The 60,948-nt window shown below is 39.6% G+C and overlaps 2 protein-coding genes across 2 annotated transcripts in view; both read right to left on the reverse strand.

Annotated features, from left to right (window-relative positions):
• Positions 1–3,567, reverse strand: part of rsf1b.1 (remodeling and spacing factor 1b, tandem duplicate 1) — a 25,161-nt gene extending 21,594 nt beyond the window's left edge. Inside the window, exons 1-3 of the mRNA XM_033640650.2 lie at positions 3,392–3,567; positions 977–1,068; positions 750–842 (exon numbers count right to left, since the gene is read on the reverse strand). Coding sequence (XP_033496541.2) covers positions 750–842; positions 977–1,068; positions 3,392–3,545 — 339 coding nt within the window. The 5' untranslated portion in view covers positions 3,546–3,567. The remainder of the gene's footprint in view (positions 1–749; positions 843–976; positions 1,069–3,391) is intronic.
• Positions 3,568–8,915: 5,348 nt separating this feature from the next.
• Positions 8,916–54,923, reverse strand: LOC117270991 (F-BAR and double SH3 domains protein 2-like). The gene is made up of 20 exons (XM_033649054.2): positions 54,755–54,923; positions 50,803–50,900; positions 46,395–46,440; positions 38,393–38,469; positions 36,058–36,202; positions 35,404–35,537; positions 33,094–33,148; positions 32,876–33,004; positions 32,669–32,791; positions 30,142–30,237; positions 17,447–17,563; positions 15,821–15,919; positions 14,773–14,925; positions 14,512–14,646; positions 12,438–12,521; positions 12,117–12,300; positions 11,794–12,017; positions 10,140–10,350; positions 9,985–10,049; positions 8,916–9,710 (listed from the first exon to the last, which is right to left on the reverse strand). Exons 1-20 carry the CDS (start codon positions 54,773–54,775, stop codon positions 9,627–9,629), a joined length of 2,280 nt encoding a protein of 759 aa, XP_033504945.1. The 5' UTR covers positions 54,776–54,923; the 3' UTR covers positions 8,916–9,626.
• Positions 54,924–60,948: the final 6,025 nt, after the last annotated feature.

The following is a 60,948-nucleotide window of genomic DNA, read 5'->3' on the forward strand; positions in this document are numbered from 1 at the left end:
TTGGTTTTATGAGTGAAAAAATAATAATTTACTACAGATTTTTTATCTTCCAAATACTGATACATATCATCATCAGATAATCCAGTATCAGTCAGGCTGTAATTCCTATTAATTTTTGAGATAATTTAGTTTGATGGTCAAAGCCAGGCCCCACTGAGAAAAACAGCAATTTAACGTTGATGAACACAAGAGCTGCTGGTCTACTGCTGCCTTCATCAACTTCTTTATTTGTGTTAAGTGACTTTGGTGTTTTAAAGGGTTGGTTCGGATTCACCAAAGTCACACAATAACACAAACTAACTGACTTATCGAGGCAGAGGTAGACCACCAGCTCTCGTGGTCAGGGAGCCACAATTACTGTTTTTGTCAATGGAGTCTGGTGCTTTGACGAGAGCATAGATGGAGAACTGAAACAGCTTCTCCACCCAGCCCTAATAAGAATATACAAATGAAACCTTGTCCTGTCCTGTTCAACAAGCTAACATTGCTCTTCATCAGCATCAAAACAAAGGGCCTTTTTCACAACCCTACGTTTTGACTTGTCGTAGCAGAAAAAGCGCAGGTAGACCTTAAATTCTTAACAGTGGCTCAGGTCCATTTATTACTTTCTTAGGCTGCAGCGGTGCCTCTTTCATTAAATTATTTTTTGTAACCCTTTTAAAGCTGCAGAAAAAAAGCACAATTGAAATATGTGAGGAAACCAGACTGCCATTTAAAAAAGCAAGAATCACAAAGCACAGTGAGCTTACTTTAAGTATCCCCGTCTTGCACTCCATCTGCAGCTCCTTGTATCCTTTCTGTTCGAGTTCCCATGCCCATGTTGTGTTGAACTCTTGACATATCTGCAAAGAAACAACACATTTAAATGAGCAAATAAATGCATTAATTAACTGAATTAAATACTTAACTTATTTTTGTCAAGATACAATATGGACTGCATCTTGGGGACTGACTCATTTACTGTGGTTAGACTTACCTTCACAAGATATTTCTCCCATCTGTCTGCTGACACCGACTTGCCAATCTTCCTCAGCAACTTGACGTGAAGATCGACCAGCAGCTTTGGAACTGAGGAAACATCAGAAAGACAGAGAGGTCACTCACAATTAATTACTATGCACAACTACAGCAGTTACACATTTATGTAGCAGTGATATTAGTGAAGTCTTAAGTGTAGAACTTGTAGTGGAATATTTTCACAGTGTGTGATGGTACTTTTACATATGTAAGGGATCTGAATACTTCTTCCACCACTGCATAAAAGACACTTTAAAAAAGTGGGGGAAAAAAACAACAACTTTTAACTAAAAGGGAGAACTACAGACATAAATCCAAACCAGACACATAAAGGGCTGCTACCATCTGCAGCTGAGGTACATAAAGGCCCCATTTGACACAGTTTGAGAATTTACAGTATTAATTAATTAACTAATTGTTATTAAATAAGATCTGGCACTGTGTCCCATGATAGCTTACCAATCAGCATTAGAAAACATTTTCTAAATATAACACAGATGTATAGCGCAAAAAGTATAGTATTTCTCCACTAAAGATAAGATAAGGTAAGATAAGATAAGACTTTATTAATCCCACACTGGGGAAATTGACATGTTACAGCAGATAAAGAGTCAAAAATAAGGGGGGAAAATAAAAAATTACATAAAAATAAAACTATAATTAAATCCATATACACTATATACACCTTTCACGTATACAGATTTGGTATGTTAATGATTGATAAATGTCAAGGATCACTGAAATACACACACTGTGTAATATTCAATGACTGAATATTACATACACTGAAAGCATTATATTTCATGTCTCCACCTGTTGGTGGACCACCATGATTAAAGTGTGCATGTATAATATGATGTTAATTCCACTACAGGAGAAACTTGATGATCACTACAATTATGAGGGGGGAAAACAGTGGCTATATTGATATCTGTATCAGCTATTGGCCAAATGAGTTGTTACATATTGGGATATCAGATATAGGCAAAAAATCCAATATCGTGCATCCCAAAATATAACATACAGATTTATAGCTGCAAAAGTACAGTATTTCCCCACTTAAAACAATGATAAGATAATATAAGTCTTTACTAAGCAGACCAGCTCAAGAGTCATTAAACAAGATATAAAAAAAGAAAAAAGGGGAAAAAAGCAACCGAGTGCTAAATATGATCAAAAGATGTCACTAAAATTCAAATAAGACAGAAATAAAATATAATAAATAAATATATAATCTATATATACAGTTTGTGTGCGGTATTTTTACTGTAAAATAAAGAAATATGTGAATATTATCACATCGGGAAATTGCACAGTAAAGTTACACATGTAAAAAAAAAAAAGGATAAGTACATATAAATGTGAATATTTATGATTATGAATACATTTATAATCTGAGGTCGTTGGAAGGTCGATCTGTATGATCGATAATAATAATAAAAAAATAATTACGATGGCCGGCTGGTGTTTAAAACACGTTAAGTGTGAGTTCAGTGTAACGGAGCAGATGTCAATATGAGGCGAATTATTACACACTCAATCAGGAAGACTTCAGATGAGGATGCGCATGCGCAAAGCGACTTTTAAAAAAAAAAAAAGTCAAGTAATCTATAATAAACAGCGCAACCGGAAGTAGAATGACTTTGCCTTTATATAAACGTACACGAAGATTTGTCAGTGGAGTTTAAATACTGGTATATGTATGGATATCATACAATATTAAAATGTGTCTTATAAATACTAAATGCAAAACGATAACATCAGTGTGTATTCTTCACGAATAGGATCGTGTTTAAAGCGCCATAAAAGCTGTATTTTGAAAGCGTCCGCCGGAAGTCCTCGTGGTTGCGGGTAACTCGACACGAGCAGAGCGAACCACTACATGGCAAAATATTTTAACTGTAAATAAAGTGCACAATCGCGTGCCCGTCACAGACGATGACATCTTCACACATTGATAATCACAATCCACGATGTGTTGTACGAACTATAGCGATCTTCCCTGCCTCGTAAACACTGTTAGCACCACACATTAGTGTCTGAGTGGTGTTACGAGCGTTAACAGCGGCAGATAAAGGCTGCTTGGAGAAAAATTAAGCCCTATTCAAAAGCTAAAAAGTGAGAGAAAACCTCGAATAATTCGGCGGGCTCACACCTGGATAATCATCTAATTATGCAAAGGCACATTTTCCACTTCGAACGGCAGCTGTGAGACGCAGTTAACTTCTATTTAAGTAAACACGAAGGTTAGAAAACCACACAATAACACACAACTAGCTAACATAGCTGCTAGCCTGCTAGCACGGTACCATTATTAATGCAATGGTTGGAGTCTCTCCTCCTCCCGTTGGCAGCTGGAGGTTTTCTGCCCTACCTGAGGATGTGTCCTGCAGATATCTCTCCAGCTGAGGAAAGGTGAGCTCCGGTAAGTCCAACAACGCTCCGTACCTCTCCAGGAACGAGCAAATCACGGCGTAATTTGGACACAAACCGGGGGAAGAACTCGCCGTTGCCGCCGAAGCAGCCATCTTTTCCACACCAGTGTCAAGCCAGCCGGAATCAAATAGAGTACTTCCGGTGTTAACAAAATAAAGCGTTATTTTATTTATTTATTTATTTTACATCCAGATTTTGACGCTGCATGACGGCGGATTTATTTTATTTTACTTTATATACTATGTATATATATATATATATATATATATATATATATATATATATCTACAGAAGAAATGGCTTTGAATAAGTGAGCCCAGATACACGTCACTGATATTGACATTAATTGTATATTTTTTTTAATAATATGTGTGTGTGTGTGTATATATATATATATAATTGTAACTGAGTATTTGTACACCGTTGTATCACTGCTTTTTTAGCTGAGTAAAAGCAGTGGCGTAAGGAAGTTATGACAGGCCCAAGTGCATGTCATCGTGCATGCATTGTCTTGACAAAAATATCAAAAACAGTAGGAAATTAATAACTTAATTAAATAGTTTTCAGAGTTTATTTATAGATTTTATAGTTTATATAGAAAAAGCATATAATTTTGATTTAGATATTTACTGATTAATTAAAAAAAGAAAATTATGATGCAGATAGATTTGCCTTTTTGAGGACATAGCAAAAGGCACTGCTTTTAAATTAATAATATTAAATTAAATAGTTAGTATTTAATTAAACACACACACGCACAGCACACATATTTAATTTATATTAAATTAATATTATTCTTTTTTATTATTATTAACTTTGAACACAGGTGTATTTCCATGGTGGCTATCTGAATTGCAGGAGCCCGCTTTCTCTACAGGCCCCTCCACCTCAGGGGGCCCCATTGTAATTGCACCGCCTGCACTGTTTATATTTACACCACTGAGTAAAAGATGTGAATACTTCTTTCATCACTGCAGTCTGACATCGCAGAGGTACAAAAGCTACACATTACACATTACTTTGTATACTAGCTGTCAGACAAAATTTTTTACTTTGTATGAATTAAGCTCAGATAAATTTTACACATACAGTTCAAATTTTTTTCCCATTTATACTTTATATTTCATTGCTTTAATTTGTATCATAGTAACACTGGGTGCTTTTCTGTACAGTTTTCTCATAGTAATATAATTATAATGTAACACACAACTTTGTAATTTGCATCTAAATTACTGTTTGCTTTTATTTCTCTTTTTGTAAATGCATATTTTTATAGTTATTATTTTTGATCCATATATTCACACTATTTAGTTATTTTTTTAAGAAAATAAATAAAAACTTAACGAAAAAGACACCACTGAGGGTTTATGACTGATAATAATGATAGACAGTGTTAATTAAGGTTCATTTTAAGAGACACAGCAGTGAATCAAAGGGGACGATGTAACCTGCAGTGATAACACAGGGATGTCGTAACATTTCCCAAAGCACGTGGGTAAAGTACCTTTTGTCCTGCAGCACCCCCAGCAGAGGTCAGTGTTGTTGAGAGCATCATCATCTGCTCTGTTACAAGGAAAAATGCTGTAAACGTTACGTAAGTAAATGCATGCAAGTTTTATCAGGGAAATTGAGTTGATGTAGTTAAAGTAGATAAAATGTCCCACTGTTATACTGTTATATATGATATTATTAGATTATTATTACTAATGTAATAATGTAAAAGCAGGATTATCCAGTTGAGCTAGAGCTCATTTTAACCTGTTATCTAATGATTATTTTCATTATGAGATAACATGCTGATTATTTTCTCCATTTATTTATAGTGTCTCAATTACCCAGAGCCAGAAATGAAACCTTCCCAACCTTTGTTTTGTCCAACCAACGGTCCAAATCTCAACATTATTAAAGCATCAAATCTTCATGTTTACATGAAAAATGACCTAAACGGTTATTAAAATGGTCCCCAGCAAATTTTCTTTTAAGCGACTAATTGTTTCAGCTGTTTTCTGTGCAAAAATCTGAACCCTTTCTTGCACCTCAGACCTCAGTCAAGATTTTTTAAAGTGTTTTATACCTCTTAAGGCATGAAAAAAAATGATGAAGTGCATTTTTTGAGGGGGTTTTCACATGTCCACTTCAACTTAAAAAATATAAACCAATGGGTGCAGGGTGTCCACACCTTGTAGGCTCACAAAGGACATGTTTGTGACAACCAATCACATCTGTTAAAAGAAAGGATCACAGCTAGCGACAGAGTCAACCACACCTCCTCACTAAGGTAAAAGTTTCTGTCCCTTCCTTACTCAGAGTTGCTCTGAGAACTTTCCTAAATCACTCCTAAGCTAGGACTCCTTACTAAAAAATTTTGGGCTAAGTTAGGAGGAGTATGTATTGTCAGAGTGTTAGTTAATATGGCCCCAGTGCTCTAAGACACATACACACATACACACACCACACCAGAGTGCATCACAACCAAAGATAACAGGAAGTCAAGCTGGAGTCTTTGTTTTGTTTGAATTAAGCTATCTTTATTTCACATTTATTTGTACACAATAAATACAGTTAAACAACCACTGGTGTGTAAATATGACGCTCAGCAGCCTCTGCAGAGCTTCTGTTGTAAAATGTGGGCAGTTTGTCGCTGAACTTCAGATTCAGACTTGACATGGCGTCGGGACCAGTAGCAAGTTAACAACAACTTCTCTGTTGGGAAAAGAGACGTCAGTCTGACGACTACATTTTGTTTTTCAATACAACAGGGTAAAGGCAAACTTCAAAAATAAGTTTGAGGTCATTCAGATCTCAAGGAGATCAACGAGAACACAGCGACGCGGCTGACAGATATCTCTTTTCCTCTGATCGAATTCAACTAAGGTTTAATAGGTTTCTTTAATCCTAAATCTAAAAAAAAAACATGAAAGGAAACAAAAGCTGTGCTATTATTTGTACAGATATCCATCTCCATGCTCTCTGTAAACTATTTCAAAAACAATACGATCAAAAGGTCAGATCTCAATCAAAGACACTACACAACGGCTATTTAAGGCTAAATAATGCATAAAGAAAAGTATTCATACCAATATAGCTGGTAAACAAAACGTCAAACAAGAAATATTTGAACAAACAACGCAGCATCCACAATACTGAAAAGGAATAAGAAGACATCAAAAAGTGCTTCACTATGACAGTATAGATTTCTTTTTCTTAAATTGGACAGCTAGCAGCTCAGGATGGTTTCCTCCTTAAAATAATGTTTAAACTGCACATGACCTCAGTGTAAACTGTCACAACTGCAACCTTCTCCTCAACAGACCACCAGCAACCTTTACTGGCTAACATTAGTGTCATAATAACAACTCTACATCTTTATTTTACAACTCAAGAGGAAAAAAAAAAGTTAGACTACATATGTACGAAACTACGGTTCTCCCTTTAGGACATTTCTTAGCATTTGGTGCAAAGAAAACTAAAGTAAGAAGCAAATTTAACCATTAAAAAGGGAAAGGATCCATTATTTTGATCAAGACAACATTTCTAGGAGATTCTCCCTACGACATAAACAATCACTCAACTAAAATTGCCACTTTTCCCTTGTTTGTGTAACCGTGTGGTTACGTGTGTTCGAGGAGAGGACCAGCCTCGTCCATGCTGGCTATTTTTTTTTTTTTTTTAATTTTTGATCGAGTGTGGAGACAACCAGACTTTTGGTTTGTGTTGAAGCTTCATGTTCACAACATGCTGTGATGTCCTGATGAAGTGTAACGCCAAAAACACAGCGAAGAGCGGCGAAGAGCAGCTTCAATTTTTGCTCGCTCATGTGTTGCAGGCGTGGAAGAAATTCTTTGTGACATAGGTCAACATGTCGCAGGAGTCACAAGACTCTGTTTACTGATTGGCTGTCAGTATTCTCTGGCTGCAACTTGCAGCTTAAAGTTAAACTATTTACCAACTGTTACTTTGGCGGCACCTTACTGCAGCTCGGTGAGCTCAAAGCAGCTGCTGCAGGCCACACTTCACAACTGCTTGGTGTGTTTTCAGGGTTACATTGTTGCATAGAAGTAATCCAATTGTGAAAAAAATAAGAGACAGAGAGCCACACAGTAAGTGATATAGTGAGAAATAACTGGGCTGGGCAATATGATTTAAATCTGATATTTTCTGATATCGATATACATGTACATGGAAGAGTGCTGCATTTAATAAAAAATAAAAAGTGTCTCATGATTATGAGGTACGGATCTCTATCTCATCAGTGTAACTGTAGGAGCTGTTGTTGAGAGAAAAGTTTGATATTTTAGGAAATAAACTTGTTAATTTTCTTGCAAAGAGTTTTATGAGAAGATCGATAACTGCTCTCATGTCTGTATGCTAAATATGAGGCTACAGCCAGTTAGCTTAGCTTAGCATAAAGACTGTAAACAGCTTGGCTCTGTGAAAAAGGGTAAAAGAAATCTGCAAGAAACAAAATAAAAATACTTTGTTATTGTGCAGCGGACAATCTTTTCTCATCCAGACAGTTAGCAGAGTCTTCAGAAGTTTTGGAAAACTTCATTAACCCACATTCTGGGTTTTTCCAACATGGTTTGGAGAAACAAACCAGGACCAAACGTGTGAAGCTCAAACTGAGGCTGAGTTTATCTGAGCTGTGCTACAAGCTTGGTAATGTCGTGGTTACTCACAGGTGAAGAACTACTGTAGCTAGCGAGGTAACATGACAGGGAAAATCTCGCAATGTTCTCACTTTAAAAGGGATAGTTCACTCCAAAATCAAAAATGCATATTTTTCCTCTCACCTGTAGTGCTATTTATCAATCTAGATTGTTTTGGTGTGAGTTGCCAAGTGTTGGAGATATCTGCCTTCTCTCTAACAAAGAGGAATTAGATGGCGCTCTGCTTCTGGCAGTTTACCCTGAAACTGTGAAATATGCATTTCCTTTTCTACCATATTGTAAAAAAAAAAAAAAAGCAACCGGATAGAGAGTTTCACCTGCATGTGCATATCTCTTTCCTCCCTGGCTGCCTGTCGGAGATTTTTACACATACTTCAATAAATAAAGGTTTCCATTCCTTTCATTCCTTTAAGTGTCACTGTAACCACTGATGATAATAATAAAACAATAATAAAAACAACAACAATAATAATAATAACTGTGTAATATCACATATCGTGGAACTGTGATATTTTTTAAGAAGGTTAACGTACTGTGAAAACCTCACACCGTTGGAACCCTAACCGCCAACTGTTTCACTGCGCAGAGGGAAGCGTGCATCTACGCAGGGACACATGTAAACATTAATTAATGACGTCAGCTCCACGGCTGAGCTGCAACATTAGCTAGCTCAGTGTTGCTAAGTGAGCTAGCAGTAGATGCACGCTTCCTTCTGTGCGGTGATAACTCACAATAAAATAATTTAGATTCATAAATAGCTCGACAGGTAAGAGGTAATGTATGTATATTTGATTTTGGGGGGGACTGTCCCTTCACCATGTTATCTTTTGGACTGCTGTGTTTTTGTAGATAAATATGTAAATCACATCATCGTCTGTAAATGGTGCAAATCTGTGTGTGACCAAAGTTAAACTTAGCTTTACAGAGTTGTGTGGATTGATGTGACGTCATCTTTTCCATCGATTTCTTACATTAACAGGTTTTACTGTGTTTTTTGGCCTGGCACAAAAGCATTGAATTATCTGCTAGTTGTGACTGTATCAGTTACTGCGAGTGAAATCAAAGAACAGAAACAGGATCTGAACACTTAACACCAGGACTGAAGATAATAACAGCAGATATTCTGTCTGTTATAAACATATTTTGTCAGGACTGTAAAATGATTCATGTCCAGGTAGAAGAGTTGGACAATATGGAGTAGAAGATGTATAACTTTGAATAAAAAATACAGTATTTAACAGTCCAATAAGAGAGTGTGAGTGTAGGTAAAGGAGTATAGTTTAGAGAAAGGCACAATATTCCTCCACAGCACACCAACCCTGATGAGGTGTTATGTGAAAAGACAGGAGGACAAAGTAAAAGGCCTCTGCGGTCCTCTGGGTGTCTTTAGGGGGTTTCCTCAGGTTTCCTTTGGGAGTGCATTTCAGGAGTCACAGAGCTGTGAAGTCCCATCTGGTTTTTACAGAGCTGTCGTCGCTGCCACCACCAGGGTGCCGACTGCCTTCACACCAGCGTGATCTCCACCTCCTCTCTCCGCTTCACCTGCCCGCGTGGATGCTGCTTGGGGGGTGGCGGAGCGGCACGGACCTGGAGACAACCATCCATCAAAAGGCTCAATTAAGATACAGCTAAAATGGTTTGTGCTCAATGAAGCAGTATAAACACACCAGCAGAGGGAGCCAGTTTACCCAGTTAAACCTGCTGCAAACTGGTTTCACTGACCACGAGGTGTAGTATAACTGTAAGCTGATACACAACCATAGTAGTGCATATACTGTATCATTAACTTCAGGCTAAAAATAAAAGTGTAAAACCAAATGAATTCTTTACGCTGGCTCAAATCGACTAGATGTTTACTCACAGGTCGAATGGTGCCGGAGCTGGTCTCTGGGTATTTGGGAGGTTGAGGGGAACCTTGGACTGGACCTGATTAGAACAGATTGCCATCACTAACAGTTTAAGCACCTTCCTTTCACCACCATCACACTTTAACACAGACAAACCAGGAAGTCTTACTCTGAAAAGGGCTTTTGTGCGACGCTGGTGGCGGCCTGTGATGTCCGTTGTGATAGGAGGGTGGTCGGCCGATGGGAGAGGCTGTAGCACTGCAGGGACTCGACAGAGGAGACGACACAGTGGGCGTCTGGAGGGGGCTGCTGTGGAGGGGTCCGGGCTGGAAGGGACTGCGAGGGGATCGTTCACACTGGGCCAAAGGGGAGGGTGAAGCCTTGAAATCAGGAGGCAAAAATATAAATGTACACAGTGAAAACTTTAAAATGTGTGATATCACAAAATGTTAGCGAACCCTGGCCGTGTTTGGCTAACCAGGGGTGAATTTCCTTTTAAATGGGATAAGACTATTCTCTCTTTTTTTTTTTAAACTGCTACAGTACCGCTGCTGACATTTAGGAGAGCTCCAACAGTTACCAGGAGGTGGGACAAACAGGTGTGCACCTTCCATCAATCAGGATTTCCCACACACACATTCATTTATTTTTAGAGACTCGCCATGATTAAAACGTCTCCCACCACAAACAGATTTTCTATTTTTGGAGCTGGACCGTTTATTAGGAGAGCTATTGGAATATATATACCCCTTGGCTATTTATAGCACCACACTGCTGGAGTGCAGTGTACTTGGGGCAGAGACAGAGCAGCAGAACGTCAGGCGCATTGAAAGTGAAACTTAAAGCCCAGTTCAGACCAAAGATTCGCAACAAGACTAGCAGAAACAGGCAACTACTTGCAATGTGCTGTTCTGCAACATTCTAAAAACCTGCCAGTTCACACCTATGCAACTAGATGAGACAGTGTATCATCTCTATGCAACAACTCTCTGTACTTCTGTTCTGATTTCCAGTTTTTCAGGTTTATTTTGTGGCTGAATATAATTTGTAGCTTTTTAAAATATAAATGAAGCTGAGACCAGCTGAGTTGCAGGTGACACCATCAGCCGGCTTGAGTCAAGCTCAGACTGGCCAGTTCACACTGCTGCAACTTTTCTCTGCAACGTTCTGAAACAGTTTTGTGTCGTTGGGAATCTTTGATCTGACCTTGGCTTAACAGTTCATTCTGCTGGTTGTAAAAGTTTGCGTTCACTTGCAGCAGCTGCTCCTGTCTGATCTGATCGGCGATCAATTATCCACCCCGTGAATCACGAACTGCTGCAGAGGAAAAAAGAATTCATGGAGAGCTCCTGTGCTGCGTTCACGGACCTGAAAAACCTCAGAATTTAGAGAGGGGACACAATGATACAAAGTGACACTAGGGCCTTTAAAAGAAAAGAAAAAAACATGAAAGTAAGTTGCCCCTCGTCAGTTATTCCTCAGCAGCAGTTTGTTGAGTCTGAGTTGCAGGATGGAGAATTGAGGAAAAAACTGTTCTGATCATCATACTTAAGACTTTTAATCAGTTTCTGGTCAGATTGATCAGCACTGATCAGATCGATGGATTAGAGGAGCAGCTGCTGCAGGTGCAAGGGAAAACAAAATTTCCCTTGCTGGTTAGACCCAGTGCTGGACCATGGGGTGTCCAGTTTCAGCCAGTTTCATCTAATCTTAAGGAATGATTAAATTTAGCTTTCACTACGCTTGGTGCTCTGCTGCTCTGTCTGTGCTTCTAATACACTCTGCCATGAGATAGAGACAGAGACCCTGAAGTATCAACATACCTGTGCGCTACCATCTCTTTGTCCATCTCCGTTCTCACTGGCACCAGCGAGATCCTCCACCAGAACCGCAGGGAAGACACCAACGACGCCGTTAAGCTCTCCCTCCCAGAAACCGTCATCCTCGTGGGTTTCCCTGCTCAGGATGCGGATGATGGCGCCTTCTGGAAATGACAGCTCGTCATCCGTTTGTCCCGCGTAGTCGTAAAGGGCCTTCGCAAATGACACTGCAACAGGAGGAGGACAGGTTGAGAAACTAAATATAACGGGACACTGACAGAGAAACTGGTTGTATAAGCATTCATTTAGCAAAGGTGTCCCCTCACCACTGGAGTCCCCGTTTACAGAGCCGGTTGGTAGCTCGGTTTCAGGTTCAGTGGAGTTACTGGAGGAATGAGATCGGGCGTCCAGTGCGGCCAGAGCCTGCAGCATACTCAGCAGGCTGTTAGAGGAAGGAAGCTGCAAGTATTTCTCTGGGACGTAGCCGACCTGCCCACTGCGGTTTCTGGCCTGGACAAGCACAAAATATAAACTCTTGATGGGAAATCCACATCATCAAAAGCCAAAATGAGCTGAAAACACTAAAATCTGTGGCTACAAATTCAAAAGCATAGCTCAAATGTGTGAATATATAGTATGTAGAGTACCTTGACCCAGTCCTCCATGTCCCCATCATCAATGACTTCCAAGATTTCCTGCTCCTCAATGGTCAGTTCATCCGGCTGAGACGCCTAGAAACAATGAAACAGAGGAGTTTGCATTTTGTTTGCATGAAGGTGAAACGAAGGCAGAAAAACAAGTGAGGCAACACAATCGTCTCCTGAACGTTAGTGTCGAAAACACTAAACACAAAAACACAGATTTTGTCTCAGTGGCTGAATCTGAACCCATTTCAGTCACCACTTCTGTTTTCAGTGGCTCTGTGCCTAAAAAGACTTGGTGTTGCTTATTGCAATTACATGCAACTCAAAAAATGATGCGAAGTATTTAAGGAGGACCTATTATGCTCATTTTCACGTTCATTCAGGTATTTTGGGTTTCTACTTGAGCATGTTTATATGCTTTAATGTTCAAAAAAACACTTTATTTTTCCTGATACTGCCTGTGCTGGAACACCTGTATTTACCCTCTGTCTGAGATGCTCCGTTTTAACACCTGTCTCTTTAAACCCCCCTCAAGAGAAAGCCCAGTCTTCTCTGATTGGTCAGTGTTTCTAGTCTTCCACATTTCTGCATGTCTGCACTGTTACTGCAGCCAGTGAATGACTGTAATGAAATACAGTTGCACTTTCCGTTCCACTTCTCAACACACCTGCACAGGCTGTCCAGCAGGAAAATGATCCAAAATCAGGGAGATATTAACAACATCTGTAACAAAGATAACACGTTTCCCTGATCTTAGCATGCAGCTACATGCAGCAGTGTAGGCAACATAATGTAAACCCTAAGGATGTAAGGGTACATAAAATTTACAGTTCAATATATACCTCTGTTTTTGGGGCCACGGTTTGGTACAGAAAATAAATAATTTTTCCTCTATTTTGAAAAATGTAAAATTCACAGTGATTTATTGTCCGTAATTCTTACTGTAAGAGTTAAGGCAAACAAATACTTGCATACTGTCGATAAGATGAACAAAATAAATGACACAAATGTCATTGACGTAATGTAAATCTGATCCTCCATCATAAGACTCTCATCTGTTAATAATTCCTGAAATGCAGCTTGCGTACATTTACACAGGGCAGGCACAACTGACTGACTAAAACGCACACGTGAAGGCACACTGTCATGGAGCTCAAGCACTTTGATCACATGCTTTAATTTTGTATTCTCTACAATGTCAGTTACAGTATATGTGCATGCGTATGTGCACACAGTGGTGACCGAGCCTTTGGCACAATCCCAATCTGCAGTGGAGAGAAGGACTCCCCCTCCACTCTGTTTTTGTCTCATCTCTCTAGTTAAAACATTTGGGCAATGCCATCATAAAAGTATGCAGTGTTTCCACAGATATACCCAATTTGAGCTGGAAAGTGTCAGCATACAGTATGACACTATTCAAAGCACAAATTGAGCTTAACTAACCTGGCTAACCAGGCTAAACTGGCTAGCATGCTACAGAATGTAGACAGCATCCAGTACGCTGCCAAAACTTTCCTGGGAAACTTAGGCTCCAGCTTTTATGTTCGTCATAAATAGACCGTTTTGACTGGGTCACAAGGAGTACTGAATGTGTGTTGCATAACAAACTGAACATCCTGTACTGAATGGTTCAGGGTGAATACATGTACCATTATGTTACTGTTACACCTCGAGTAAACACTTTCACTAATGTGTCGGGAGCAGAGGACATTATAAAGAAATCCGTGGTGAGCTGATGTGAACTTGTTCCTAAAATTGATAAAACTTGGAAACAGAGTATTCAGATGGGTCTGAAGTCTGAGGTTTTTGCTCAAAGGGATCACTTCTACATCTGTTTACCTCATTATTAGAAACTTTGGCAATGAACAATATGAATATGTATATTACGTATATGAATATGAACATCCAACACTGTACCATCATATATGAATATATGACAGAAAATAAGGAAAAACATAATAGGTCCCCTGTTTATACACATATTATTTATGTATGTGTATGTGCTGTAGTGACATTAGCAGGTCTACTGGAGGCCAAAGGTGCTCATTGAAAGCAGTTGTTTATTTCCTGCTGGTACCTTGTAGGAGTAGAGGACTTTACAGGTGAGAGGATAGTTTTTCAAGGTGCTGGAGGGGCTTGAGCTGCTGTCGTCTAACACTTCACCACTGTCCTCCATCTCCTCCTCATCCTCTCGCTCCAGATCTGCTGTTCCCTGCAAAGATATGACAGATTAACTTTTTAATTACACTAGATAATCTGTACGTTTATGGCTACAACAAACTTCAGTGAACTGGATGTCTATGGAGACAGGTTACAAATATGATCTTAAAATTCTTACAGAGAGTGAAGGATCATGGGTACTGAGGTTGTTCCAGCGTTCGTTCTCCAGCTCCTCCATCACCTGGTTCATGGCGCTCTTCAGCCATGTTTCAACAGCAATACCTGCCTGCCTCAAGAGGTCCAGACGAGCCTCCGCTTTCACCTTCACCGTCTGACAATGCAAAATAAAGAATCAATGAACAAACATGAGAACTCATAAAATGTTAAATTACAGTTCGAACTTCTTTCCCCCAAATTTTTTCTGGCACGGTGGAATGCTTCTAATCATACACCACGTTCAGGCTTTAAAGAGACAGTTGGCAACTTTTATTAAATCAACTTTTGTCATATTTGTTGAAACTGACACTAAATTTATACAGAGGCACAAAAAAAATCAGGCTCCTCCTCCTCCTACTGCTTCTGATGACATTGGCTATAATCTACCAAAGTGCACTGAAAACAACCAATCAGAGTTGAGGAGTCTCTAAACACAGCTGTCAAACATGTCAATCACTGCTCGTCAACTGAATTCAAATTGTCGCCGAGCAAATATGATTCAAGATTCTGTGACTGCATTGCCTATTTCTCTCCCCAAATGTTTTCAGAAACATATTTCAGTGCGCTGTTTAGCTGTAAAATGAGAAGCCGGTGTTTTCAGCTCGACTGTTTCCAACATGGCGACCGGGTCACAAACTTTCTCATTTGACAGTGTATCAAGAATATCATAGTTCATAATAATGCAGCTCTGTGACGATACACAAGATGCATTAAATAGAAACACTCAGGTAACATACAAGCATCTCACAATTGAACTTAAGCACAGTACTTGAGTAAATGTACTTAGTTTGTTTCCATTACTAGTATGAAAACTACACTGACCTGTAGTACAGCACTAACAGATCCTAATCTGTGTCACTTCATTGTTTTAACCAGTAGGGGGAGTACTGGGCCTACTTTACGTAACAGGACACTGATTGGGAAAACAGAAACACTCCCTCTCTCCCTCTCTCTCTCTCTCCCTCTCTCTCTCTCTCTCTCTCTCACACACACACACACACACACGTTACCTCTGCCCTCCGAAGACTCTGCCTGGCCACCTCCATCTTGGTCTCCAGCTCACTGTTGTTTTGCTCTGACGATTCCTGTGTCCCATAATCCTCCAGGGCCTTAAAACAAAACACACGAGAGGAAAATGTGACAACAGCTCACAATTTGAGACAATCATCCAAAATTTATTTTTTACATAAAGAGAGCACCAGACGGAAATCAAACAATAAAGCCATTAATTGAACAATTGATTGAGCCTCACTGGACACAGAGTGACTCACTTCCTGTTTAATGGAAACAGCTTGATCCTAGCTTACTGGATGAACAATGTCACTGATGGAGTTTGTAATCGTTTATCTTCACTGACTGACTTTCACAATAAAATCAGGAGTAGGGGTTAACGTGAGGTGATGATGATGATCTCTTATCCTGCGTTGTATTGCTTCATCATACCTTCCTTCACACATGGTGGATGATTTTATGATCTCCAGGTTTATTATTATCAAACTGACCCACATTGCTGCTGTACGGAAAAGCCCGAATTCCAGTTTAGAGGATAAGCATATCTGCTGGTCATTAACATTTGGCAACTCTGATATATTACTATGATGCATGATATTACCAGTAAGGCTCTCACACATCACTGTAGTTTGTACATTTAGTTCAGCTGGTCTTCTCTAACCTCCTACACTGCAAATAAAATACCCATAAACCTGCTTTAAAAATCATAGAAAAAAGACGCTCTTTATAACAGAACCTGCCTGAGGATCTTCATGTTTTTAAGTGTTCTTCAGTATTAAATTATCTAGTGATAGTTATCTGTGCATTCATGGGTACAAGGTGAAAAATAATAGCTAATTTGGCAACTTTTAATGGTGCCGGTTTGCCCAAAATGTTGGCAAAAAGTGAGCTCAAGCTGTAGTCTGCAGCTAACTAACTGCCTCCATGGTAACATTACACTGTACTTGCTGCTCATTCCCCACAGCCCCTTAAAGGTTGTTTACTGTAGGTTCAAAAGTAAGACAGAGAAAAAAAACAGGAGTGACAAAACCTAATAATGTTAACTTTTTTCAGGCTGCACATTCAATATATATATTTAATTGTATTAAGGCTCAGAACATCCCATCAACACTGATGTTCTCCTCAATCTATTCATATACTTTTACATTTATTCACAGTAATCCTTGTATGAATTATGGAGGCTAGGAGTGTGGTGAATAGACAAAAAGTCAGTATAAAATCAAGTATGTGCAGCTCAGTTCTTTGTTTCCAAGGCAAACTTTATCAGTTCCTAAGGGCCGTGACACACCAGGTCAACAGTCTGCTGTCAGTGGGCATCTGTGGCCCGAGTTTGTGGCACAAGTCGGGCCTTGACAGTGGCTCTTCTGATGATTGTTCCTCTCAATGAGGCCTCAGATCTGTAAGGTCTGAAAACACCTTCTATCTCCCCTCTGCCCACATCATCATCTTTTAATACTACTTGTTTAAAATTGCCTTTCGGTGATTTTAACTGCTTTATTATTGCGTGTTGTACTCTGTTATGTGTACTCTGCTTTTTATTGCATTTATCTTGTTTCATTCGGTTTTGTAAAGCACATTGTAACTGTTTTGAAAGGTGCTATATTGGTGTCTGATCTGGTTCTCACCCGCTGGGTATGGATGATGCTCTTGTATTCTCGGGCCACGCGGCTCGCCCATTTCCTCGCCTCTTTATCCAGACTGTGTTCCTCTGACGTTCCACTTTCCTTCTGCAGCTGAGCCACCTACAAATATACAGAGAGAGAGAGAGAAAGAAAGACAGAGAGGAGGTGAACAAGACCATAACATTTATCCAAGATAACAAAGATACTGTCAGGTATATAAAACCACTGATATCAGGGCTGGTATTGACCTATTATTGGATATCAGTCAATGAGGTTGTTGTGAACAAACCTTCACAACAACTTTAAGGAAGACATGTTTGAGGTGAAATTAAAATCTTTCAACAAAGATAAGATGTCAATGAGATTTCTACGTACAAAGAGGTTGTACATGTAATACAATGATATAATCTTTGCTCAAAATGATCTCACAGAGAAACATGGTAACTTCTTTGTGAAAACAATGTTTCTGAAATAAAATCTTGCTTAATGCAACGACCCACCAGGACAAACTCTGGTTTGCCAGTAAGAGAACCACCAGTGTAAATTATGTTTACCACCTCTGTGGTGTCGATGTGGCAACTTCCTCTTTACACGTTACATGGGCCTAATTAAAAAGTGCTTTGTAGGAAAGATATACAGGAGTCACCAGCAGCGTCACCACTGTTCATTCAGGCCACTTCTGCAGGCTGCATTTAGGTAGTACATCATCATCATCAAGGAAAAATATTCATCTTACATTCATTTATGAATCTCAAAGTCTAAACCCCAGCTGGCTGTCAATTATGTAAGAGGAAGGGAGAAAATCTGTTCACACTGAGAGACAGTGAAGAACCAACAGCTTCTCTCAGTCCACGATGAAGACGTGTCAGTAGGTCAAATAAAAACCTCACATCTCCCTCACACTGTGGATGTCTCTGATAAATGTTCTGAAATCACACTTTACTGTAGCAGAAGTATATAAAACCTACATATTTCCTGCTGCCATTTTAATGCCACTTCATCTTCCTCCCTGAACAACAACAACAAGGCACATCCCTAACAGCTTCTTAAAAAAGGAACTGAGGGCTACTGTGACTTGTTTTCAGTGACGCACATCTAACAAAGCCATCATCACTGCAAATTCAAACAATATAAATACAGCAACCGCACAGATTAGCTCCATATTCAGTGATGGAACAGGAGCAATCTTCTCACCTTCCGGTGTATCACAGTGTAAATGAAGGAATGTAGATCAGCCACTCCAGGCTGTCGCAATCACAACCATCAATGTAAATTCAACCTGTGAATTCTGTGCGACCTTGAAATTTTGTCCGATCACAGCAACTGCAAATCATAATAGTCCCCAGTGTAACGTCACCAAACTCACTGCCTTGATTCTGGTTGAGGCAGACGTGCAACACAAACTACTAAACAAAAATTACTGTTGAAGACCGTACAAAGCAGTTCCCTGACGTTCTGCATGAAAGTTGGGGTACACTATAGTTATGGTGGAACACAAACAACATCGATTAATAAACACTTTTCTAACGTCACTGCAAATCACACTTGGAGAATGACTGAAACACATCCACAACAGATAAGATAAATCACCATGACAGAGGTGGTTTCATCCACATCTACGGCAGGTGCTAAAAGAATCAAGGTGATTTAGATTTAATATGCTGGTTAGTGGTAAATCATAAAGTCAGAACAGTGCGTTTTGTCTGGGACCTCTATCAGATGGAACAAATTATATACACATTAAGATTACAAAAATCCATCTTTACTTCGGTACTACTGAGTACAGAACATATTAAATCAATCGTTGTCAAATGTTAATACCTAAGAGCCCATCTGGGCTAGAAGGCCAAGTTTAGACAAGAGGCAGAAGTGTCACCAAGTGTCCCAAAGCCTGGTAGCCTGCCACGGAACTCTGAGGCCAGCAACGGAGCTCAGAGCTGCTGGGTTTAACTTCAGACAGGACACAGAATCAGCCTGAAGCCAGGAAGCAGCCATGGCACTCTGCAGGCCACTCCGCTGGCTGTCTGGTGAGCCAAAACTATCGCAGCAGCGCCGATCTGCTGCAGTAGTTTCAGCTTCTGGTCGGTCCAGCATGACTACAACAGGTGAAATTTGACTAGTATCTTACATCATGCATCAAATCTGCCCCAAGAAGCATCACTCTTATATTTCTGGTGATTTTAAGGTGGGATGGCTTTCTACAAACCAAGGTGGACAAAGACAGTTTAATTTTACTGTTTCAGACTGGACTTTTCTTCCTTATTGAGATTAAAACATCCCTAAAATGTGAGTTAAGAGGTTTCCACATGCCGACAGCAGTGTGTGTATGGAGGGAAAGGGCCTGGGTGGGGAGGGTCAGTGCACTCTGATGAGGCCCACTCACAATGCCTCCTTTTCACAGATGGGCAGTTCACAGGGCCCAGCCTACCTCCTGCCCCTCCCTCCCAGTTCAGCTCTATTCCTTACCGGATCCCTCTGTCTGGTGCAAGTGGTATGGGAGGGGAGGGAGGGAGGGAGGGAGGGAAGGCTCTCCACCACTAATGTTTTCTTTAGGAACAGGCTGCTGCTTGTTTGACTTCCAATGAAAACAACGCCAGCATTTGCAGTTTGAACAAATTGTCCAGTGTTGTCCAGTAGAGCAGAGGACCAGTGCAAAAGAGGACCGGACTAGTATGGCTGTGTGTGTGTGTGTGTGTGTGTGTGTGAGAGAGACACGGACTGCAATACATAACATTCATGAGCAGCAGCCATCAATAAACCACTGGCACATTTGCACTCCAGGGTTGTGTTAAATCTAGATAGTAAAATATTTTTGGACTGAACTTGACATTTATGCTGATATTTAATGTTTTATATGGAGCCAAAAAATGCTATAAATGACCAGTATGAGTGGAAAATCGAAGACACTACGGACTTCATGAACAGGTGTGCAGAACACACTGCATCTGCATTAGTGCCCATGACTGAGGTGGGATTTGCTGTTGTACGATGAACATTTTACACACAAAACTTTTATAGCCCCAAGTGTTTGAGCGAGGCAGCTGGGCGAGCAGATTTTGATAAGGCCACAGCAGGAGATGCAGATTGAAAACAGCACTGAAGGAACATGTCTGCACTGGTGTTGCTTTAGGCAGTGGTGGAAGAAGTGCTCAAACCTTTTACTTAGAGTGGAAATAGGCACCCTTTTCCCAGTGTAATGGTTATAGGATAATGACACATCAGCATTTAGACAGGTTCTCTAAAACAGTGGTTCCCAACTGGTCCAGATTTCTCCTGAGTCATTACTTCAAGGTCCACACAGTTTAATATATCTAGCGTCATGCTAGCACTTGGCCATGTTGTTGAGCTAGTTTGCTGCCTCTGTCAAGTAGCTATCGGTTAGTTACTCAGTAATAAGTAGGAAACAGCCCTTCAAAATAAAAGCTCTGTGCCGAAAATTCACTGTACTTCAAAATAAAATGTGGTTTTTATAAACTTGATGCATTTGGGAGTCACTTGTGGTCCATTCAGAATGGAGAGGTTACGATCTCCCGGCAAAATGAAGGCTCGAGGTAAGGCACAAAGGAAATCAGTCAGCCATTGTGCAGAACAGGAAGAAGGATAGTTCTTTTGTTTTCGATGGTAGCTATTGGTAATATCTCCAGTTACCAAACAGTATCAGTGTCAGTTCTATGCAGATACTTTTCAGGATGTTCCAATCAAGTTTTTTTTGGCCCCGATCCCAGTCTGAGTCATTTAATATTGACTATCTGCTGATAATGAGTCCTGATCAAAAACCTCTGTTGTCCTAGATAATACAGCTGCACAATGAACACTTCAATTACTTTGAAGTTATTAAAATCAATCCAGTGTATATGCTTGATAACTGAACAGCTCTGCAGTCCATTAAAAGAAAGAAATCTGCATCCAAGCTGTTCCTTAGTTTGTTTAAAACAAAATAATTTAGTAGAAATTAACTGACGTCTCTATCCCTACTCTGTCCCTTAAATAGAGAACTCTCCAGTGTTAATTGCTCTCATGCAGCTTTGTGGTGAAACACCGTATACCACAGATAGCAAGCAAGCAAAATGCAACATACTCTCTTTCACACTGAGCTTAAAGGAAACGATTGCACACAAATTAGGTAAATAACATAAACAGTTTCATACTGAATTTTGCTGTCGTTTATGGTGTGTGGTGTTTCGTCATAGGTGGGGCTCTGCTCCTGCTCTTACACAGAGAGTGGAGACAGACAGCAGAGTAGGGATGCACCGAAATGAAAATTTGTGGCCCAAGCCGAAGCTGAATAAAATTAAATGCTTGGCCGAATACCGAGTACCGAATACCGTTGTTTAGTTTTTCATTAGTTTTTGCAGATGAACCCCCTCCAGATTAGTGTTGTCACGGTACCAAAATTGGGACCCACGGTACGATACCAGTGAAAATATCACGGTTCTGAGTAGTATCACGATACCAATGCGAAAATGAGGCAGATGTGCCTTTGTCATTTATAAAAAGATAAATCACTTTTCTATAATACATCAATGATATTTCAATGGAATAAATTTCTTATTGAAATTGAAATAAAATAAATAAATAAAATAAAAATCAACCAGCCACCCTCCTCCTCTGACAAGTAAAGAACAGTCCCTAAAGTGCGGTGAGGTTTGTGGACCGTTACCTGCCACAAAGAGAGAAATGTGAACGGCTCGTTTCTCCTCTGACACGTCACATACCTGTGTGCTGCCACGGCTCAGCTGTCCAGGTACTTTTGGGCAGTCATGACGCCAAGAAGAGGACATTATTGGAGCCGGACTTCTCCGTCGCCGGTAAGCCTTATCTTGCGCCACAAAGCACTATGGACGCCATATTTGACAGGAATACATTCCTGTCTGTGTCTGTGACCCCCGTTCAACCCACAACCAGCGGGATTCGCCTTTCGTTTCTGCTGCTGGTTGAAAACTGTACTCACACAGCATGCTGAATGATTTATTTTGCTCGCACAAAACTATTTTTAGTCGCAAATGCGAGTGCGGTGACAGACAGAGTAAAATATCGCCACACTGCCGACATTTTACTCCGTCTGTCACCGCATGCTGTTTGATTGCGTTATCAAAACACGCCGCTATTATTCAGCCCTGCTTTTCACTTATTCCACCGAATACCGAATGTGTGTTTTTTTGCAATATTCGGCTGAATATATTCGGTTACCGAATATTCAGTGCATCCCTACAGCAGAGTGATGAAGAGTGGATGACGTGCATGAAAGCTTCACCAGTAAAAACACCTTTGTGACACCTGAAGTAAAACAAAGGATCGGATTGGCTCTATATAGCTCAATACAGCCGACCTTGATCAATCAATAAATGCCTTGATCTTCCTCAGTATCTTTGAGATCGGATCAGGACATCCCTACTCACTATTCTCAGTAGCAGAAACGGTTGATGGAGGAACAACTGAAGACAAAGGAAACTCTACCCAGAAAAAAGAAAAAGCTATGATTTGAGAGAAACAGAAAGCGATCCAGTTGTCTTTGCGACAGCAGGACCAACATTAACACCACTTGGAAACTAGGGGGGGGGGCAAAGATGAAAAGTGGTCTGTTTCTGGCTTAACAATCAGCTATCGGCTTTTTCCTGTTCCAAACTATGTTAGAAAATTGACCTTTAAAAAGTCAGTATTGGTCGTCCTCTATTTGGAAAAAAGAAAAAAAATGTTCTGATACACATGTGTTTTCAGATTTTGCACTGTTCTCCTATCTTTGAGTTTTACCTCATCGACCCTCAAACAATAATTTTAATTTAATATAAAGTTTAGAGGGGAAAAGTCGCTTTTGTGGAACTGAAATATGACAAAGGATCTTAACTAGACACTACTGATTTTTAATGGCTCACAAGCTTTGAACAAAAGGAACCATCGTTTTACTGTAATCTGCGTTAAGATCCAGGAATTCCTTTTCCAGTAATAGATCCATGAATTTGAAAGCTTATCAGATACCAACATGCTCGACAGGTGTTAACAGTATCATACATAAGGAAGGATTTTACAGTAACGGAAAGTCATCACGGTAATGATGAGGTAAATGTGTTTGTGTTAATGTGGAATTCTGTGTATTTTCTGTTGCTACACTTTGTCAGACAACATTCAATCAAGTTCAACCTCTTTGCCGCCGCATTCTGCACATGGCTTGACTGCATATGAGCCGAACGCAATAATATAATATGACTGTAATAAAGTCTTGTTAATGATTCAAACTCGAGCCAATACTGTACGTTTGCAATTGGTCGAAGGTCATGTCCTGCTGTCTAATGTTCATGAAGTCATTACTAAGATTCTATGATGCTGCTTATTTAAGGGTCTCTGCAGAGGTCTGACATAAACATATACAGTATTTACCTTTAAACTTCACATATGTTTTTCTCATATACTGTTTTATAACTCAAATACATTTGGATAACCCATGTAATAATTAACATTTGTTGCCCTTTTATGTCAGATTTTCTGAAAAGACCTAAAAACCAGAAGCATGTTTGTGGACAAAAGTCAAAGAACTGAGACAAGTGATAAGACAAGCGTGCACTGTAAGCAACACTTTGAGAACAATTTAAATGGAAAACCTTAGTATATTCTTCGTATATCCTTCCATAAAGTACAAATTAAACGTAGAGGTCATCTGTTGGGCAGATTAATAATCCATATGTTCAATTCTAATACATAGAGACATCATTAATGATGAACTAGTGGTGGCACTCGAGTAAAATTCAGGTGATCACCTAGTAACTAGACATCATCCTCTGGAGACCACAACGGTCTACTCAAAATTTACCAGCAATCTTTCTGCTAACTGTTGAAATGTTTCAGTGTGGACATTATCTATTTCGAGTTGAATCTAAACCAGGTACTGAAGCCATCTGCTACACATTTGACTCACTCAGCCATCAGGATGTCCATGAACTACTTGTTCCACTTGAACTGGTTTCGGCACGTTGTCTCTTAAACTGTCATCCATTGAACTTCTGACAGATTGCACCACTGACCCAACTCTTCCAGTCAGTTTTCACTGTACTGTTACTTTAACAGGGAGTGGGACCCTCCAAATGAGTCGAGGTGATTGAAGAGAATTAATTCATATTTTCTTGGAAGTCACATGATAGTTTCAGCACTTCAGTTGTCTAAAATGTATTTAAACCAAACAATTTGAGAAAAAAAAAAATCACACTGCAGGAGCTGCTCATGACTAACAGAAATATAAATGTATAAAAATATTACAGGATGATGAAGGTTGGCACAGTGATTGTTTTTAAGGGGACACAAGCCAAAAGGTTGTGATTCCCTGACATTATAATGAACGAACAATAACGGTGATGGTGTTGTTGTTAATTTGTCTTTAAATGTGAAAGTGCACCTTGCCACAACTCAAATTAACAATTGTACTGTACTCTAATGCACTTAAAGGGAAATTTCGGTTTATTTCAACCCGTCTCCTATCGTCCTAAATTTGTTTCAAGTGACTAGTGACATAGAAATAATAGTTAGCATGTTAGCCGTTAGCCTAGATACAGCCGTAGCGTCAGACCTGTTAAAACGTAAATGAACGGGCATACTTCAAGTGCAAAGTTAGTCCACTAAACAAGCTTTTTTTCCACAAAGCCCACCTCATATATTAGGATAAATGTCAGAGAACATATAGAAAACGACATGTAAACATGTTGTCTTACCTTACCGGTGTGCTGCCATGTTTGTTTATCCCTCTAGCTCTGCTTTCCAAAGCGCAGCCGAAATATATCTCGCCAGCTCTAGATAAAGCCCAGCTGGATACTAACGTTACTCCAGGTGGAGGTGTCTCGTCCTCTGTCACATCCAGACCTTGAAAATAAGCCTGCAACCGGTCCCATTCCTTGCAACAGAGGCATTCCTCTTCTGTGGGCACTGGGACACAGCATTCACAGGTACACCACCAATCTCCAGAGCTACGCAGCCTTGCAGCAGCCATTCCTCCTCTCTCGTCCTCTACCTGTTGCACTTCTCTTTCTCTCTCCTTCTCCGTTCTTCAATTTCACGAAGCTCTTCGTCAGTGTGTTCTGGCTCAAATAAATAAGGGCGGCCATCAAACTCTGCAAAATCAAATTCCTCCTCCACAAAGTCGAAGTCTGGCAAAAAGTCAGCCATTATTCTATAAATTTTTCATAAAATAAATGAATGAACTTTTCAGGCTACTGTCCGGTTCTGCCTTCCAGCTGTTGCTGCTTGTTCAGGCACGCTATGAGATTGCTGCTTGTTCTCGTGAAATTTCAGGCATGGTATGAGATCGCTGCTTGTTCTCGCGATATTTCGGCTGCGCTTTGGAAAGCAGAACTAGAGGGATAAACAAACATGGCAGCACACCGGTAAGGTAAGACAACACGTTTACATGTCATTTTCTATATGTTCTCTGACATTTATCCTAACGATATGAGGCGGTCTTTGTGGAAAAAAAACTTGTTTAGTGGACTAACTTTGCACTTGAAGGTATGCCCGTTCATTTACGTTTTAACAGGTCTGACGCTACGGCTGTATCTAGGCTAACGGCTAACATGCTAACTATTATTTCTATGTCACTAGTCACTTGAAACAAACTTAGGACGATAGGAGACGGGTTGAAATAAACCGAAATTTCCCTTTAATAAAATGGATAGTAATGGTCCTTGATCATGACTGACAAAGCTGTGTTTAAAGAAGCCTTTTTCAAATCCTATGTGAACCAACAGTACTACTGTGCCAATGGACCTTCATCACAGCAGACATTTTGACTCATCATAGTAGGAGAAGCACAGGTGAAACTGATAACACTAATGATGGCTCAGTTCCATTAAGCGTGCCAGTAAGCTATTCCAGTGAGCCTGCATGCACACTACCAGGACCTCCTCTAAATGGAATACAGCCATCATTAATGTTATTAAATACAGTACAGGCCAAAAGTTTGGACACACCTTCTCATTCAATGCATTTTCTTTATTTTCATGACTATTTACATTGTAGATTCTCACTGAAGGCATCAAAACTATGAATGAACACGTGGAGTTATGTACTTAACAAAAAAAGGTGAAATAACTGAAAACATGTTTTATATTCTAGTTTCTTCAAAATAGCCACCCTTTGCTCTGATTACTGCTTTGCACACTCTTGGCATTCTCTCCATGAGCTTCAAGAGGTAGTCACCTGACATGGTTTCCACTTCACAGGTGTGCCTTATCAGGGTTAATTAGTGGAATTTCTTGCTTTATCAATGAGGTTGGGACCATCAGTTGTGTTGTGCAGAAGTCAGGTTAATACACAGCCGACAGCCCTATTGGACAACTGTTAAAATTCATGTTATGGCAAGAACCAATCAGCTAACTAAAGAAAAACGAGTGGCCATCATTACTTTAAGAAATGAAGGTCAGTCAGTCCGGAAAACTGCAAAAACTTTAAATGTGTCCCCAAGTGGAGTCGCAAAAACCATCAAGCGCTACCACTGCTAAGGAGAGGCAACAAGCAGAAGAGATTTGTTTGGGCCAAGAAACACGAGGAATGGACATTAGACCAGTGGAAATCTGTGCTTTGGTCTGATGAGTCCAAATTTGAGATCTTTGGTTCCAACCGCCGTGTCTTTGTGAGACGCAGAAAAGGTGAACGGATGGATTCCACATGCCTGGTTCCCACTGTGAAGCATGGAGGAGGAGGTGTGATGGTGTGGGGGTGTTCTGCTGGTGACACTGTTGGGGATTTATTCAAAATTGAAGGCACACTGAACCAGCATGGCTACCACAGCATCCTGCAGCGACATGCCATCCCATCCGGTTTGCGTTTAGTTGGACGATCATTTATTTTTCAACAGGACAATGACCCCAAACACACCTCCAGGCTGTGTAAGGGCTATTTGACCAAGAAGGAGAGTGATGGAGTGCTGCGGCAGATGACCTGGCCTCCACAGTCACCGGACCTGAACCCAATCCAGATGGTTTGGGGTGAGCTGGACCGCAGAGTGAAGGCATAGGGGCCAACAAGTGCTAAACACCTCTGGGAACTCCTTCAAGACTGTTGGAAAACCATTTCAGGTGACTACCTCTTGAAGCTCATGGAGAGAATGCCAAGAGTGTGCAAAGCAGTAATCAGAGCAAAGGGTGGCTATTTTGAAGAAACTAGAATATAAAACATGTTTTCAGTTATCTCACCTTTTTTTGTTAAGTACATAACTCCACGTGTTCATTCATAGTTTTGATGCCTTCAGTGAGAATCTACAATGTAAATAGTCATGAAAATAAAGAAAACGCATTGAATGAGAAGGTGTGTCCAAACTTTTGGCCTGTGCTGTACATACATCTGTGCTTTCCCTACGGTCACGTCAATCTGTCTGTTTTGAAAAAGGTCTATTAAGCGTCAAAATGTCAGATGCAGAATACTCAAAAACCACAAAGATGCCAGCGAGAGAGACAAAAAGAAGCTACATGTTTGAGCAGCGAGCAAACTCACTGTGACCCTCACTGGAGAAACACCTGCTGTTGCCCAATCAACCAGTCGTTTATCGCCATTCAAAGCAGACAAACTACAATGATATATGGTACATTAACAATGTATATTTAGCTAGCTTGCATTTTTTTGTAGCCTATTATGCCCACTTTTCACATTGTCAACTGCCAACTAGTCTCTATATACAGACTCTACATTCAGTGAATGTAGAGTCTGTAGGCAAACCCCGGAGATCTTGCCTCCGGATGAAGAGCGGAAGAACCCTACAAGCCTACCCGTTGTAGGCTGTTTGTAGTCCGCGTGATATTGACCAATCAGGTTTGAGCCGGCTGCAGTTGTTGCCAGGTTAAACGGTCCGTGTGGTGAACTAACGAGGCGGAACATAATTGGCGTCACTGCAAACTCTGAATCCATCGCAATGGTTCAGCATGTTTACTTATATATAAACGGAAGTCGGAAACGGAAATTCGGCCCCTCCGTCCAAATCAAAGCAGAATGCAAAAAAATCGGGGGTCTGCCCGCAGAGACTGTATTCGCCGTCTGTCGGAAGTCAGACACTGAATACAGCTGATGGGTTCCGAGAATGACTGCAAACTAACCTGTCTACACTCTTAACAACTAGAATTACCGCCTTGTGGTTATACACCTCCACGCACCAGTCAAGTTGCACTTAAAGTTTACGTCCATGTCTGTGAAAACATGGATGCTTCACACACATCTTCCCCCGACAGCAGAAGATCTATACAATCAGCACAAGGTGGACACCCAAGATTAGAGTCACCAATTCAGAACGTCTCCCCTTCTGTTCCTGAGTTATGACATTGAGTAACGGCCAGAAAAGTGTTTTTGCATAACATTATGATGTCACAGTGAAGTTGACCTTTGGGATCTAAAATGTCATCTTTTTATTCAATTAGACATCTCTGTGAAATTTTGATTAGCATATGAATTCTTGCCTTTGGCCAAAAGCAGAATATGCAAGGTCATAGTGACCTTCGGCCTTTGACCACCAAATTCGAGGTAGTTGATCGATGAGTCCAAGTGGGCGTTTCTGCTAAATTTGAGGAAATGCTCTTAATGTGTTATTGAGATATTGCGTTCATGAGAATGAGACGGACAAAGTCACAGTGACCTTTGACCTATGATGAACACCAAATTCTCAGTTTATGGTTGAGTCTGAGTGGACATTTGTACCACGTTAGGTGTTCTTGAGACATTGCATTTACAAAAATGAGACAGATGGACGGACAACCCAAAAACATAATACCTCGGGCCACAGCTATCGCTGGCGTGGAGGCATTAAATGACATCACTGGCAAGTGTCAACAGCTGTGGGAAAGTGACATAATAGTTGCATATGGTAGATACATATGTGGTTATATTATAACTTCAACATGATGAGAGCTGTTGTCAAACCATTCTACTAAATGCTGTGGAGGAATGATTATTTGTTGTCTACCTATTGCATTTTTTTGCTTCTGTGTGTTTATTTCATGAAACATTGCTAGGTATATGTAGTAACTGCTTTATAAAAGCAAGAGGCCACTCCACTCTGTGTCCTATTTAACATCACTTTTTACCTGTTCTAACATAACTATAAACTACGGCCTCAGTTGGTCCTGCTCAAGTGATCCTGCTGGTTGTGTTTATTATTTACTCTAGCCTGCCATCTGTTTCCCACGTCACTGTTTAGGGCAATGATATCAAAGGGTTATTCTTAGCAACCCAAGATCAGGACCATCCATTCAGAGTTTTATAATGATAGTTGATAGCTGCTTTTAAAATATGAGTGGTTAAAACATACTGAGTGTACAGATGGACAGTGGAGAGGTGGATTATAATGCAGGAGGGTTTGAAAAGGTTTCAACAGATGTTTTGACACTTGTTTTCAGTGTGACCCAGAATCACAGCTGCTCTCCTCCATGACAGAGTCAGCAACATAATGAATTGTGCAATATTTTACAACAAGTGATGACCCACATTTTGTGTTCACCACTCAGGTTTTGATATTTTAGCGTACTTGTGCAGTGGGAGGTTGCAGAGGTTATATCTCAAACATATAAACAGTTGCTGCCAACAGTGTCTCATACAACATCAACAGCACAGACAATTCATGTGAAACATTTTTGCACATTGAGCAACCAAAAGGTGTCGACTTCAAATGAATCTACTTCCATGTTAAACGGAAAGACAACCAAGGGAAACAAACAGGAGCACAGCGGTGTACATACCGTATCTGAGTCGCAGGGATGGTACAATAAATCCGGGGCTTGCTGAAACATGAGGTTCTTCTGTACAAACAGCTGCTGGTGAAACTCCTGCAGAACCTACATAGATGTGTTTTAGGAGAAAAGATAAAATGCATAAATGAGTTTTGCCAGAAATGAACCACACATCTGCAGCAAAATATTCAATTCCATGTTTTGTTTCCATGTAAATTTGTGCCTTTATTGTCATTTATGGAACTCATTGTTTCTTCATTAGGGGTTCAAGTCCGAAAGGTGAAACACTGTTGTTCTTATGTTGATTTATTATCATTTATCTTCCTAAATGTTTTTGCTAATTCCTGTAAGATGTTACACCGTAGACACACAACATTTTCAGTGATTGTAAGTTGAGACCAAATGCTGCTGAACAAATCTGACCCTAACTGACATGCTGGGGTGCAATAATTAAGGCCCACAAATGAAATTTTGGAAAGGCCACGCCCCTCACAACTTAAGTTTGACTAATGTGAAATTTGACACACAAGTCCAGCTCAATGTGCTCTAGAAAAAAGCCACAAGAACCATTGAGGCCCTAACACACCAAGACAACGGTCAGCCAACAGTCAATATTGGGCTGACGGTGAGCATCTGTCACCCTAGTTGCTGTGCTGTGTCCTGCACTGTTGACCCCTGTCAGCTTTTTTTTTTTAGCTAATTCAGCATGTTAAATTAGTGTCGGGCATGGCAGAGCCCTTTGGTGAATGAAATGACTGTAACTGGCAGTTCAACTCAGCACACGAGAAGATAAATGGAAATGAGGAAAGTAAACAAACAGCTAAAGTCAAAAGGGGGTGAGACCAAAACAAATTTGTTTCAAAAGATTACTTTTCTTAGCCACTGAGCTCTTGAGCAGAAAAGTTTCCCGACAGTTTGTGTTTATGTTCACTGGCGCACAGTAAATATGTTTTGTTCTTTCAACATTAGATTTTGTTGTTAGTGTGGTAACTGGCTAACTGGTGTCAAGATGGTCTTCCGGTTTCCCTTTTTAAATGACAAATACAGACTACCGCCGTCTGCTGGTGTGGAGAGTTATTTCCTCTCACACATGCTGGTTGGCCACCGGCTTAAAGGCCAAAACACACCGGCGCCGTACGACGCGCGTCACAACAGCCACCCCCATTATTTTCTATTTACGAACCCACACCGGCGGCGGCTCGATGCGCGTCTATGTGCCACGCCACGGCACTTTACGCTATTGTCCTATTTTTCCAGCGTCGCTGCCCTTGAAAAAGCGTTATTTTGTACTTCCCAGCCTAGCGGACTGGAGTGTGCAATAGAAATCCGGTTGACGCCCCGCAGCGCTACGCTTTTTGTGTGTGTTGGGGGCGGTACATGACTCGCGTTAATGACGCCGCTGTCATATGACGCCGCCGGTGTGTTTTGGCCTTTAGTCTTTGCGATGAGTTCATGTGCAACTTTTGGACCGAGACACAGGTGACATGAGACTGTTGTTGCGGCTAGTTTTTTTAAGTCTGTTTAGTGTGTCTGGGCCTTTAAAGTCTACCTGACTAGATATTCTGCCATTTTTTATTTTTTGAGGAAACGCATTTTTTACCTAAAACATAGGTCTAATTTGTACAAAATTTTCTGTGGATCATTATTGGAACAAGCTGCATTAAGCTTTTTGATATGCCACTGAGTTTTGAACATACAGACCAATGAACTACAAAAGGGGTTTGGGTCACTACATAGAGAGAGTTGGTAGGGCTGATTGAAAATGATGATCTGTATGAGCTGTCCCAAAGTTTAATTTTATCTGTAAAATTAAGGTCCAACCCTGAGATTAACCAGCCTTCAGAAGTGGAGCATGTATTCAATATGCTGTAGTGAAATAGATACTGACACTATATTTAGACCACAAAACCCAACATAATTAAGATTCACATATTCATGAGTGCTTCATCCAATCTCATCTAGATGTCACATTACACAAAGCACACATAAGATCTGTTTCAGGGGAGATGTGAGCTCTGCTGTGCCCTCTCCCTCCCTCTCCCTAATGATTTGTTCATATTCTGGCCTGAGCAGAAACAAAATGCTGCTCCAGCTCCAGAGAGGCAAGACGACCTGAAGAAACTGGACTGAAAGAGGTTGACAACCGCTCGAGAGCATGTAACCGAGGAGTGCTGAGGTAACTCAAACCTTTCAATTAATTAGCAGGCAGTGAGGCAGCAGTGTTCAGCTTCTCCAAAGACACTGAGTGATACTGATGTGTTAGAAACGTCCTGTACACATCATAAGGATCAGTATCAGGGATGATCTGGGTAAAATCTTATATATCGGGATCAGCGAAAATAAACCTGATCAAAAGCCGATCCTGTCTTTTTTGAGATGTGAGAGAGTGTCAGACTTAAGAAAGTCTTTTAAAAGTCTTCTAGTTTGTGGTCGGCATTACGTAAATAAAAGTCAAGATGGGACTGCAGATACCGAAAACTGAAGGACTGGGATGCACACGTGAAATACTGTTTCTCCAGTAGCTTTGAAGACTTACCCCGTTTGAGCTGTTTAAGAGTTGGTTGAAGGTGTGGTGGACCGCCTGGTAACTTTCCAGCTCTGTCTGACACAGCGACACCAGGTAATCTTTTACCTGCTCATAGATTCTGCCGTCTAAGACCTGCAGATAAATATACACACTTTCAAGTTTAAAGTACATTTCCACCTCCCATCATACACCCACCCTTTCAATGTAGGTCCTCACCTTGATGCAGTCCATGAGGTCTGTGTCATAGTAGCGCTGCTGGTGAGCGTTAGCTGCTGCTAGTGTGAGAAGGTAGTCGTTTCTGGCGTGGGTGGCTTTGGAGTTGCACTCGCTCCTCTTGGCTTTCAGCTGGAAGGCAAAAGTTCACGCTGAAGACCGCCAACACCAAAATGTCATAAAGTGTAAAGCTTTTTATTTTCTATGTAAAAATCTCGTACCTTTACGCTCGCCCTCTGAAGACTGGATCTGGACTGGAAGAGACTTAACTTGGACCTGAACATAAGAAAAGACATTGTTTGACTTTTGTTTTGTAATATTTCTTAAAGTTGTGGTTTGTGTACAAGCAGCATGGTTCATTTTCATGTTTTTTCTTTTGTAATCAGGTCAGCAAAATATGAACAAATTCTAAACCAAGACGTCTCTTAGGTTTTTCAATTATATAAAACGTGGCATAATTCAACTTTCATGACTGTTTCAAGTCAATATATTCTCTTTGTGCTTTAAAAGGTGGTGATGGCGTTGATTTGGTTTGAAATCTGGATTTGCCACAACTCAAATGTGTAATAATAAAAACTTTATTTGTATAGCACTAGCGTTATAAAGTGCTTTACAGAGGAAACAGCAGATAAAACCAAATACAATAAAAACAAACGCAGGATCATAAAAACATAAAAGCACCAGGGCATAAAACTAAGTCAAAAAAACTTAGTGACAAAAGAGAGAGGAATGACAAAACCAGGTAACATATTAAACATTCATGAACACTTCCCTATAAAAGAATGTTTTAAGAAGGGATTTAAAAGATGCTAAAAATATAAAACTAACTAGAAATGAATAACAACTGATGGGAATCAGAAGCCAGAGGGCAAGCAGGCTAGTAGTTCACACTAGGCTTAAAACAACATTTTGCTGTGTTGAAAGGACACAAAAGTTGCCAGAAAATTATTATAAATGTAATGTAAATGAGAAACCAGGATTACAGAAATCTGACTCCCTCTGCTAGATTTCTCCTGAAGAACACTGATTTCTTGACCTGGTAACCCGGTTTCTAATCTGCTTTTTGTATGTAAGCATGTGCAAGATAAAGACATCAAACAGGGAGACATATAATACATGAAGTAATGTGTTCTTGTGTTTTAAAAACTTGACTGAAACCAATTAAGTTAAGTAGCCTCTTGAATTCTTAAGTCTGTTTTCACCCCTTAACTATGGCTGAATTAACACTTGACTATTTATGAAATTCAGACATGTTCACGCTGTGAGGAAAAGCTCCATCTTTCTGCTCTGATTTCTCAAGGCAATTGAATCGAACGCAACTGGACTTGGTTTTGTCTTAGAAGACGTTTCACCTCTTATCCAAGAGGCTTCATCAGTTCATGCTTGTCTGACTAGTTCCAGCCTAGTCAGACAAGCATGAACTGATGAAGCCTTTTAAAAGAATCTGTGCAAGCAACATTAGGCCAAAAGAAAGCAGTAATTGTACTATTAGAAAGCACGCCAAGCCTTTCCGACGGCAAAACTTGACCGAGCTGCGCCTCAGCTCAATAATAAACTCTCCTGATGGGCAGAAAAATGTCTGCTATGTGGTGAGTCAAAGTGCCAGCTGTTCATGTTGTGCCAGGACAAAGTGTTGAAAAGAGACGGCTCCCTCAAGCCTGAATATTAGTTGTTTGTTGGACTGCGACTAAAGATTATTTTCATTATTGACTAGCCTGCTGATTTACAGAGTTTGATGTTAGAAGACTGTTTTCACATTCCTCTGCTGAAGGAGGAAAATTTTCTCCATGCTCACATTGAATCTTGGTTTGAGACGAGTAGGTAGAGAATAATTTGTGACATCACAAATATTTTGCTAACTAATCAGTGTCCAGTATGCAACTTACACAAGTGTGATGGGGAAACTTGTGCACATAAATAGAGGATGGACTTTCCAGTGACGCAGGAGACACCTTGTGTCCAGCGGTTACATTTTTGTAATCAAAAACATTTGCATACTTTTAGATCCAAGATCTTTGTCGAGGAGGCTGGAGCAGATGTAATTTAAAAGCACAGTATTTTAATATGTCTGGATCATAAACCTTATTTTTGTGGTCAACCTCCCACTGATTTGAAATCCATCAATCACATCCCCGGATTCATTTTTTATAATGCACATGTACATCGAAAAGCAGCACCATGCTAGCTTGAAAGATGGAAGCACTTATATTCAGCAGGTGGAAATATTCCCATTACTTTAAACACATCCTCAAACCTCCTGAAACACCTACTATGACAGCACAGCAATGTAAAGCGTCAAAGGTGAGCCCCTTACAGCTGTGGCAGATGGCTGTAGCCCTACGATGACTGAACAACCTAAACTAGATTTAAATCATGGACAGCTGCAGGTTACAAGCGACAAAGAACTCATGATGCTTGTGGCTGGACGTGTAGTGGATGAAATGTTGTCAATCTCCATGATTGACTTCCCATTTTCAGACAGATATCATCACCATAATCTACCAAAGATAGTGGAGCAATTTGGTTCATACTTGGCGTCAAGCTCTGCCTTCTCTCGGACAGCCTGTGCCATCGTCTCGGCCTCCTGGTACTTCTTCCTGCTCTTGGTAAGCTCCTTCACCGACTCCTGCAGCTCAGCTTGAACCACCGTCAGCTGTTCAATACACTGAAGGAAAGACAGGTTGGAGACAAACAAAGAAAAACAACTTTACATTTATGAAAATTATTATTCTCACAGTGCACCACCTGAAAAATATTCAAATGCCTCTTAGATATATCTACAGAACACGTGTTGTTAGTAATGTCATGATGGCGTGTGGGATACAGGAGCTGTATCTCCTAAAAGGTGAGTGCAAACAAGAGCAGCATTGTGGGCTGCAGGGAGTGGAGCGTGGCCGGCAGAAACCAGTTATTTTTCAGCACAGAGTCGAGGCCGACACAGGAAACAGGCTTCACCTACAGACACACAGCGCTCCAGTGTGGGACAGATACTGAGCTGATATCAGTCATTCTTAACAAGAGCTGATGTGACCTCTGTTCTCATCTGGCAGATTATTTATTGCACTGTTTATCAGTATTACTCCAGCTGTTTATATAAAGTTCCCACTGGAAATTATTCTGCAGTGACACTGACCAGGGGACAAAGAACATGTTTCCAGCAGAGTTATAAAACTGAGTTGTATCACCTTCCTCAGCTGCTGTTCCTTCTGCAGTCGGGCCGTCTTGGCTGGATCAGCGACCTGGACTTTGTAGTTATCGCAGGCGCTGATTCTGGACTGAGTGACCTGGACTGTGCCTTCCAAATAGGCCCTCCATACACAGTACATGTTCCTAAAACACAAATATAAACAAAAGTGCATAAATATTATTCCAGAGGTGACCGGGTCCTCGAGTGCAATCAGTCACAGCCTTGTGTCAGGTAAAAACTTGAATTCCTTTTTTATGTTACACATTTGATGTTTTGAAAGTACAGCTTACTAGCCAAGTGGCTAGTAAGCTTTAAAAATCTACTGGCCAGAAATTTTTTTCACTAGCCAAAAATCATAAATAGCATTTTGGTATATTTTCAATGTGTTATTACTATAATACACTCGAGCAATTCTCAAACGGGAACGCTTACATTGGTTAACTGGCCTCTTTCTTGTTGTAGGCTCTTAAAATTCCCTCGCTCTGTGTTTCCAACTGTTGCAGCCAGTGAGCACAGACACGCAGTGTGCCGGTGGATCTTATCAGCCTTTCTAGGGCGTGGAAATGGCGGACCGCGGATCTCCAACTACAAGCTCACGTTCTAGCTCCCACTTTGCGGCATGTTGTGGGCTTGAAGATCTGTTGTACGACACCGGCGCTCAACCAATGACATCACATACACACAACCCGGGGCGGGAGAAACAACAACAGTAGTTTGGTCTTATTTTTTTCACTTCCCAGAGTGGCTGGTTAGGTGACTTCATTTACTGGCCAAAGGGTTCAAATTAGTCGCCTCTGGCGACTGGCGACTGCTAATTTTGATCCCTGGTTCTGAGTGATAAGACCCAATCGGGGAAGCGTACATGGGCATCTGTGTCATCGTTTCTGAGTCTCACTTGCCGTCTGTCCAGACTAAGATGCAACCCCGGTCTCTATTTTGGGGGTTCCAAAAGACCGTGGTAGGTTGGACCCCCGGCGTAATCTTAGCAATAGTTACGCATTTTAAAACAAAAACGTATTAACCCTTTGAAACCTGGATCAATATCAGTTTCTTACGCTGCATTCAGGCACCTTTCACAAGCACTTAAACCTTTGAAACCTGAGAAAATTGGTTTGATTTTTTTCAAAACGTGAAATAAATGACAGTGAGTAAGAAACTGGTAAAAGCTACAAGAAAAACTGAAAATCTAAACTGAAATCAATTATTAAAAATAGAGAAAGACAGAAAATAGATAAGGATAAGCAGTTATGGAACATAATTAAATGAATGAATGAATAAATGAATGTCCAGAAAACTGTAGTTATGATTATTATAATATATTCAAGCTTATGTTATGATTTACATACATGTATATATTTTGCCATTTTTAGCCCTTTTTTCAGGTCATTTCCTTGTTTATTGTTGTTGGGTTTTTTTTTTACTTATCCTTTCTTGCTAATTTTCGGGGGTTTTTTTCTTGTATCTTTTTACTAATTTTGGGTCATTTCTAGTTAAGCTGCTCACTGTCTTCTACCCATGTTTTTAGAAGAAATCAAGCCAATTTGCTCAAGTTTCAAAGGGTTAATGTGGATGTACGTAGCTTCAGTTTCCTGTAACCAAATGATCATTTTGGAGCTCATACTGCACAATTAATTGAAATAAGATCATGATCTCCATTTGGGTCGTGTTTACATTACCAAGAAAATTGACTGCATCAAAACAAACACTCTTAGTTTCTTCCAGAGCTGCATCAATAAATAACAAGTATGCATTATGACTAGGGTTGCATAGGGCCTGGAAAATTCCGGTTAATTATCGAAAAATTTCCGAGGGAAGTTCTGGAATTTGGGGAATTTTTGCAAAATTTCAAAGAGTGCCTTTCAGGGTTGGAAATTATCACCAGCCACCAGCCAAATGCTGGTACAATGTACAAGTATATGCTAAATTTGGTTCACTCACCATTCAAAATAAAAAAAAGTTATTCTATTGAGTGTCAGGTAGATTTTGGAATCAAGCAGCCACAGTGGCAGGTGGACAACAAAGTTCATTTCCATTTCCATTTTGGGTTAATACACATAAAAAAGCAACCACAAAGCAAAGTAAACCCATTTGATTGGATTGTAACCATGCACTGCATTCAGCAGCACATGTACAGATCATTTGCCAGTTTCCCATTACAAAGGAATTCATGAACTGGAATGAAAAAAAAAAGATGTTCATGCCTAAGAATCTTGAGAGAAAATCCTGATTTTAATTCTTGATGGAAAAAAATGTGATTCTTATTTTGACCACAATTCTGCTTCAGAGGACAGGCCTGATCAACATCATGTACCCGCAGTGGAGAAAGTTGTTACCTGTGGTCTGCTCGTTCTTCTGTCACACTCTCTGGCCATTCCCTCTTTAGATACTGATTTGCCAACTTCTGGAGGGCCTGGAAGAGAAGAGGTAAAAAAACAGGGATGACCTTTCACCTTTGACACCAACACACATTTCCTGCATCTCATCTTCACACAGGACCTGCTCTGAAAACTGCATTCCCCCTGACCTTGTCCTATAAACCACCAGGCAGCCAGAGGACGTAGACATCAGGAGACACTTTCCCTCCAAACATAAAAGGAGTAAAGCCAGTGAAAAATAACTTTTCTTAGATACACAACACTACCTTTAAAATCCACGCTCATTAAAAAATCACTTTTAGATGATCGTGTGATTCAATGCCACATGGACTCGTTCACCTGTTAACCAGAGTCTAGAGGTTGGCCCAGATGCTGGGTTTTATGCTCAATTTTTGGGAAGAAAAATGCAATATATTCAGACCACATTCACCCCTGGAGATATATTAGGTTGCTCCAACTCAGTCCAAAAGTGAGGTTAACCTTTGAAGAGCTGAAATAGCAGGACAGAGTAAACAAAAAAAAAAAAAAAAAAAAGAGTGAGGAGGATATCTCTGATGTTTCTGAGTGCATGTTTGGTATGTCAGAGAAATGCAACCAGAATAAACTGATGGAAAGAGCATGAATATTTTTAGCCTTGTGCAGATGATCTAAGAGGGATTTAACAAGTATGCTGCTGGCTAGAAATACTCATAAAAGCCACCGCTAATTGGCTTAACTAACCCAATTTGTTTTGTTCAGGGATTTTGTTTGGGTTCAGCCTGTCACAATAAAAACTGGTTGGAACAAAGAAATCATCGCCATAATTATTTGGTTTACACCACAATGAATAAAACAATAAACGGGGGTGACAGACTGGCAGTTGGAGTTTGAAAGATGTGGATTTTCATCTAGCTATCATGCTGCATCATGGGGGTTGTAGGATGCAGCATTTTTGGAGATACATTTGTGCTGGGGACCAAATATCTGGATATTTCAGCTTCTGCTGCATAGATTTGTCTCTTCAAGGTTGCCCAACTTTACTGCATTTCTTAATTGCTACAGTCAAAGTTCTGCATTTGAGTTACTGGAACACTGCAGCAGGGGGTACAGCAGAAATGTGATTGCATGTAAACAGGCTTTACAATAACCAGGTTACTGCAGTGTAGGTAAACTCTGGTTTCCTGTCTTAACCAGGCTGTGGGACATCTGTTTTTTTGATTTTTACTTGTCATCACGCACACACATTAACTATATTCCTTAAGTTTATTCATTTTGCAAGTACTGTATACCACAAATTTATATCATTTTATGTTATTTTAATCCCTATTCTTTTACTTATGCACTATTTTATATCTTGTACTGTCAATTTACTTGTATAATTCAAAAAGCCCTATTGAAGGGAGCCTGAGAGCCAGATTTTCCATGCCAACGGCTGCTTCTCTGTAATTGTTGCCCACATGACAATAAAGAAGTTGAAACTTGACCTGATTGCTCACAGTAACCTGTTTGTTGCATGTAAACAGAGTCAGTGTATAAATGTAGTAATCTACTGCTTTGTGTTACCATGCCTCTGCTGCAGCTCAGCAAGGAAACACTTTCTGATTGAGGACAAAGACGGAATTTCGTACCAAGACAGTGAAAAGTTCGAAAGACACTTAACTTGTCTTCAGCAGAATCACATTTTTGTACAGAATGAGGGCTGTAGATTTTGTCCCCCATCACTTACACTGAAATTGCTGACAGGAATATAAATTGTATAGTACTAAGCTCTCTATGGTCCCACTAAAAGTTTCTATCAAGGAGAGCAGAGCAACTGAGAAATGAAAGCGTATCAGTGCAAACAGGCTTTGAAGGACTCTGAATGAAAGACAGCCAAAGAAAGGTTATAAAACATCTCCTCACAACAAATGCTTTGTTTAGCGAAAATAGTATCATTTGGATTTCCATGAGCCCACAAATGGATATAAGACACCTCAGATAATGCTGCACAGGAATTTTGAGACATTTTTGTGGACGTTTTATAAACTTTTTTGCTGTCTTTCGTTTGGCCTGAGTCAAAATCTGTCTGCTCTCCTAAATGGCATTCAACAGAAAACTTTTTCTGGGACCACAGTCCTCACCAAAGGAGGTGAGTGCTATATATTGTTTTTTGGGTGGACTATTCCTTTCAATAGGGGTACTGTTTACTGATAGACTTGAATAATGTGAAACTGTTGTTTAATGGCACAAATAATCTACTCAACATCAGGAAGACTTTTAGTAGGAAGCGGTGAGAGGTGGAGTGATAGTAATTGCCAAAATGTTTTAAAATGGTGTGGAAAAAGAAGTTCCTATGAAATGACATTCATTAAATCCCAACATGAGCTCAAAATAAACAAAAGCATGGCTGTACCCGACTGAGGATTATGTCAGTCAAATCAGATTGAGTTGTTCAATACGAATATTGAACTGTTTGTTCCTTTTGCTCCATAAAAAGTTTGAGAGTTTGAACAGGGTTCAGCCGGACGTTCAGAGTAACAGTGACGTTCAAGTAATATAGTAAACAAGACAAGTTAGCCCTTCGAGCTAATGCATGCTAACTATGCCAAAGATAAGAGACAATAAATAAGATAAGGATAAGAAATGTACAACATCGTTTGCCAATACTAGATATCAAACAAAAGCCAGAGATTGTGTCATATTAAGTTCCTGTGAGCTGTGAAGTCACCACTTCTAAGCAGAAGGCAGAAGATAATGTCATCTCAGAGCCTGAACGGGTCAAGCTTCTGTTCCTCTGGGCAGACACAGACCCAGAGTGAGACGGAGACAGCTCTGTCTCACTCAAACTTACACGGGCACTGTGTCTGCAGCTGCCTGTACCAGAGAGCAGTGTAGAGGCGAGGAGCGCTCGCTCTGCTGCTAAATCTGGGCACTGAAACGTACCCAGAAGTAAACTCACTGCTTGATTTGAGGAATCTCTGTCAAGAGGGGGCTCTCCGACTGCTGAGTCAAATCTTTGACTTTCAGAGAGGGAAGTCCTACAAAAATTCCTCCAAAATGACATTCAAAGAATCTGCAACATGAGTTCAAAATAAACTAGAACACTGCTGAAATAAATGACTAATTTATTTTGTAGAACAACAGCTAAAACTACTTTGGTTATAATCAGCAAGAACTTCTAAAACTGATAGTCAATGTGCAGGTATTTGTGTTTACTGTGCAAAAGAAAAAAGAGCAGCAGTGATACAGCTAAGAAGTCAAGACAGGTAAAGAAAACTAACTTACATCCACAGAATATCAAAAAGAAAAATGAATCAGATCATGAACAAGTTGTTGTTCATGTTTTGCACTCATAAGGAATATACAGCTCTGATGTGCAGCACCAGTATGCAAAATCGATGCACAAGCTAATGTGCTACCACGTAAGTTTCACATGTGTACAGATGATGTTAAAACAAACCTTTTTAAAGTACTCCACTACACACAGCCCACTTGGGGTGCAGTTACAGATAGCAAAAATGAAAACGCTTCAGGTGGCATTTAATGATGCATTCAGAGTCTTGCTTAAGCTCCCGAGATGGACAAGTGAAAGCCATACGTTTGTGACGAGTAATGTTCCCAACCTTCATGTTGTGCTGAGGAATTTTATGTACAGACGTGTCGATTATCTGATTAAAAAAAATAATTATAATGGCATTAACTGAGTGACACATGGTACTCCAGTGACATCTCTGTGTTCCTTTCTTCATATTTATTTTATCCTTATACTGATATGAACCTATGTGTCTGCAAGAAAGTAGAGTTGAATAAAACTATTCAATAATTTTAAAGAATCTTTTAGGACTTTAATTGGCTCTTTAGATAACTGACCACAGGTCAGCGTGTTAAGTGTCAGGACAAATTAAGTATGTTTGTTGTTCCAGATACAAGCTGGCTTTCCTCTTCATACTAAAAAGAAACACCACTTTTTAAATGTTTTTTGTGTTTTTGCTCACCCAAGTGATTTGTGCTTTAGTCCCCAAAGAGTGCCCATCAAGGAAATGAGCCCATCTATCCTTCCTCTGTCCACTGTGAAAAGACCAGCCCTGTCATGCAGTCCTGAGACAGGCTAGGCCGCAGCTCTGAACTCATTGGTCTTGGTGATCTCGGTGCCAAAGCTTCAAAGCCGCTACAAACCCGGCCATTGTGGGATTCAGATGGAGACTGAGCTAGCCTAGTGGACACTCCTGAATAGTGTGATGGGAACAAGTGAAGGGGAGGAGGAGGGGATGCGAGGACGAGGCAGAGGAAGAGCCACACAGAGGAGGACATTTTATCACAAATGTGTGATTTGAATAGCAATCGGCTAATGGCTAAAGCAGCTTGCAGGTGGAGGAGACCCTAAAGAGAGGAGATTTGAAAAAAATAAATAAATAGAGGGGAGAGGGAGGTGTAACCAAAGGGGGCGAAGTGTTCCAGAGACACTCTGACCCACTTTGATTTAACTATTGGCAGCGGGTGTCTAATTGGTCACATAACTAACAGGCAGCACAACCCAGACACAGAGAACACCTTTCAAACTGAGGCACACAATGAGGACACTTTCTTCATTTAAGGGCTGGAAGAAACCATTATTTTCCAATTTTTACAATTTATTAATTAATACTTTTGGCAATTAAATGTAAGGAAATCCAAAAAATTGCCCATAAAAATGCTTCACAGTCCAAGTTGACATTTTCAGATTGCTTGCTTTGTCCAATCAACAGTCTCAACGCCAAACATATTCAATGTACACTAATGTACACAGAAAATAAAGACATTCAGGAAGGTGGCACCAGCAAATGTTTTGACATGTATTCAATAAATCAATTATTCATCTATCTGGTGCTAAATTTTCTCAGCTCATATTACCAGCGTCTAATAACTACTGTCACAAGATTAAGTCCATATCCTATTCCTCTACTACATTTTTTTCTGCATTTTAGGTTTTCAATTAACGATTACTTTCATCATCCATTAATCTGTCTGAATTTGTCTTAATAAATCTCTGAATCATTTGGTCCATAAAATGTAAAATAAATCAGTGAAAAGTTTTCCAAAGCACAGATCTACAGAGAATATTCAGTTTTAACACAAGAAAAACTGGAAATTTTCACACCTGAGAAGTTGAAAGCAGTGATTCTGTTTGGCATTTTTAGCTTTAAAAACAAAACATTATTTTCTGTTGATTAAACTTTGAGCTGCATTACCACAGTCTAGGGCATAGTTGCTTGAAGTGCAACCTTCGAAAACATTTTGTCCAACTCCCTAAAATCAGGGCTGTACAGTATGACACATGTTGCAAGAGCAATGCAAAAATCAGTCTGTGCGATGAAAGAAATTACCGCTATACGCCCATACTGAACAGCTTCACGCTACGTGTGTGAAACAGAGCCGCTTGTTTGCTTGAGGCGAGGGTTTGTTTGTGTATGAGGTGAATCGATAGTACATCCCTTTTCTACATGGTAGTTTTAGTCTATAGTGCAACGGTGTGATGGCACCTTGATGTGCCTTGAGCCAACAGATGTGTTTATAAAAATGTAGTAGTGCTGTGTAGTAATAGTGCTGTGACATTACAGACATTTTATACCTTCACTGTTAAGAGAATCCAGTCTGCAGCATAGTTCATACACTTCACTGATAAACCAGAGAACTGTAGAGTAACATTGGACTTCATGATCAATCAAAGTCTCTCTCTCCTCACAAATATGTGTGTAGGCGTACTACACATGTAGCCTGTATCCCAGTAAGAAAGCAGAAACACTACAGTTTTAACACTATGTTTAAACGTTTTTTATAAATCAATGGTTTCAGAGTGTCTGGTTTTAGGACCCTCAGTACCTCTACTTCCTATGTCCATGCTATGTGCTTTAAAAAAAAAAATTACAATAAATAGAAATATAATATATATTTAAGAAAATGTCTGCATTTTCTCAACACAATATTCATTTGAAAGGTCATGGAAAATAACCTTTTACTTTTATGAAAAATTTCAACCTCTTGAGCAACGCGAGCATACAACCCTGTGCATGCAATATATGTTAATCAACAAAGGTCTGTTTCATTACTTTCACTTTCAATAGCTTACATCTAATACACTACTCAGTCGGCCCTTGTGTCAAACTGTGCCCCAAACGAGCCTCTGTCAGTTAAGAAATGACAACTTGTAGAAAGCTACTGGTTATAAATGCAACCAGTGGCAGCTCTCGAGTGTCACGGGAATTATGTTCTGTCATCAATGCTGTTATCTTAGGTTAGCGAACACTCTGCAGTTTAATGTGAAGGTGAGATGAAAAGACATCTTGTTTAATGCCGTCTCCCTAAATTGTCACTCAGTCATCAAAACTTTGAAAAGCCCTGAAGGGGTTTCAAATCTGCTGAAGTCAGTCTGATGAAACTTTGGTGAAATACCTTGAAATTCATCAGATGCATCCAGCTTTGATAATGACAAAGTGTGGGAAGACAGAAATGTGTTGCGTTGCTGAGTTCTGACTAAATCTGACTTTCAAAACAATGGTATAACTTGGGCATGCACATCCAATAAAACACACATGCACAGGGTTACAAAAGCTTGCCTGCAGGCTTATCTTGACCCTCCACTGGATACAAACACGCCACAGTTTGACTGTTCTTTTTTACACTCTCACTGCATTCATGCAACATTTATATACCTGTAAATAAAATAATCCCATTTTAGTTTAATAAGCTTTTGTGTAATGCACTTTTTCCTGCCCATTAAATGTGCCAACACAGCAGAGACTTGATAACTACACTGACATTTCAGCTGCCAGACACATGCTCACAATCCCAATCAGGAATAAGTCCAGGAGGAAGTGTACCACAGCGAAATGAGCCAGAAGACTTTGTGTTGCTCTGGTTCAACCAATCAAGGATCAATGAAATAAAAGTCGTTGGTTTTTTTTACAGTAACTCTGAGGTTTTCTTCTTCTCTCTCCTTGTTTGGAGACAATGTGAATCTTTTATATAGGGTGACATGATAACATGGACCCAGCCGAGCAATATAAATAATGTACAAACAGGTGTTAGAAATTTTCAAAAAGAGTCAGAAACACATTGTCTTCCCTTTTATCTTGTTTTGAATGGAGAACAAGCGCTTTGCAATCTACGTGTGTACATCTGAGAGTGTGTTTGACTGGCTGTAATCAATTTAAGGTGTAGGTTTAACCCCATGAGCCCATCTTAGATTGAAAACAGCATATAAAGAAGAGACCTCTGCAGATAATTCGGCTGCTTGTAAAAACCTCCTGAACAAAGAACACTGAAAGAAGTCTAACCAGGAGAAGTTTCAGCTGGTTGCAATCCACAATCCTCACTGCAAGATGTCACTTAATTCTACACACTGCTTCTTAAAGTACAGTACTTCAGTAAATGTACTTAGTTACATTCCACCGCTGGCTCTATGAGACCTGGTTCAGTTTGTTTGGCTCAGGCCTTTCACAACAAGCGCTGCTTTTCTGAGCCACCTTTATGAACCTCCCCTCTGGACCACATCCACATGGGCAAACAGACATGTAAGGTGGCTGGTTGGATAACTACAGACATGCACCCTCTCTTCACAGTGGTGGTGGACATTCCTCACCACACTGCAAAACCTGAACAGAGCCAAAAAGGCAAGAAGGGGTTTTTCAGACGGTCAACTGACGTCTCCAGGAAGCTGCGGGCAAAAACAACACAGCGAGGAGGAAACGAGCCAGCGGATCACTACTGGATGTTGTTTCTCTCTTTCTGTTGTGGTGTTTTTTCTGTGGCTGGTTACCACTCATGAGCTATCTGGCCGCACAGGAACAAAGAGTTTCCTTAGGACCACATCCTCAACCCCGACTTGTCACATGGTGTCTTTAAAGGACAGTATCATAAAAACTAACTGTATTTTAAGCAACACAAATGACAAGGCAGGGTAGCTATGATGTTAACAAGCATCAGTAGCATTGTGAGAGGCAACAAAGAGTTAAGATTTACTTACCTGGGCGTAGTCCCTCTCTACAGCTGCCCTCTTTTGGCTAAAAGTCCTGAAGAGAAGAAAAGAGGGACTGTGAATAACACCATCTTAAGAGGGGCAATATATCAAACAAAAACAAAAAAAATTATAGAGGTATAATCTTGTTGCATGTAAAGCAAAGGTCACATTATTCCAGTGAGGTAAGAAGTTAGTTTCTCCATTCATTACACTGATGATTTCACACCAGTCGTCCTTGGTTGAGTTGGGTTTCTCCTGCAGCCAAAAGTATTTTAAAGAGACAATCACCTTGTGCCATTAAGTAATCTGGGATTATGCCCAGATTTCAGGTGACAAAAGAGCAACTTCTGCTGCCTCCAGTGTTGGTATTGTCATCGGGACCCCTTGCATTTGGAGAACTGTTACACCCCTAATCACGACATTTCTGATCAAGATAACTACACTGGTATGGCCGAACTGTTGTCTGTGATAGTGGCTATCTTGTGTTTCGAAAAGCCAAAAAAGAAAGATAAACCGATTGACCAATCCTTCGTTTTTACAGTTCCACCTCGTAGCACCAATAAGAGTCCTCCTTTGCGTCACCATGTTTACGAAACAAGTTGTGAAGTTTGTTGGACTCAGTAAGAAAAATTATGAGGCGTCCCAGATGCGGCGTTACCTGCTGCCCACATTTCTGTTTCCGATGCCCCACGTGTTGAGCTATGATCAGGCTAATACTGTGCTGAACCAGACACTAGGGTGCTTTGCCACCTGTAGTTCAGTTCATTTGGAACAGACTAGAGCTCAACAATGCAGGAACATAATCTAATTTATTAGACTAATATTGTGACTGCGATTCAGTATCCATTTTTTTAAAGTTCAGACAGACTGGAAATGAAGGTAAAGAGAGGCAGTACAACATGCAACAAAGATCCCAACGCTGGAATCGGCATGTAGTGCAATTACTTAGCTACCACAATGCTCCAACGCCCTTTTTAAAGGACTTAATGTGCCGAAGTACACAGAAAAGCTGCTAGTTTTTGATCAATCATGGAAAAAATTTCTGCACTACCAAACAGTAGTTAACCTTTTAAATTCATGCAAAGAATCTAATCTCTACTATCAAGAAGTCCTGTGGTTGGTCCATTTGCTTTCAGACCACAAACAAACAGAGCCAAAATCCTTCATTTCAAGCTGTCTCAGACTGGATTGGTTGTTTGATCCACAGAGGATGATTAACAGCTTATACACAAGCCCGAATGAACCGAAATAACCAAACTAAACAAGTTGGGTGTGAAAGCAGCACATTTTATGTTCATGTGTTACAGTGCTTACTGAGTTCCCATCTTTGATACAATCATATTTGTTTACAGTTTGTTCTTCTTTATGTCAAGCCAGCCCCCAAAACCAAACTTCCACTTCTCCATCTGTCAGCATAGAAAGTCCAGCTGTCTGTCTATGCTGATTGTTTGTATTTTCCCTGCCATTTCCCCTGTCTCCTCCTCGGCTGCCTCGCTCTTCCTGTGGTGAATAACGTGGATAATTCTAATGATACAGTCTGACAGCAGTCCTCTCTGAACTGAGCGTCTCAAGTCAGTGCTCGCACGCTGTTGTTTAATGCATTCAGGGGGTTATTTTGTGGAGCAATTTTGTAGTCTTTAGTCAGATTTACTGAGGCTTCTGCAGCTGAGGCACTTGCTTTTATTGCCTTTGATATGATGGGTTTCCCGCTGCATGCTCATAAAACGTTGATGCAAGAGCACTTTTTGATTCTTACAGACCAACAAAAAGTGTCCTGCTAATGTTTGAAATAGTCCAACATGGCTGGTTTCACAAATACATATACAAATCCTAAAATGTGCTGAGAAATGTGAGGTATGTCAGTAAATATTGTTTTTGCACTGGTGTTTCAGGCTTGATTTACAATAACAGTAACAAAGCTGACAATGATTTAAGCTAAATTTAAACAAAAGTCCCAGAAAAGAAGAGAGGTCAGCGCCCTGGGAAAGACTTGTCTGCCTCAAAATTATCATTAAGTCATTAAACATGTCGAGACTTGACTGCAATACTCCACCCCGACTCTAAACAATCTGGCTGACTTCCTGGGAGCTTCCCTCTCTTCTTTTAGCCTGCTCCCTTCCTCTTTCTCTGCATTTCCAAGGCTGACCCCCACGCTCACTTCCTGACATTTTCCCTAAACAGAGCCTTTGCTGACAAGCAGATGCCATTTCCAGTTTGCTGAATCATTTCTCGTCCGAGATCAGGGAGTGACCCCTGCGAGTTCTGTACCAGTCGAGTTTCACATTGTTTCTGGCAGACGAATGTTACTGAGCCTCCCACAGCGAACGATTCAGGCCAGTCAGAACATCTGGCAGCTCTCTATGACCTTAAGTTCCAGCTGTTTGGAGGTTCAGAGCTCTGCCACCAACCACAGACAGGAAGTGGGGAGCCAGTAGGCTGTCAACTCGACCCAACACTAAGGCTGAAAACACAACCACAACTCTTGGCTTTTCAACCTTTAAAATGCCTACGCATCTGAACACAGTGCTAAAGCTGCCTGTGTGTCTCTGTTTGTTTACTCAGCCTGATCCAAAAATCTTAAACACTAATGTACTTTAATCTTTGGATTTAAGTCGCTGTTGTTCAAATGGTGGAAAACCAAACTGTCAAACAATCACAGGACACAAGAACCAGACGAATATTAAATATTTACTTCTATAAAATGTATAAAATCAAAGGGCAAGAGACAGATAGCGTAGAATTTATCAATCCTGCATCTGTGTAAGAACACAAACTGTATTATGCTGTCAGAGGAAACACCAACTGCCTGGCTTTTAACTGGATGTATGGATAAGCAGGTCTAACCCTTTAATTAACTGTTATAGGATGTTTTAACGTACAGGCTGGAAATTATATTTGGAAACAGTATTATATAAGAAAATTACATTTACATATACACAAAAGCAGACCGTTTTTTTGAATGGAGACAGTGGCTCCGACAGAGAGAGCTGGATTACGGGTTGTTTGCAGCCTTGATGTTGCTAGACTAGCAAGTTTTTTAAAAGTCTGTTTTTTAGCGTGTCCTTAAGTGTTACTCAGCGCTTTAAGTGTTTAGTTAGATAACTTAAACCTACGGGAGCTTCTGACGGCTCGTGTAAAATGTTCTGCTATCACTGCCACTGTCTCATGCGGCTACATCAATTCATGTTCTGCTTTAACAGTAGTAGTGGAAGCACTGTTATTGCATGTTTCGAGGATGAGGACTCTCGGTGAACCTCCAGGAAACTTTCCCAACACGATGAGTGTCAGTAGAAAGTGTTGGCAACTTAGGACACATCCATAGTAGTACTTTTGTATTTACAAGCATTTTAGCACCGTTTCTGAAGTAACCTCCGTCCATACTAACACCCCTAGAATGCCCATCAAATGACCGTTCACACACACTAGGCATGTGCGTGCCAGTGTAAACAGGAAGCAGATTGTGTACTCTGCAGTTGTGGCTCAATTACAGAAAATACTATGGAAATGACATAAAATAAGAACAGAGATTTTTGATTAAACTGGCGACGAGGTGTAACTGTTACTGGAAGTAACACGTGAGTATATGGCAGACAAGGCAGCGAGAGGAAGCCATGGTGATGAGAAAGGCGTAACGTTAACCACATAAGAAGAATGAAATCACAAAAGGTATGGAGACCTTGCTGGAATGTTTTGAAATTACACATCTTGACTAATAAGACCAGACTGGGAATCAAGCGAGAATTTATGTGTCACTGTTTCTGAAAGTCTCAGTTTTTGCCTGTCCAGATTACGGACTGTAAAAATAATGGACATAGCTAGTGTGCCATCACCCATTGGTCTGTGGACTCCTGTTTTGAAGCATTATGGCTATTGCCATCTTGGTTTTTTTGCAGCCAAAAGTGACCGTTTTTGGGCGACGGGCTGGTGCTGTGGAGGAGCGATGGATGGATCTGACTGAGAGGCTGAGGACACTATCAGCAACTCGCCCTTAATTATGCTTGACTTTAAGCCTTAAAAAAATTACAGATGACTTATTAAAAAAAAAAAAATCTGCCCCTGTACAGTTGCCATAAACGGATATATTAGCAACAGAGACCAAAACTGGCCACTATGAAAATTGGTTTCAATGCCCGGCGCACTCCCTGGAGGCCTGTTACTACCACCAAAGAAAAATAAGCTCACTACATATGCGCAGAATGTCTTCTTCTCTGGTATTCGACACATCACTAATATAGACTTTATCGCCACCTACTGGCCTGACATGTCTGAGCATTTGGAAGTTTTTTTGCGTTCTTGTGTGGAAAACAAAAGTCATGTGCACAGAATTTTTTGTCTGGGTCATCCCGTAATCAAGTGAATATAAAAAGGTACTCCGCAGTCCACCATGTCCACAGTTTGACCTCTGACTGCTCACCTCAGGTCTTCCAGGAGGTCACACTCTGTCTGGTGTTTGATGTGTAATCTGCTCATCTGCTCTGCGTGAGTGTGTTTCAGCTCCTGGGTGACCCGGACCTTCAGGGGAGAAGAAAAGATTAGTTTTTTAAAAATAATCTCAAGAGTTATGACAACTCCTTTTTTTCAGCTGTTAAAGACAAAGAGGATTTCTTCGCTTTGTTTAAACACCTTCCAGGATACTAACGACTCAAGAGGCAAGTGTTGATCCAGCTGAGCTCACAATTGGTGTTTGTGAAAATGAGCTGCTCTAATTATTGAGGTGAGAGTCAATCTCTCTGGGTTTCTAATTGGCTGTGAGATAAATTATAAAGTGCAGTGACCAGGTCTCATTATGGATAACTGAGAGTGATGTCAACAGGTTTTTTCCCCTCCTTATTTCAATTATGAGCCAGATTAAAATTCAATAATCACAAGTAAAATGGAGATATAAAAATTAACCACCAAGCAATGTGAGGCTTTAATTAACTTCTCTGCCACATATGACTGTAAACTTAATGAATGGTCATATGATAACAAGCAATTTAAAGGTCACTTTGTACTGGAATTTCCTAAAAACAAAGCAATAGATTAAGTAATGTGCAAATTAATTGATAATCACTGCTATAATGGCTAATCGAGCTTAAAGGATGAGGCTGGTGTTATTTTATATATTTCTAGTAACACAAATGTGCTACTCAGTGTCTCGAAACCTTCCGACTTCCCTCCTCTGTCTGAGGGACACAACCACAAGTCCATTTGTTCCTACTGAAGACAGAAATCTTTAAGAATGGGTCATGAACATATAGTTTAATTTAAACAGCTGGAAACTGTTTCTTTTTTTAATCAAACAAACAGGAAGAAACAGTACATTTGAAGGGCACTACTTTAAGTGGCAGATTAATCCACATTTAATGCGTTCGTGAGCATTTGGGAAAGCAGGATGGTGTATATGGGATAAAGTCAAAATAAACTACAGCGCGTGTTCGTGGTAATAAAGAAACATGTCACCCAGCGCAACAGTGTGGTCAATGAGTATTAGTCAGAGGGAAATGTGTTTATTCCTTTGAGAATGAAACAATTAGTCGGTCAATAATAAAATATCTGGTAAGTTTCATACTAAAAATGGCAAATGTTCACTAGTCATGCTTCTGAAATGTGAGACACTGCTTCTGTTTTGTCTGTTATGTGATAATAAATTTACATTTTTTTAGGTTTTAGACCATTGGTTGGATAAAACAATAAATTTGATGACATCAGATCAATGCTTTCTGGTGTTTTAAAGGCCAAACTACTAATCAGTCGAGAAAACATAATCAAAATTAATCAATAATGACAACAATCAACAGTTGCAGCAGCAGTTCTTTGATACCAGTATCAGAAATACCTGTCTAAAATGCTGGATTGGGTACCAGCGTGTGTGCAAGTCTGTGCACTGATCCCATACTGTGGAATTTATTAATACTTATTAATACATTAAACCTGTATAAAACATTAGCTTTCCTAGAAATTAATTCTTTGTTCCAAAAACAGCAGCCTATAACGCAACTTGCACTGTGCAGCCACAGGCAGCTACTGTTTTAAAGCGGCAAAAATATAACTGATTTCCAGTAAAAAGAGGAAGGTTAGCCGTTAGCAAAGTGTCTGAAATTTGGCATTATTTTACACTGGATAAAAGAAAGTTCTATATTCATTCTGTGTATGTGTCAGAGTTAGTATTGTACAGCTGTTACCTATTTATTCTTTTTTTTTTTTTAAAGCTGTGGTATTGAATTGGTACTCTGCATCAGCCAATAAGTGAGTTGAGGTGTCAGAATCGGTATCAGGAAGAAAAAACTGATACTAGAAGATCTCGCTTTAAGTGTCTTGAAGTACATGTTGTAGTGAGTACAAATAACACAGGGATTCAAAGCTTCACTGGTGCGAGTTTTAAGTCTGCTTCACAAAAATTCCAAATGATTCCCTGGTGCTGCAGAGCCAATAACACAAGATAGAACCAGACAGCTGACTGGTATTACTGGCCAACCAGTGAGTTGACTTACAGTATTACTTTCCCCAGAGATCCACTGACACCTGAAGTTGACCTATTCCGTGTGCACTTCATGGAAGAGTTGAAGTAATTAGTCGATTGAAATAAAAATACCCGGCAATGAATCAAAACATTATTCCTCTAGTGAAAGTGAAAAATATTCCTTAGTTTCGACTCCTCTATTGAAAGTATTTGGTGCATTTTTCTGGGAATATATTTGGGTTTTGGACAAAACAAGCAATTTACGATGTCATCTTTCATCATTAATTAATCAGACTAATAGATACTGAAAATAATGATTAGTTGCAGCCCTAAAATATAGCACTGGTGCTACAAGCAGGATATAAAACAAGCTCCTACCTGAATGCTTTTCTTTTAAACACATAATTTAACAGCCTAATGACACCTGGTCGACTTCACACATTTTTCCAAGTTCAGTTTATTTGGTGATTTTTATTCTTTTACTTCTACAGTGACTGTACAGCATTAAGTAGGTAATGAAAGTAAGCTCCACTCAATATCAAGGTGAGAGTGAGTCTCTATGGGCCTCTGATTGGCCATAAGATAAATTAGGAAGTACAGTGATCACATTTCTGATAACTGGGAGTGTTGTCAACAGGAAAACAGTTTTCTCTTCCTCATTTCAATTATAAATCAGATTTAAGTTCAATGATTGCAACTTTGCCATTGTATTTTAAACCGAGGTACATACTAAAATTATCTATCAATATATGAGCCAAGTTGGACTTCATAATATACTCAAGGAAGTTTTTTATATAACTTTTCCCATGACTGTCAGAACAAACTGATTTTACTTCACTGCAAATGGTAGGCAATCCAAATGTCCAAATATACAACATTATGATGCATAAAAATCTTAAATTCGTCACCATATCCTTGTTATTAAACAATAAAATAAGCTAAACCTGCATTAATTTGAGTCCATCTAACATCATTACAATTACAAAACGTACTGGAGTAGGATTGGTCAATGTTCTGTGCTGCTGGGCCATGTTATTGAAATATGATCCCACATGAACATTTTTTCGCACAGAGCCAGACTTTTGCTCAGATTTGCGTCTTTACGTCTATGTCTCTGTCTTAAACGCTTCAACACTAGTTGACTCACAAGCTAGGTAAGCTATTTTTACGTTCAGCTATAAACACATGACAATAGTTGTTTTTGTACTTTTCCACCAGACTTTTCTAGTACGAGAAAAAAAGTGCACCAAACTACTTAGAGAAAACTGTCAATTTACAGTTACACAGCCCTAAACGCAACTTAAATGACAGAGCATTTCTTAAGTTGTGACGTTTAAAATAAATGTGGATCTACTCTTAAAATCGGCTTAGACAGAAAACCCAAACTGCATTTCATTTGGATACAATCCTAACTTTTTTGCCATGATCTGGCTCCACTGTGTGAACCAAACTTGGTATTTACTTGAACTTAAGAGTTGCTTGGCGAATCACTTGAGCGCCGATGTAACACAACACCTCTGTAACGCTATTTCTTAAAATATGTGAGCCTGTTTTTAACGTCCACATGGAAAACTAGTTATTTTGATCCTTTTTTAAAGTATTTTGGCAGGACCGTTTCTCTCCAATCGAGAGGGAGCGGGTGCGTTAACGGGGCTATTCTCCTTAAAAATTGCGGCACATGGGACTTTCTAAAACAACTTTTTCTTAGCTCGCCGCTATATAAAGAAACACGAGAAGCTAATGAAACTTGCAAGACGACAAACTAGAGAATATTTTCAGGATAAAAAGGCAAGTTTCTCGTTTATGCCAGCCCACCAGCAACAAAGCGTACATTTCCAACCATTAAATATGCACCACTTCGTCGAGAACGTTTCCAGACAAGTAACGTTAGCTTCAACGGCTAAGTTACAACGGGAAAACTCACCTTTCTTGGTGGGGGTTGCATCCTTATTTCTTGACATAAAAACTACACAAAAGACAAAAGTTTGTCTGGGAAAAGTCTGTGCAAATGTTTCGAACAAATAATAACGGAAAAGGGTTATTTCAGCCTGGGTCAAGCGGCCATGGCGAGTCCAGTAAGTAGTGAGTTGAGTCCCGTTGAAAACACTGTGGCCCCAGGGAACAGAAAACATATAAGCGTCAAGCTAGCCGCAGTTAAGCTAGCCACTTCCTGTTACGTTTTCAAAATAAAATGCTACTTCCGTTCACAGTCTTCAAAATAAAAGACCAGGACAAGCCACAAACAGGAAAACTGTGTTGCAGTGATGTGATGTATTACACGAAGTACAAGTACTGTATTTAAGTACAATTTTGAGGTAGTTGTACGTTACATGAGTATTTCCTTTTCATGCCACTGTCTACTTTTACTCTACTACATCAGTCCATGGGCCAGACCACATTTCAGTATCACTCAAGGTGGCTGAACTTAGTAATAATTTATGAAAATGTCCATGTCTGTAGATGACATTTTGGTATGATAGACATTCCTGAGTGGCAGCTGTGTCACAGTAACCAGCTCATGAAGTGAACCACCCCCTAAAGTAATTGCAATTGTAGTTGCATTTTAGACGCCGGTGCATATCCTGGTTTAGGCTCATGGTTAGAACATTTTTCAATGTTTTATAATATTGTGTTTGGTGTTATTTTAAAGGGGACCTTCTTGGCTTTCATTCAAGCCCAATTGTGAATCTTTCTGACAAATATTTAGGTAACTGTAGCCCTTTAAACAGTCAATGATAAACATTTTTATCATAATTTTCACCTAAATCATATCTTTTCTTTAAGCCCTGTGGCATCTAGAAACATCAAAGACACACAATTTAGAAATTGGAATACTCACAGGACTCTAAGGATTCAGGAAATGCATATTATACCCATACTATTTCATTGTGAGACGTTATTGTGAGCCATCATGTGTTTTCAATCAATCGTTCAATCAATTAATGGAAAAAGTAATCAGCAGATTAATCCATAATAAAAAATAATCATTAGTTAATAATTCAACCAACTACAACAGTCAAGTCAAGCCTGATTTATTTATAGATATTGACCAAAGTGCTTCACAAAAACCACATGAATTATCAAATAAATATATAAGTCATAAATAGGAGAATATCAGTAAAAGTAGTAAGAGCATACCATATTTTACAAAAATGAGAAGCATAAAATGAAACACAGAAAATACACGTGTCAAGCAGTGTGGTCAGGTATGTCATCCTAAGGGGTATTAGTCCCGTGTATGTGTAATTAAGTACATGTATTATGGTATGTGTAGTGGTATGTCTATTGTAGTAGCTGTATTGTGTGATATGCTGTGATGTTTGTATTGTGTTATATGTACTGTAGTGTGTGGATTGTGATATATGTATTTTATTGTGCCTTCCATGTTTATAGTGTAGTGTGGTTGTGTGATGTTTTCAACTGTATATTTTTAATAACATATTAGGTCTACACGTAAAAGCCCAACTAGGGACAAGTGTTGAAAATTAGCAATTGCTATAAACTATCTGTGCAACACATCAGTCCCATACTCTGTGTTGGAACTATGTTAAATTGCATCGTCCCATCAAACAAATGAACACACCAAATTTATTCCTCAGTTTCTTTTAAATGTCCAAAATGCAATAAAGAAGACTGTAATAATTTCTCACAAATACAAAATATATGAAACCGTTATTATAGCTTAGTAATGAATTATCGTCTCAGATTTAATTGGTTGTACTTGGTATGACGGCAGCTAAGAAATGTATTCTACAACAATCAAAGTCTGATTCACTTCCTACACATCAGTAATGGCAGAACGAGCTCTAATCGAACTCTGCATATTGTGAAGGGGGAAATGTTCCCACAAAAACTGTAAATTAGCAGAGAAGTAAAAAGACGATAAAAGCATGGCATGAACCTGAACTAAGTATAAACTGGCAGATGGGGTTTATACTGAATGAAATTATGAAAGGGGGAAAAAAAAAATGCTCATGCTAAATTTACAGACTAGAATATGTGACTTTCTTTTAATTGAGTGAGCGTCTTCTCACATAAACCATCTTTGACAGTGAGCCCTCTAGTGGACATGTCCTCTACATACTTATATCAATGGTAAAATGACATTTAATATGCCATTGTTTCTAAAACTGGGCCCAGTCAGTGACCCTGACCCGTGGAACCCACTGGTTGTTACTGGTTGTGAACGTTAAATTGTTGTTACTGTACTTAGCGATACTGTAACTTGAAACACTCTCTGGCACAAGAATTTCCTGCAGGATAAATAAAGTTCTATTGAATTAAATTGAAAGTAGTATTTTTATTCACATTCATGTGATTCGCCATCTTAATTTTTTTGGTTCATACACCTGCAACTCACAACAGCCTGGATTCACAAACTTCTATTTGCTAAAGATCTGAATCAAACAACAGTTAACTGCATTAAGGATTTCATCTGTAGGTGTTGAGAGTAAAACATTTGACCAGTAGTTTGACTCACAATCCCATTTTGTCTCATGCTCTGGTTCATCAACCATAATCAACAAGTACAGTTAGTTATTTTATTTCCATGACGTTTTCTCTTCACCACAAATAGCTGAACATTTACTACAGAGAGTTAAGTGTTTATAAATGTACAAAAGTCATAATTACTAACATGTAATTAACTCATAACTAATGCTGCCAGGCTAAATTGTGTCTTGTTTAGTTATAGAAATCTTTGCTGCCTCCTGAACTGTATTATAATGACATTGTAATAAGATCAATACATTTTAAACTCTAAATTCAGTGTAGCTAAGTTCACTATCAATGCTAATATTTGCTTTAACTCAAGCTCCACTTTCATAAACTAATGTGTCTCAAACTGCTTCAATTCAAACCACAAAAGGAGGTAATTTCCCTCTTTTGCCTTTTTAAAACAATATGTGAAACCTGTGTAAAGCTCTGGCTCACAAGTCTGCCCACATTTCATTGTATGTGTTCCTCTAATTATGCCCAACTTCCTGCCAGCCTGCCTGTGATTGTGTTGGCATCCTGGTCTGGTTTATTCTCAAAGACAGATCAGAAATTAACAAGGGCCCAGTACAGCTAAAGCAGCATGCAAAACATCTGAATATAAACTTGTACAACTTCCTCTTGTTGATTCCGCAGCTATGTTTTACTGTCTCACTACTGTTTAAAAGTGGATGCATTTCTGCCAGATGATCACACATTTGAATGTAACTCCACAGATTAGAAAGGCAAATCATGACAGAGGGGGGGGGGGGGCAGTGTGTGCTGCAGGTGCTGTTTGGAATATTATAATGACCAGTGGAGGACATCATCTAAACAAATTGTAAACACGACTGGGAGTGTAGGGACAAAAAAATGAATTCTTGTAAAATATTTTTGCATGTGACTAAGTTTAATATATCGATAATATTACCCACCAAACACTGTGCGAACACTTGACAAACTAAAGAGCAACTAAAGCAAGATGTAGGAATGTGTTCATACTTGTTTGACTTTTGCAACAGCATTTCCCCCCCTCTTTTTCTTTGCAGTAAATTATATGGAAAAGGACAGAATGAACTCCAGCTGGCTTGTCCGCCCTCTGATTGGCTCCGTGCAGTCACATGACGAGCCACTGCCCCCAGACATGAACCAGCATCAAGTCTGCAGGAACATGACTACAGTTCCCTGAGCAGCTTTCAAAATAAATGCTTGCACCAGATTACATTTTTGAAAAAAATAAAATGAAGGTTATTTCTTAGAACATTTTTATATTATAAACACTCCACCAGTCTCCCATCCCACCATATATCTCCACGGCTAGAAAGATGATACAAAGAATATAGGAAATAAGCTGCAGTATATAGTAAGTAAGTTATGTACGTATACTGACAATGGGTTTAATCAGTTGAGATCAGTTCTTGGACATTCTCTCTCCAACAACTGACCTCTGTTATTTCTTCATCCAAGTCATCACCACGTCTCTTAGACCCCATCCCAACTAGGCTACTTAAGGAAGTCTTACCTTTAGTTAACACTCACATATTAGACATGATCTATGTATCTTTATTAACAGGCTATGTACCACAGTCTTTTAAGGTAGCTGTAATTAAACCTCTTTTAAGAGCACCCACCCTGGATCCAGAGGTGTTAGCCAACTATAGACCAATATCTAATCTTCTCTCTGTCTCTCTTTACGTATCATCTTGTCATATGGATCACTGCAAATTTATTATGTTGATCTGTTCTGAACGTCATCTATTGCACATCTGTCAGTCCTGGAATAGGGATCCCTCCTCATTTGCTCTTCCTGAGGTTTCTACCATTTTATTTCCCCGTTAAAGGGTTGTTTGGGGGAGTTTTTCCTCATACACTGCGAGGGTCCTAAGGACAGAGGGATGTCGTATGCAGTAAAGCCCTCTGAGGCAAATTGTGATGTGTGATACTGGGCTTTATAAATAAAATTGATTGACATTGTCTGTTGTTGACATGGTCCAGGAACAGGCGCCATATTTTCAAGAAGAAGTCATAGCAAATTGCATAGTATTTGTCATTTGAGGCTCAACTTGTTCCTGTCACCAGCTATCAGCACATACAAGTTGCAACATACAGTATGTATATTGAGCTGTAAAATAACTTGAACATGCAAAATACAATAGAGGAAAGAAATGCTGGCAATGCTTTGCAAGTCTAGTTTTTTTTTCCTTGTCAATATTGTAATAGAAAAATACAACATATCAGACTTTGCCAGGAATAGAAAATTAAATTCCCGGACTTGTCTGCCAGTATTGTCCCTGGTATTACAGGCCACTGACTGTAATCAAGATTGAGACAGGCATGCAATATCTAATGTCGAGATACATTAAAATACAGGAGAAAATAAGAACTAAGAAGAAATCATTTTTGTCAGAACGGTTGTTTGAAGATAGCTTTGATTATTTTGCAATGAAAGAGTTTTTTGCCTGATGTCACCCGCAGGCCTCCAAAAGTGAAATATGCTATGAAACATTTCCTTTTCTTACAGAAAAGTAAAGCTCTTTATACATACTTACTTTTACCAAATCTTCCGGTGCCTTTGTAAGGATCTATTTTTTAAATATCTCTTGATCGTTGTGAATGATTAAAATTGGGCTAATTATGAATATCGCATTTAGCAGCACCCAAAGAGATTTCTATGCAACCAGCAATACAATAAACAGGCTGCATATGCAACAACCTTAATCAAGCATTGGTATATCTCGTATCGAGAGATACAATGCCATTTCAAATAAATGAAGAAAAGTCTGTCATAAGATTTTTTTTATTATTAAAAAAGATTTACTAAAAAAAGATGTACCCTATTTGATGCAATATTTCTAATAAACGTAAGGTAAAGTGATTCCAGTATGTTTTAGTGTCAGAGTTCCACACTGTATTTGAAATACTCAGGAATTGTCTTCGTTGTTTAAATAAACTAAGTGAAAAAATAAATAAATACAAAAATCGACCACAAAAATATTACACTTGATTCAGTTGATCGATAGAAAATAATCTGCAACCATCTTTGATCAGCTATTCAGTCATTTTTTTCAAGCAGAAATCAGAATCACTAGTTCAAACTTCTTCAGCATGAGAGTTTGCTGCTTTTCCTGTTGTACATAATTTTAACCGTAATATTTTTTTTAGATTTGGACTACTGGTAGGACAAATTGATCTATTGATCAATAAAAATCAGCCAACAAAGTGATGTAACTGGACTGAAATAATTGTTAGTTATCCCTAAAAATATCATATAGCAGACAGACCATTAAAGAGCGAATTCATACTTGCCCCAGTTTGTGCTTCGTTGTGTTAATAAATAAATAAAGAGCACATACTGGCACAAACTGGGTGTGAACCTGTTCCTAGAAGTGATGGTATTGGGGAGCCATATTCAGAGGTGTGTAGTTTTTTCACCGACTACAGTCACATTTAGACCAAATTTCACTCTATTTGCAATAGTGAGATTTTTCATCCTCTACAAACGTGCAACCAATACCTTATTGTCATTATGGAGCCTTATCCTGGTGAAATACGCTCTAAATGTGAACATTCAATAAATGTCTTGCAACAGTCTGTGAAAAACCATTCACTTTTGAAACCGGTTCTGAACGTGTTTTTACTAGTGAC

Source organism: Epinephelus lanceolatus, chromosome 11 (genome assembly GCF_041903045.1).
Source record: "Epinephelus lanceolatus isolate andai-2023 chromosome 11, ASM4190304v1, whole genome shotgun sequence".
In the NCBI taxonomy this organism is placed as follows: Eukaryota; Metazoa; Chordata; class Actinopteri; order Perciformes; family Serranidae; genus Epinephelus; species Epinephelus lanceolatus.

Coding starts and splice junctions, on each gene's coding strand:
- LOC117270991 (XM_033649054.2), bottom strand. CDS start 54,775: ATGCAACCCCCACCAAGAAAG. Junction 17,564..30,141: donor ATCCCTGCGACTCAGATACG/GTATGTACACCG, acceptor GTATATTTGTAG/GTGGCTCAGCTGCAGAAGGA. Junction 12,018..12,116: donor TGTAAACGGGGACTCCAGTG/GTGAGGGGACAC, acceptor CTCCTGTTGCAG/TGTCATTTGCGAAGGCCCTT.